The sequence below is a fragment of the Miscanthus floridulus genome, chromosome 10 (genome assembly GCF_019320115.1).
Source record: "Miscanthus floridulus cultivar M001 chromosome 10, ASM1932011v1, whole genome shotgun sequence".
Classification (NCBI taxonomy): domain Eukaryota; kingdom Viridiplantae; phylum Streptophyta; class Magnoliopsida; order Poales; family Poaceae; genus Miscanthus; species Miscanthus floridulus.
Window position 1 is genome coordinate 107,058,387 of NC_089589.1, and position 72,089 is coordinate 107,130,475.

The following is a 72,089-nucleotide window of genomic DNA, read 5'->3' on the forward strand; positions in this document are numbered from 1 at the left end:
TACGCTTGCGGATTATCTTCTATAGACGTTAAGAAATACAAACAAGCTTTCTGGCGCCGTTGTTGGGGAACGGTTACTATCTTCTTCGAACCTAGTTCGTTCTTGTATCTGTATCCTTTCTTTTTATTAAAAATAAAAATATTTCATTTTTATATTTTCCATCATGAAGCCAACTTCAAATTCAGATCCATTCGCTTCAAAGGGTGAGTTCCTTGAGCCACCACCAAAATCAAACCTTTCATCTAGTAGTGAACTCCACCCTGACTTAATAGCCATGGTTCGGGCACTACCCTTCTCAGGGCATGACAATGAAAACCCCTGCCATCACCTGCTAGAGTTCGAGGAAAGGTGTTCGTGCCTGAGCATCTCGGGCATGACACAAGAAACTCTAAGGTGGAAATTGTTTCCCTTCCTCTCATAGGGAAGGCGAAGCAATGGTACACATTTGTCGTAGAAAGTATGAATGGGGACTGGGATGAACTTAAAGACAAGTTTTGTCTTGCATTTTTCCCCATGTCCCGTATCGGCTCTCTACCAAGGGCAATCCTCGACTTTGAGCAGTATGAGGAGTCTTTAGGTACAGCCTGGGCCAGGTTTTCAGCGTTAATACACGCTAGCCTGGACTTGTCTTTACCCGATAGCATTTTGCTATGACTCTTTTGTTTGGGTATTGACATGGAAGCTAACCTATGCCTCAACATGACTACCAGAGGTCATTTCACACACAAAACTATGACGGGACAAGTAGAAATTCTTGAGCACTTCATAGCCAAACATAGTTCTTCTATCATAAGAACCAAACACCTCCAAGACAAAGTCATGTCGAGTATTGAGGAGTCTTCATTCATCGAATCCAAACCCATATCATCCTTAGATTCGACTCACAAGCCCTCACCCAAACCATGAACTTTGAAGGAAAGAGTAATTCATCCTTCAGAGTTTCCCATCAAATTCAAGGATTATGGCAATACCTCGAAGTTATCATGGCACAAAAAGCACACAAAGGATGTTTCCCCTAGAGTGGAACCGTCAAAGGAATGGTTAATGAAAGTGAAATGTTCTTCTGAAGCAATTCAGATGCTTTCACCTTCCACGGCCATGCCATGTTCGTTAAGGGGGATAAACATAGAAGCCCTGCACAACCCCATAGTTGGGACTAGCATCATGTCAAAATTCCTAGCGAAAAACCTTTTGGGTAACATGCCGCTAGTTCTGATCAATAAACTCTTCAAAAGTCCGTCAGGACTCTTTTTTGAATGCTGTGGGATTATTAGGGCCATGCCGACCACAATTGACAAAATCGAGATTTTCATAGATTTCCATATCTTTGTCATCCTTGAGTTTGAGCTTCTCATAGGCCACCCCTTGGACAATCTTTTCCTAGAAAAACCCTCCCAAGGGAGCCTAAATGAAAAGTTGGGGAAAACTGCTCCTGCCACTCTGATCTCTCACACAGAAAGACCAACGGCGGAACATCATCCCAACAACGACCCATTCAAGGAGGTGAAATTAATTTCCCCATTTGTTTCACTATCTTGTGAAATGAAACATCCATCATCACCCTCGCTCGAACCTAAGCCATGTCCCCCTAGTCGTCAGGACATTGTTCTTGATAGTAGTCAAGATTGAACATTGATCCTACACAAAGAAAATTTCTATGCAATGGACATGTTGCTTAGTGCCCCATGCCCCTACGAGCAATTCAACCATCTCTTGATCCTCATTTTAAAACTTTTTAGGAGAATGGTTGTGGATGCATATGTTTATTGAAAATATTGCAAATCTCATAGTTGCATCGTGGCACTAACCTTGTAGCTTGAACATTATTGCTAAATGTTTGGTGGTAAAGTTGGGAACTATACTGCCATTGATAGCTGCAAGAAGAAGTTCCCACGGTCAAGCTTAAGAGCATAAATTAAGCACTGCCGGGACATACCTTGGATTATCATAAAAAACTTCCTTTTCAATAAAAGCAAGAATGTGTTTTCATGTTAGTATGCACCTTCAGGTATTCTTGGTTGCTAACCATTTTAGGTCGAGATCAAGAAGAATGGGGGATAGATGATGCATGAAATCACGGAGCTGTATCAACTATACACCCTGATATTCTTTTGTGATGGAACACACTCAAATGGAGACCCCCAACATTGCACACTTGACTTTTACACAAAAGTCCAAGTGTGGGGGAGGGTGGTGAAAATCTCACTACAAAGTTCCATCCACACAAAAGGCCATCTTGGGTTAAAAAAATGATGTCAGATCTACCTTGCTATAAAAAAGAGAGAGAGTTAAAAAATCTATTATAAGAACAAAAAAAATATGAATAAAAAAAGAGGGGAAAGAAAAAAAGAAAAAGTATAAAAAAAGAAGAGAGAGGGAGCATTCTTCTCTTCATGACCTTTGCTACCACTAAGACCTATGGTCTATGCATACTACACATGTGTATGGCCTAGCCTTGTGGTTTCGCCTGAGTTTGACCATGTGCAACCAAGCAAGCGCTGCAACAACTTTGAAGCTCCATCCACATGCTGCCGGTAAGTAAAACTCAGGTATGCAAAGGTAAATAAAATGTTCACCAACCCATTTACTCATATTTACCTCCATGGGAATATCATTCGATCTTTCAAAATTCATGCCACCCTTGTTTATGATATATGATCTGGTTTAGATGTATACAATTGGTACATCCATAGGTCTTTTTAATTTAAGCATGGTGCTTTGGTTAAAATGATCTTCTTTAATCAAACTTAAACATGGTGTTTAACGTTGGTTAATGAACCTGGAGTATTACTTTCATAAACAATGGAGGTAACTCATGTTGGAGATGAATCAAGGCTAGGTTTATTTTGCAGACTTTACATTAGCCTTGCTTGAGTATGCAAAGTCTGGTGAACAAATAAAAAATATAGATTAATAGATAATAATACTAATAATAAAAATAATAATAATAAAAATTTAGGCTCCCTGGTGTTCAAACCGGTAGAGCCATTGTTTGTCTCCGCTTTGTTTCTTTTTGTTTGAATAAAAGCAGGTACAAGAATAAGTGTGGGGTAGATCTCTCAAGCATAACAACCACACTCTCGAGATCTCCCCAACATGTTGCACAACACAGAATGATCCAACTTGCAAAGGATGAAATAGATGACCCTGGAAAGGATTGGTTGAACCTCCGATTTAGCCAAACCATCTGTCACTTCCCACAGTGCCTTCATCTTCAGCGGTGGTTTGTGCAACTCAACCCTCAACTCTCCTGAATTTTGAAGTTCAAAATTGAACAAATTCAAAATACAAAACAAATGATGCTCAATCTCCATAATATCCTTTGATTAAATTTGCATACTCTTTATTCCTCGTTAATATTCCTATAACTTGTGAGCAAATCATCATAGGGACCCTATGTTATCTAAGTAATTGGAATATGAGATATAGTGGGATGAAAATGAACCTTGCTCTCTCATGTGAAGAACTTGGGATTTATTTTACAAAATCAAAATTTGAATAGCATGCTCCTCAATTATATGCAAATTCCTACCAAAGCCATATCTAGTGTTTAGAACTTAAAACCTACAAAATTATGCTACTTATTCCTAAATTGAGTTTTGTCAAGTCTTGTTGACCCTTGTTGAGAAAGTTATCATGCCCCCAAGATCAAGATCATGTACACGCCACATATATTAAATCTATTCCTACATTGGGAATACGCTAAAACATGCCTCCATCCACCCAAAAAACTCTGCTCCTACACTAGGAATAGAAAAAAAATGTGTTTGTTAGGAAAGTACTCCATGTTCTACAAAATAGTGATCTCTCTCTATATATGGTTTAAGAGACATGGGCTATGCAAAAGTATGAAAAAAAATTTGGACACATGAAGGTCCAAGAAGAGAAAAAATAGGGACAAACGAAAGTCCCAAGGTATTGAAAGAAAAAAAGATGAGCACATGAAGGCTCATAAAAAGAAAAGAATGATGATAGCCATGTCTCAAAATAAAAAGCTAGAGAGAGATCATATCTACAAAAGGAGTATAGTATAGATTTAGAATTGTTTTATCCATACACTTGCACTTCTTGATCTAAGGGTATGACATCTTTTCTCCTTGGATCCGAGATTTGACTTAGCAAAATAAGCAGAGTAAGTATGCCTTCATATCTATCCCTACCCAAAAATCCATATAAGCTTTTTAGAAGTAGGAAAGAAAGAAGGCAACACTATGATATGCCTTGGTGAGGAACCAAACACATATATGAGCAATCCGAGAGAATCATTCGAGGAGCTAAGCTATGTTTACATTTTTTCAAATTCACATGAAAACCCAAGTTTCTAAACTAATTGATGCAAGGGGATTTGAATCCATGTTGTTTCATTATTCAATTACCCAAGATAATGTGGTAGACACTCCAAAGTTCACAAGTGTAGGTGAAGCTTGGAATAACTTGTATGTAGATGTCATATCAAGAAGATGACTCATCTTAGTCCTTAACTTTACTCGACGACGAGCAAAGGGCTAAGTGTGGGGGGTTTGTTGGCGGTCCTTAACTCACACTTTTAACCACCAACTATCACATAAAATGAACCAACTTGGACACCAAACTTAGACATAGGGCTTTAGAACTAATGATTTCCATGAGTTTTGGTGTTTTACCATTCATAGGAGGACATGTCGGAATAACAAGAAAAACACGCCCAAATACGCAATAGGAGAAGGCGTAACATCACCCGACATGAGTTCAGGGGTAGAAGGCCCACTTACCAAGCAAATCAGGGCCCTATCACGTGGAGAAAAAGGCACAAAACCCAAAGCAAACGTGCTCCAAATAGGTCCAAACTTTGTAGAAGTGGCCCATGCAGTCCTAAAGGCAAATAGAACAATGATTGGGCCGAGATAGCCCCTCCAGGGTGAGGCCACACCACTGGTGCACCCGCACCCCTACTGGCACATCTCGGGCCCATCTTTGGCATGCTACCTCTTACCGCCTTACCCATGTTGGTTACGTAGGTGCAAAACCAGGTTCAACACATCTTGAGGTCGGTTTGGTTCCTTCCATGAGGGGATGATGCATTTTCCAAAGAACCCCCTCCTCTCCACCTATAAAAGGAGGCCCTCTCCCCCCTCAAGAGAACAACACACAAGAGAGGAAGAGCATCACTCCATGGGCTTAGGCCCTAGATAGCTCTAGAAGAGAAATAGGGAGAGATGTGAGGGAAGAGTTCGGGGAAGAAGTGTCGGGCTTATCGGTAACCTTCCCCCGCTTGTACCTCGGCGATCACTGGCTTTGTACCTCAATGGGTATTTAGTAAGTGTTCGTGATTCTTATGGTTCAAAGTCTTTGAGTAGTTAAGCTATATTTCTATTTGCTTACGGGTTCGTCGTCCGTCCCTATGGTGGATGCTCTAGTAGAAGGGCCCTAATAAAGACGGATAACCCTTGCTAGCGCACTAGAGTAGTAGTCAATAGCATAGACATGGTGTCTAGGCTAGAGGCTACCTTCGTTTGCCTCATACTCTCTGGTTGAGGGGTAGGCAGCAGGTGGTGATAGCCCTATCCATCCCACATAATCCCCCATGTTCGGGTATGGCGTAGAGCTGGAGGTCGGCATCACTTGGTAGACCAGGTGCGATCCGGTGCCCGAAGTAAGCAAGTAGAAGTAGAATTTATCTATCCTTACACCCTAAGCTAGAGCAATCCTTCTCTACCCTTATTAGCTATCCTTGTGTTGTACTTGGACGAATTAGCTAGAAGAAATACCTCCGCTTTCTGTGGAAATATGATACCCTGAATACTTCCGGGTGAAAGCTACAATGGTAATTCCATACGCTTATGGATTAACTTTTGTAGATGTTAAGAAATACCAACAAAGGTGTTGCCCCAGCCTCTGGCCAAGTTCTTCTACGACATCGACCAAGGCCATCGATGCTACACCAGAGTCACCAGTGAGCACCCCTCGTTGTCCTTCTTGCCCTTCACCTTGGCCAATGTAGATGTCTTAGATATCTTCAATGGCCTCATCCTCTACTGGTTCTGAGGGGCTGATGGATCATACTGCTATGTCATTTGCAATCCGGCAACCAAGGAGTTCAAGGAAATGACGCCTAGCATCAATTCTATTGGTGAGACTCAATTGGGGTTCAATCCGACAGCCTCCTCGCACTTCCATGTGATTGAATATATAAAAAAGGAGCAGATGATGAGTGCAAGGGTGTGGACATCTACTCATCTAAAACTACAGCATGGATCTGTAAGGAATTTAAATGGGGACCAAATACTTGTGTGACAATTGAGAGATCAGAAGAAATGAGATCATCAGAAACTATGTATCTTAATAGTTGTCTACACATTATGGGGCACTCGGGGGTTTACCCTCAGATACTTGCTATGGATATAGAGGGAGAGACATGGAGGAAAATTCCTTGCCTGTGTGGCTCTTCACCCTTCATCCATCAAGCTCAGGGTCACTTGTGTGTATGTACTGTTCGTGGTCACAATATGTCCAAACTTTCAATCTAGATCCTTGAAGACTATGGTACTAATAAATAAACATTGAATCATATTGTCAGCATTCTGAAGGTGTTTGCATAGACTAACATTGAATTTAGTTATTACTTGTACTACGATGTTAATGAGTACCACTCAACGGTTCACCCAGAATGGAATTTGCTTCTCTTTGTTGGGGTTGGGGTGGAAAATGACATCGTTGCATATAACATGGACAGCAAAAAAGTTCATGTCATCCCTACACATTACAGTTAGTTTTTGAAATGTGACATCCTACCATAAATCAACGACAGACATTACTATCTTTCCTATGTTCCCTTGTTCTCGGAGTTAGAGTCATTAGCAGAGGAGTAAATAAAGTTCCATGATGTATCTCTCTATCATGACATGTTTAAATGGATCAATGTTATTTTATTGTCTTGGATGGATGTTGTTATTATTTTGCAGCAACTTTAACTTGTTTGTAATGTAAGCTAAGGTCTGTGCAGTGTGTACCACAAATATTATTAATGGTTGTTAAAGTTGCGTTTTGGTACGAGTTGTGGATTTATAAAATTTACTCACTGCCAATCTCAGCATAGAGGGGGTAAGTTGACCTTCTTTAGATGCAAGGTAACTCTCCTCATAGAACACAGACAACCAAACACCTTCTCAACAAGTTGCATCCGCTCGTGTAACCAAAGATTTAGCATACCAAACACAATCTCATCTAAGCTTGCATCCATAGCTGCAGACAACCAAACACCCTTCACAAACCAAGGACATTAGTTCCCATTCTTCATACATCCTCCTAGCTAGTACGAAATAGAGCATTCCAAATCTAACATGTTGATGACCTACTTCAATACAACATAACACATGATTCCAAATCCAACAACCAGAACACAACAAAGAAAAAACATGTTCAACTTTCGCTGCAAGTTCTACATGCTGAGTTCCAAAGCTTTCCTGTCACCTCCGCCATTCGAGTGGCCTTCGCTTCCTTCCTCCTCTTCATCCTCTGAGTCCATTAGCCTGACTTGGATCATGCCTGAATTTTTCAAATCCTCAAGATACTGTCGCTGCCATACGTAGTAACCACAGAGTTTTGGATACTACACAAATTTGATCAAAAAATTAAACCGAGCATTGCAATAGTTATAGCCAAAGATGTGACAAATAAGAAGCTCACCCCATTCCTCTGGCACTTGAAGTAGACATGGCCAAGGTTCAGGTTTTCTTTCGTAGACCGTCGCTCAATCACTCTAGCAAGCTTGCGGCAGGGGCAAATCACCAATGGAAGGCCAGCCGCTTCACCAACAAGATCTGACAACTGATCTGTTGTCTAGGAGCTGTTCGACACGGTGCTACCGTAAGAGGATTGGATCTAGTGGCACATGGTGCCGATAGAACTTCACTGAGGGAAGGGGCCAACGAGAGAGAGAGAGGGGAAGGGGCGACCAGTTTGAAACACAATGGCTACTCCTACCAATTTATAAAAGAGAGGGGGGCCTAGATCCCGGAACCAAATTATAGGAGACAAAACTTTACCTTTTTTAAGGAATTTAAGTAAAAGGCAAATAGAAGAAGGTACACCATACACATGACAACGTCCCTCTCTAGGCCTGACTAGTTTGCTGCCAAAATTTGCCATGACAAGGATTTGGCGGCGGTGACAACTGTCCCCACATCATATTGTAGGTCACCCTAACGGTCGGGCAGCAACATAGCACACACATGTTGTTGCTTAGCCACCTACTCGTTGGTCTGCTGCTGCTGCCCATCGCCTCTGCCTGTATCATGCACCGCCTCACAGTGTTGTCGGCGGCGGCACCGCCATTGTGCCAATAGAATAATATGACGACTAGATAGGCCGCCAGATTGTGCCCGCCATGGGCGTCATGGGTGAGATTGTCGAGGCATGGTTAGGGGCTACGCTTTTCCATGAATACGGTTTGTATCCTGGTGAGGACGCAAGCCTTTGGGTTGTTGACTTGGGTCAGGCTAGCAAGGAGGGAGTAGTAGTTGACGGGGTCGGCCCCCGTCCTCCCCGTCTAAACCGATCCAGTGCCAGATGTTGACTGATGATGGGGTGGTCGTAGATGTGGTGCATGGATGAGCAGGTCACCTATAGGCTGCGAAGGCTATCCATGGGCCAATCCGAGGTCATAGTGAGGTGCCCGACGATCTCAATTTGCATGTCGGTAGGGAGCGCCATCAGAACATGATTGCCGGCGTGGATGGAGCTACGGCGTGTGGATGGCGTCGAGACAGAGGGCTGGAGAGGGGGAGCAACACAATGGACCTAGGATGATTGAGGAGGAGGCAGGGGAGGTGGCCGAGTAGGGGTTATAGGAGTTCTTAAATACACTCTACTAACTACCGTGGGAACTCACAACGATGACATGGTTTAGATTACTAGGTGGATTGAATGTACACTATTTCCAAACCTAGGAGTCAAAACGTGAAATGGGGGATGCCAACCAACCACAAAGCCTCAAGCATCGCATCCTATGGGAGAGCAACTGCTCAGCTCTCCTCTTTAAAATGATCAATAGGCTATAGAGAGCACCATCGACTGGGGTATTCTCTCATACGTACTCAACTTACCTATCCATCACATCACCTCCTCCAATCCCTACTCACCAGCGATGACTACAATGTTGAGCGAGCAATGGGGCATAGGACATCCGGTAAGTATTCCATCGACTACGAAGACAAGGACGTCGAGGAGGTGAATCAATCAACATTGAGCCCTGAGTGCGAGGAGCATCTATTGTCGACAGAGGAGCTCGCCAAACACAATGGGGAGCCCGCTGACTACAAGAAGGAGGAGGCATCGGCAGCAGCAGAGGAGGAGGAGGAGGCGCTGGAGGAGGAGGTGGACAACATCAACGAGACCATTCTATCGGGGTTTGCCCCCATGCCGCGCTACAAGAAGCGCAGGCTCAACCCCTCATCCCCCAACACGATCGTGGAGGACGAGGATGACGCCTCATTGGAGTAGGATGACGACGAGGAGGGTGGCCACAATGGCAACGACGGGGGTAGCGGCGTCGATCAGTAGGTGTTAATTAATCCCATAGCAGTAGGTGTAGTAGGAACTAGTCATAGTACAATGGCGGGTGCATTGTAGTGCACTTTTGGTCTGTTTTGAATGGCCTCATGTACCCAGATAGTAAAGATTAGGAATCAATATAATGGCGGTTTAAACTATTTTTTAGTGCTTTTCATGTATTTTGGAATGTGATTTTGATGAGGGTGCATAGGTAATGGCTTTCTTTGAACAGTGAACACCACTACAACGAAATGAAAACACTGAATAAACAAGCACAATGTCAATTACAGATTGAAATACATCAGCATTATTGACATCCAGATGCATACGACAATTAACCAAGTTCAAACCATCGCCTAACTCATCTTGTTGCCCTTCCGCTTCTACACCCTTATTTGCATGTTCGGCCTATGGCAAAACAAGGAGGCGGACTGTCCTTTGGTCATTGATTTTGCGTGTCCAAGATTAAATAACTGGTCGGACACCTAATATATGGTCTGGCCTCGTCTAATACAACATGGCCGGACTGTGCTTTGGTGGCATAAAAGATTAGGCACCTATTCCTGGGTCTTGGTTGGTTTTGCAGAGCTAGGCATGGCTACATGCATAATAAGAGGGGAGCAGTGCTACTAGAAAGATAACATAACATCAAACCAGACTTCATATATATATATATGTGGAGTACAGCAACGATACGAGTTCAAACTACATAACCATGCCTTCATCAACCATAATAAGAGGAGAAATGTGCCACACTACTCAAAGTCATACAACTACTATATAAACATACTAGTTCTAACTACAGAAGATTAACATGACTTCGTAGTAGTAATGAGCACTAGGCAGCATACTCGTCCTAACTACAAATGTTTACATGACTTGATACTACTAATTAATTTAGTGAGTTGTGCCATCCCGCAGCTCTAAGCAACAAGGGTACCAACAGGCACGATCAAAATCCAACGCCTGCAAGGTAAACCTGTCTGGGTTGAAACTAGCAAACCTATCTGCCACATCGAACTAGAGGATCACTTCACCCGCTCCTGTCGTGGTGTGCCTAGAGCAGATCAGGCGAAGGTGAGCTGGACCACAATGGGACCACCACCGTAGAGCCCTTGGACACGTCCTCAGTGGACAGCGAGCGGGACTATGATGTTGTAGGAGACCCGCTCTGGCCATGGGGAGCTGAGAGCAGATTCGGCAACGGCGAGCTCGACCATGACGAGGCCACCGATGACGACGAGGTCGACCGCACCGAGAGTGGCGGTGGCGAGTGAACCACCAGTGCCGGTAGCGTCAACATCATCATCGTGGGTAATGGGGAGACCAATGCCAACCTAGGGGATGGCATGCAGGACCATGACGGTGCCTACGACAATGATGAGGTGGACTACACTAGGAGTGGTGGTGGCAAGTGAACCACCGGTGCCAGTGGCGTCAACATCATCATTGTGGGAGATAGGGAGACCAATGCCAGCCTAGGAGACGACGTGCGGGGCTGTGACGGGGCCTACGATGATGGTGAGGTGGACCGCACTGGGAGCGGTGGTGGCAAGGGAACCAACAGTCCTAGAGGCATCAATAGTGTCATCGTGGGTGACAGGGAGACAAATGGCAGCCTAGGAGATGGCGTGTAGGAGCGCAATGGGTACCAGCAGTCAAGAAGGGTATGAGCAGGCATCGAAGCATGGTGTGCTAGCACATTGTAGGAAGTGTGGACCGAAGCCCGGCCTTGGTTCCTTGAGGAGGACCTGGAGGGCTTCATGGGGATGGCCTTCATGGGAACTAATGGAGAGGCGGAGGTGGGGACTTTGTGAGGCAGTGCAAGGCGAAGGTTTTCACGCAATGCAAGGGGGAGTGAAACAATGAGAGTGAGGTGACCATAAAAAACAATGGGAGTGGGGCCAGGCTTTGTACACACAGGGACGCCAGGGCTAGAATAGGCTTCTGACATGAGCGCACCACATTAAGCATTACTAGTATCCGAGTAGTGAATATTTTAGACGGTCGGACCTTCTATCATTCGGTGAAGTATGGTGCAGTCCAATCCATGGAGTCGCATGCTCATAGTAGTCGAGGGGCAGTAGCTAGCTAGAGATGGCTACATGGTTTCATAGGTTCTGATCGTCTCCAATCCCTCTACTGTGTTTGAAGCTACCGTTTTAGGAATCCAACTACTCCTAGCTTACTACTTCATGCATGCAGCCATAGACGATGCAGCTCCTGTTTGTAGCATAGATGATCAGGCAAAAGTTTTACTCATAGCTGAGTACAAGAGTTACATATCCGGCCCATTCCAATTTACGCTGCTCGGACTATCAGCCGAACATACAGTTTACAAGAAACAGGTAAACGTCATTTCGTCTAATATCATAGATGGACGTGGTCGGGGGAAAAGTTGTGATCGTTTGTTGTAGAGTAAACATCCATGGTATGGTAACTAGTTGCCATCTATAAGCATGATTTTGGCTAGAATAAATGTCAATCGAGATCCTCAAACCAGCATAGAACACAATAATAAGTTCATACAAATAGTACAGTTTGATATAAAGCACATTACCTTTATTAAGATCCTCAAACCAGCATTGAACGCGGTTGGGAAAATGCAAATGGGTGAGGGAGGGAGCCAAAAAGGTAGGCGATTGATTCAAATGCTATCGGATGAGGGAAGGTGGGATGCTCCTTTCATATAGACCTTGCATGGCTGACGAGAGTGAAGCGAATACGGCAGGAAAGTTGGAGACAAGAAGTGAATCCGGAGAAAGAGCTTTTGACCACCATGACATGCTTGACACCTGAATGCCTGGTGCGGTTGTGATAGGTCTTTTTTGTACTTATTTCACTCTAATCCAAGCAGCCACGGTTATTATAGCTATGGCAGACTGATTGCTACTTTGTATGACACTTTATTCTATCCTACGAGATCAATACTCAGCGGGTGGAGTTTCTTGCGTTCACAGTAAAACTCAATAGCTATGGCTCCTGCGTTCTGCATTAGATTGAGGCGAGACTAGTTCAGATGAACTCCTCACTGCATGGTTCTTTCAAGTCAACAAAATTTATCGAAGACACGAGTTGGCTTCAATAGTGATCAAAGGCACTCATGAATGTTTAGCATATTATAGATTAGATCAAAGACAACTAGAAAGAAATCTATAGCGAAAAGCAACCAACAGGGGCAAGAAACTAGCTACAAAATGACCAAAGGACCTAAGCTACACCATGAACAACAGAGTTTAACCCACCTAATACAAAGTTCAACAAAAGTTAACATCAACAAGCAAATAAGAGTTCACATATTTGCAAGGGCGTCCCAAAGATCAAACCTATTCATGACTTCTAATACTACTAATATGTCCCACAGATCAAGGGTCAAGGTTGGCATGCAATATCAGCTCCACGTCCACCTTCAGTAAGACGGTGTTGGCGGCCAGCTCGAAACTCTCGATCAGATCGGCGATGTCATCTTCCGTCGACCCCAGTAGAAAACCTTACTCCACCACCCGGACGTTCACCGCTGTGCCAATCTAAAGCTGGGTAGCAGCCAATGTTGTGGTAGACCCCTTACGAATGGCTTCGGTCACCATGGCTCGAAGGCGGATAGGCAGAGCTCGAAGGCGCTCCTATGCGGCGACTAGATTGTTCGTTGTTTCCGCACAGAAGGTTGCGTCACATGAGGCCTACGCGCATAGCTGTAGGGTCTGGACCCATGTCCTCAGTTCACAACCAAGGATTTCGATAGGGTTGGCATCCTTGACCACGATTCTGGTGTGTCAGGACATAGCCGGTTGGCAGAAAAAGTCGGCAGCGGGCCGCTCATTGTTGGCGACGTAGAGCCACCTATGCTCTCAATCTAGGTCTATGGAATAGTAGTGGTCATGGCTCAGGTAGCGCTCCTCCAATCTAGGATGAACTTCGATCGAGGCGCCCCCCATCGGACAACGACAGTGCCATGAGCTTGCTGATGGAACCATCTAGAAAAGAATCTACCATAGATCATAATGGGCACATATTCCCAGGAAGCCCTCGGACAGCATGATGAAGATCGAGAGGTGGAGGATCCCCTCTAGGGTTAAGTCATGGAGGCAGAGCCCATAGTAGTAGAGCAACCACCTGAGTAAGGGGTGCGTCGGCAATCCAAACCTAAGAAGGTGGAAAGGGACGAAAGAGACGACCTCATTTTCCTTTGGAATTGGCTCCACTTCGCTTCTCCCGAGACTCTCTACCCGAGCTCCTTAACGGCCTCTGGGATCACCCCCCTCTCTCGCAACTAGTCGAACTCAGCCCGGTCAACAAACGACCTCATCCTCTACACCATGGTCCTAGCAGCAGGCATCAACGGTACAGTAGGGTGGAAGGCAAAAGCTTTGGGATAGAATCAGGAGCTCTGGAGAGAGAAGGTAGCAGGTATAACCTTCCCTATCGCCTCTTGTCTCTGCTACTATAGTTTGGGGGCCATCGACCACCCCACAACCAAGACGTTTGTGTCGGTGGGCAGTGGGGCTTTGACCCATCATGTCAATGCGACTGTCCTGGAGGCGACGTCCCCTACTGTAATAGGCTGCTAATGCCACCCATGCGCGTGCGCATGCGTGGGAATGTAGGAGCACGTCATTCATCAATCACACTATCCAGGTAGTTAAGATTTCAGACGGCCGGACCTTATGTGATCCTGTGAAGTATAGATAGTGCGGTCTAATCCAAGCAGTCATTATAGTCGAGAGGCAGACCGAGGACTTCCTTCAATTTCTCTTGGTTTGCAGAGGCACGCATCAGATTATAAAAACTGAATTCTGAATAAAATTATCTTTGATGCATGGTTCTTGCAAGTTCAACAAATCTTATCAAATACACAAAAATAAGACGAGTTGGGTTCAACATAGATCAAAGTCACTCATGACTACTACTACTACTAATACAAATATTGTGACTGAGTGCACTCCGTTGGCAATAGTTTTACTCATAGCTCTATACTGTATAGTGTCCAACAAGATCAAATGTGCCACATCCGGATTTTCTTGCGAGTGTAGTAAAATATGAATAGCTATCTAGCTGCTCCATTTCGGTGGCTCATTTCTCGACACGTATTTCTCGAAAGGCGTGCTCCTAAGAGATTGTGGAGATGTGGCCTCACGCCCTCCCCTTGCCTCCCGCTATCGCCCGGCATCTACTGGAACTCCATTGGCTATGTGTGTCCCCTGCTATAAAAATAGAGAAAAAATAGGGGAGTCGGTGCAGTTGACTTGTAACCTTGCGAACTCACCTTTCCTGCTCGCCGCCTCCTCCCTAGCACCTCGCTCTTCAAGCTTGAACCATGGAGGAGGAGAAGCGTCCAAGGGAGGAGATAATGTTGTGAGACCTAGACGTGTCCAGGCAGGCTCTCTATGTGGAGAACCAGGAGGTGGAGCGACTGCGATCGTGCCTCTCCACTATGGAGACAGCACTCACCGTAGCCGATAGGGAGACGGCCGCGGCTGAAGCCACAGTGGGTTAAATGCAGGCACAACTCGCTGGTAAGGCATTGTCATTATTGTATCTTCTTATTTTGCGTGGCACCGCATCTTATTAATTGGTAGGGTTTTCTTCGTTCTTGCTCTTTCAGCCATCATGGAGCAGCTGAACGCCGCATTCGTGCTGTCGATGGGGCCAAACTTCCTTTAGCACGTCCATGCTCTGCCGGCGTGGATCCAGGAGGTAGTGACGCATGGCATTCGCCACAAGGCTATGTTAGCCCTAGCTGTTGCCCACCTTTGTTCAGACACGGTCTTACGTGCAGTGGAGCCGTGGTTCCCGCTGGAGCTGCCCATCCAAACGGCTTCATATGATTTTTTTCCTATAGGATTTGGATCCTTCAAAATTCCTATTTCTAATCCATTCCAAAGTAGCCATAAATTTTTGAGTTTCTTTTGTCCATTTCTCAGGATTCCATTTTGCAGTGTTGGTGGGCCTCGAACAAACGGGGAGATCTGCCCATGCAAAAAATTGATTTTCGACAAAAATTTCGCACCGCGCCGAGCAGTCCCACCAACACGCACTAAAAATTAGATGTCTCTCTTTTGCCCTCTGCTCGGAAATTAGGTTTACCATGCCATCGATTTTAGACAAGGGCATTTGTGGTACTGTGATGGCCACATAAAAGCGTAAGGAGTCACCGTCTCCGCCTCCATCTCCATCATCCAACCGCTACCATCTCTCCTCCCACTCCAAATCCTAGCCCCATGGCCTTCCTCTCCACTCTCCAGCCACCCCCTCTACTACCCCTCTCTGAATCCTAGGTGCCATCGGCATAGCAGCTTGACTCATCAATCTCCACTCTCCAGCCATACCCTCTCTCATAGCTTTTCGAACCCTAGCCGGAGCCAGAACCCCTTCGATTCATCGACAGCAGGCCAGCTGATGATGCAAGGACCACCTCGATGATGGTATAGGCTGGATTCAGATCCCCTACTTTGGCACCTATCATGACTAGTCAGATCTAAACCCTAGCTAAAGCCGGATCTGGTACCCCTTCGTCAACATCGGCCGCACCAGTTCTGCGGCCACGATGACAAGATGGTTGTGCCAACGACGAAGCATAGCCAGGGTACGTGGAGGAAGAGGTACCCAAATTCCTTTTATTATGTGTGTTGTATTGTAGTGGTTCAACCTGGGATATGTAGATAGCGATGGGGTTGCATATTTCCTATAGTTGAGTGTAGTTGACATGTGCTTTATTCGATTAATGACCTCCGTATAAGTTGTAGTTACTAGTTAGGTACTTATTTGCATACTCTTGCTCTCTGTTATGTTGACATTCGCTAAAAGCTTTAGTTAATAAATTCCTTTGTAATCTAGATAAACAGCCATTAACTGCTTTTGAATGAGAGCGGGAGGCATAAGTCACAAAGAATCATAGGAAGATGGAAGAACTAGGGGTGGTTGTTGAGAGATTTGGTGATACAGATTAAACATATTCAGATTTACAAGATGACCCAGTGGCCCTTACAGTTGAGGTGCTTGTTCTACCTTGTATTGAGTTCGGGCGGGAGGGGCCAGGGGGTGAGGGTGGGATGTAGATAGGAATGCAATGCTTTGCTATTTGGATAGCAATACAATTTGTACATGCTTTCTGCTTAAATTTGTTTCTCCAATTTCCGCGTCCGGTTTGAAGAAGTCGCAGATGAGGCTCCGCCAGCAAGACAAAAGGTAGCGCTGATATTAGTCCTAGAGGAAGGCAGTCCAAGAGAGTGAAGTCAACACAACATAGAGAGTTAACTCATGGATCTGAGAAGAACAAGCAAAAACATGCAAAAGTGAAGTGCCACCAGGCTACAGGATCTCGCTCCTATGCTGTATAACTGCAATCATTTGTAAGTGATGGTTGTGTTTTATTGTTACTCTAGCCTTTGTATAAACAGAAACTCATGTGCATTGTTGATAGAAGCAATAGTAGCAGGAGCCTAAGGCCCCCTTTGGAACGCAGGATCGGAAAAACATAGAAACAGAAAAAATACAGGAATATGATTGGAATGCATGTGAAAAATAGAGGAAGGAAAAATAGAGAAATTTTGTTAGAAGGGATGTTTTGTTTTGTACAGGAAAACATAGGAAACCAATACAATGAGATTTCACTGGATGTTTTTTCCTTTGTTTTCCTATGAAAGTTGAAGGATAGGAAAGTTTCCTATGGTTTTCCTTCCCCAATTTCTTCCTGTGAACCCAAGGCCTCTACGGTGCTGATTCCATAGGATTACTGATTCCTACATTTTTTCTTTGGAAATCCAATGAACCAAAGGGGCCCTAAATTTGGCATCATTATTTAATTTTGAAGTTGCAATACATGTGCATTGTGCTTATGTAATCCATATCTATAACCTATTGTTTACTACTTGAATTTTGTAGTATCTAATCCATATCAGTACATGTGCATTGTGCTTTTGTAGAGGGTGTTTGGTTGAGGGCCACCGGCCGCCACGCCACAAACTATGGCTTTCCATGGGAACCAGAGCAACTGTTTGGTTGCTGACTTAAATGAGGCTACCATAGCTTTACTTAGTAGAGAATGAGCCATAAGAGTGTGGCGAATGAAAACCCTACCACTGCCACAACTTGCCACAGCGTGGCTATGTGTGGACAAGATCCAAACAGTCCCATAATCCATATCAATATAAAACCTGTGGTACTTGTTATGAACTAATCTCTTGGGTTTTCAATTAAAGTCCTATTCCACTACCTGTAGCCTAATGTTTACTGCTTGAATTTCACAAAAGAGCTATGGAAACTATGCGAGCAGAACTTGTTGCAGACGGGCATGAACCAATGACAAGTGTTGATGTTGTTCCCACGGTCCTTTGCCTCTCCCATGGCTAGGTGCACTCCTAGGTCAGCGGCAACACCCTTTTTTTGAAGAATGCCGGTATCCCAACAAGCTCTGCCAGAACAGAGACATCGGCGGAGAAAATGATTCAGGAATAGCTTGTTGCTGAACAGGAAAGTTCCGCTAACCTCATTGAACAAGTGAATGAACCGAAGAGGAAGATAGAAAAGACTAAAAGGGAGTTTGAGGAGTTCAATATACAGCAACATGAGTGCAATAAGCTACGTGAGGATATCATGCGCTTTAGCTCTTCTTCTGGTAACTCTCAGTCATCAACTCTGTTGGCTTGATGCAGTGAACATTTGTGGTTTGATATGTGTGCTTGTGTGTTGGTTTGATGTGGTGAAACTGTTAGTGTGTTGCTGCTGATGTGTAAACAGTAATATGTTATATTTGATTGTCGTGCTAAATAATTATGTAGACATCATCGAATAATTATGTAGTCAATCTATGCAGCAGTGGTGATCTTAAATTACTTTTATGATGAATTAATTGTTGGGCATGTGGTAGAACCTGGGCAGGCCATGTGATCAGATAAAAATGACACATGGATGAACTAGTGCATGACATGTGAAATAGCCATGGCATGACCCGTGGGCTAATAAAAGTCTGACACGTGGAAGGAAGCCGTCAAGCCACGTGGCTAAATTAAAAAAACATCGACAGACAGCACCATGACACGTGGCTGACTACGAAACGGCCACGTGGACCAATAAAAATACAACACATGGTCCAATAAAGAAATGACATGTGACCTAACTGCAACACGACACGTGTGCCAATAGAAAACAGACATGTGGAACAACAAGGGCCCGACACGTGGTCCATTAAGAACCTAAAATGTGCAAGAACCAGAGATGGTCATGTTGTCCAATAACAAGGTGACACGTACCCGAACCATCTCCAATGCAACTGGCTATAGCAGGTACACATGGAAAGCATCTCCAATGGAAGAAACCACTAGCATGGATGCCCCCTACCACGCATGCCAAAGCAGCTCTATGACGATTAGTTTTTTTCATAGATCTATCCACATCTATGATGAATTTAGAAAATCATCATAGAAGTTAAGGAATGACATGACTTCTATGACGAACCATTTTTCATCATAAATTCATCATAAAACTGAAATTATGATGAATTTGGCTCCTTTAGTGACGAAAGCTAATCATCATAGAAGTGGATATTCCTCGTAGTGTCTAGAAGTTCCAGAGTCGGCTAAGCTGACTCCCGCTGTTCTAGGTGCCTCCAAGATGTCTTCTGATGATTTCGCTTCCACCATTGTTGCCTTGGTAGGCATGGAGGTCCCTGAGGCTCCCGATGAGGAGATGGTTGATTATGAAGCCACTCCAAAGATGGCGGAGGTCAATGTGGTTGTTTTATCGGTCGATTACTATATCGTGGCGGATGATTCTATGGTGGCAGAGTTTATTCGCAACAGAGAGCGCTGTATTTTTGAAACTAGATGACTCTATTAACCATCTCAAGCCTCGACATGTGAAGGGTCATATCAATGGCACACCGGTACATAGCATGTTGGTGGATAGTGGGGCGATAGTGAACTTGATGCCATATCTGCTTTACAAGAAGCTCGGTGGCATAGATGAGGAGATGATCAAGACCAACATGACCATCAGTGGTGTTGGAGGAGGTGCTCCTATCCCGGCTAGAGGAGTTACTAACATGGAGCTCACCATTGAAATCAAGACTTCGGCCATGGAGTTCTTTGTCGCCGACGTGTAAGGTACCTACAACTTGATACTTAGGCGTGATTGGATCCATGCCAACCGCTACGTGACATCTAGCTTGCTTCAATTTCTCATCCAATGGGTGGGAGATGCTATTGAGGTTGTGCATTCATATTCGTTGGCTGATGTTGCTTCAGTCGATGCTCCTTCGCTCAGGGGCATGATGCTATTGCTTGCTTGTCTAGAAGAGACCTTTCTAGCTTTAAATTTATTAGTGTTACCAGGCAAGGTTTTGTTCCTGTATCTTTGAAGTCGATTGATAATTGGCTCAATATCATCGTGTAATCAATTTACTATAATGGATGCCAATGTTGAATGGTTAAAACATCGTGTTGAACAGTATCAGGCTAATAAGACCGATGCATGTGAAGCTATTGATGATTTTGATGAGCTCGATAAGTTGGGCCAAGGTTTTATGTCGGTCGACCCTTTGGAACAGGCTAATATTGGGGATGGCTCTGTGCCCCGGCCGACGTTTATTAATCAAAACTTGGAAGCCAAATACAAAGATGAATTAATCACACTTATCAAGGAATATGTTGATTGTTTTGCATGAAATTATACAGAGATGCCTAGATTAAGCCAAGAGCTGGTTGAGCATCGGCTCCCCATTATGAAAGGATTCAGGTCTTTCAAGCAAAACCCCTGCCAATTTAATTCTACAATTTATGATAGGGTTAAAGAGGAAATTAATCGGCTGTTGCAAGCGGGGTTTATTCAACCATGCAGGTACGCGGAGTGGGTCTCTAATATTGTTCCTGTCGAGAAGAAATATTTTGGGAAGATCAGAATCTGCACTGATTTTAGAGATCTAAATAGAGCTACTCCGAAAGATGAATATCCTATTCCTATAGCCGATATGTTTATCAATGATGCTTCTAGACACCGAGTTATTAGCTTTCTTGATGGTAATGCCTGGTATAATTAGATTTTCATGGCCAAGGAAGATATGTCTAAGACGGCCTCCATATGTCCTGGGTTTGTTGGTCTCTTTGAGTGAGTTGTGATGACATTCGGGCTGAAGAATGTTGGTGCTACTTATCAAAGAGCTATGAATTTGATTTTCCATGATCTAATTGAGGTGATTATGGAGGTATACATTGATGACATTGTGATTAAATCAGCTACCCATAAATCTCATTTGGTCGATTTGCGTCTTGCTTTTGAGAGGATGCGCTGCTATGGATCAAAGATGAACCCACTCAAATGTGCTTTTGGAGTATCGGCTGGAAAGTTTTTAGGCTTTATTATTCATGATAAAGGCATAGAGGTTGATCCCAAGAGGAAAGAGAAGATCAAGAATGTTTAGACGCCTACATGCAAAAAGATTTGCAAAAGTTCCTAGGGAAGGTGAACTACTTGAGGAGGTTTATTTCTAACTTGTTTGGGAAAATATTCCTTTCACCCCCATATTGAAGTTGAAGGATGAATCTGAATTCACTTGGGTGACTGTCGATGGAATATGGATGGCAGTCTATCAAGGGATATGCCCACGATAGTAGATGAATCGGTGGAGGTGCGCGAGATACGAACTAGATGGCAACATAGGCGTAGAGACAGTGATATAGACAGCTCCAGGCTATCAAGTCGACGTAATACCCTACGTCCTGTGTCTTTGGTGGATTGTATATTGTGGTCAGATGTCTGGGGATGCCGACTAGGGGACCCCTGCCCCTCCTTATATACTCTGAAGGGGTAGGGTTATAAGGAAAGTATCCTAGTCGGTTATATGGCAGGTATTCTATTTTGGGTTACAACATTTATAAGAGTCCTAATAAATCATATCTTCTAGATGTCTTGCGGTGTACGTCGACCAGTGTCGTGTGCCACAAGTCTTGATGTCGTGGATTGGATCGTCCCTGATGGTGCGGCCCATGTCCCTTGCCATGGGTACCTGGGGTTATAACCCCCCCCCCAACTATTCCCCGAGCGCCTTATATCCGCTGAGCAACGCCGTCTTGAATTGAAGCTCCGAGTAGTTTAAATTGAAGCTAACCAGTTTAACTGGTAATCCGACTAGTTTAACTAGTAACCTGAGTGGTGAAAATGGATGCCGACCAGTTTAACTGGTTGACTGACCAATGGAAATGGATGTCGACCAGTTTAACTAGTTAGCAGATCTCGGACTTAGCCAAATAAGGCTTACCAGCATGATGTAAGGGGCTCAAGATAAAATTTGAAAATTCTTCCCCTTAGGAGAAGTGTAGCCACTTAGACTCCGTCTGCGAGGTCGGATGATTATCATCCATGACTTAGTCAATAAGGAGGATAAATCAAGAAAAAAGCACTACATTCACCGCCAGGTTAAGTGTAGCCACTTAGTCCCCGAGCCTGGTGGTAGGTGAATAATTCACATAGTGCCAGGGTCAAAAAAGAGAAGACTCCTGATGCTAGCCGATCACAGCCAGTCCTCGGCTTAGCTGAATACATGCACCGCAAGGTGCAGTGTATACATTGTAGTCCCTAAGCCTGCTAGAAGATAAAAAAATATAAATCTTGTAGCAGGGTCAAAGAATTTTAATGAAAGCTTGCCAACGTCATCTGACAAGTACATATCAAGACCCTAAATGTGCTACCCAAGATCAGCACCCTGATCCGAACAGCATGGAGTGACTTGATAGCACACCGGTGAGACGTAGCAAAATCCGACTACCAAGAAAGTCCCTAGCTTAGCTGGCAACTCTAGCACAAAGAAACTAAACGCTGAGGAGTCCCCAGCTTAGCTGGCAACTCCTCCACGTAGCTGACGATGAAGCCAAAATGATGAGCAATCTGACCAACTGATTGGCGATGAAGTGAACACCGAGCAGTCCAACCAACTGGTCGGCGGCGAAGTGAGCGTCGAGCAGAAGTGAGCTCCGAGCAGTCCGACTAACTGGTCGGTGATCAAGTCAAGGACCAAACGGTCTGATTAGTTGGTCGGCGGCGAAGTCTGACTTCTAGTTGGTGTGACCACTCGGATGATGATCTTCTTGTCCTTCTCGACTGATCCAGCCCCCGAGCGTAAAAAATAAGCTCGTTGACTGAATCAAGCCCCTGCAAAATAAATATGTAGAATGGGTAGTACATGATGTATCTTGCAGAGCAGTTGTAGATAAACATTATGTTTATTTTGGAGTTTTGTTCATATTTTAAATATGAGTAATTTCCTTCTAGTTGGTCCTGTATGGCATCACCGGCCCGGACTAGCCCATACCCCATAGCGTAGAGTGATTAGCACTCATTTATGCATAAGAGCACAGGCGTCGCCGAGGAGCCACTGCCGACCACCCATAACGCAGAGGGCTGGCGCTCGTGCACGTGTAGGTGTGAGATCGAGAACAGAGCCGCAACTGGATAACACGAATGAGGATGTGGCTGGTCGGCGAGTTGATGAAGAATATCTTAAAGATATTGTAAACACTAAGTATTCTTTTGGAGATGTGTTTATATACACCGCCCCAACCAGTTAGTTTGTGGCTGAGCCCCAGCCCGGGCTAGCCCATAAACCGTAACGCGAAGCGCTAGAGCTCGTGTACGTGTAGGAAGACAAGCATCACTGAGGAACCACTGTCGACCACCTGTAACGCAGAGGGCTGACGCTCATGCACGTGCAGGGAAAAGCCGGAGACAGGACCGTCTCTGGAAAACACAAGCATAAACGTGGCTGCTCGGGGAGCCGTTGAGGCGAAAACGTATGTCATCTTTAAGATGGTATACATAAAAAAAGTCGTTTGGAGAATAATCATAGAGAAAACAACATGAAGAAACATCATGGCGAAAATTTTATTAAATGTTCATATATGAAAGGGTGACTTAGCTTTAGTCATAACGCCGGGTCAGCGGTGGATGCCGTTATTTGGTCGGCGTCGACGAAATAGCCCGGCTCTCGAGCTTTCCAGCCTATTGTCGTGGCGATGGTCATGATTGTCATGGCGCCGTTCTTTATGGAGATCATCGTTGCGACGCGGCATGGCTCGCTTACGACCCGGGTGGCTCGCTTACGACTTGCTCGGTGGTTCAGCCGGCTCGCTTAGCAGCTCGCTGTCGAGCGACTCAAAGTTTGCCGATATCGTGTCGTTGCAGATCATGTTGACGAAGAGATCTGCTAGGGTCGGATCTTCTGATCTCGAGTTGGAGACGTGGAGGAGCGGCAACAAATCTGTACGTGTGTGTGCAGCTCACGTATATACACAAATACACGTACGAATCCTAGTAGCTTGCACTAATACAGAGACGGGCTTTACTCCCGGTGGGGAACCCCCTCTAGTCCCGGTTCCCCACCCGGGAGAAAGCATCCGGGACTAAAGGAGGGTCCTTTGGTCCCGGGTCAGAAACCGGGACTAAAGGCCCTTTAGTCCCGGTGGGTAACACCAACCGGGACTAAAGGTCCTCCCAGCTTTAAAAAAATAATACCTCCCACCGCTGCGTCCCGTGAGATTCGAACCCAAGACCTCATGCATTGCCTCGCGCGTAGCTTACCACCCCACCTACACAACACATCTAACAATGGATGGGATGCTTCCCTTTTGAACTAACCCATCGGGGGACCTTTAGTCCCGGTTGGTGGCTCCAACCGGGACTAAAGGGTCCTTTAGTCCGGGTTGGTGTTACCAACCGGGACTAAATGGTCTACCTTTAGTCTCGGTTGGTGTTACTAACCGGGACTAAAGGTTGAGGACTTTTAGTCCCGGTTGGTGGCTCCAACCGGGAGTAAAGGTCCACCTTTAGTCCCGGTTGGTGTCTCCAACCGGGACTAAAGGTCTCCTGCCACTGTGCCGAGCGCAGTAGCCGTTGGGCGGGGACCTTTAGTCCCGATTGGAGACACCAACCGGGACTAAATGTCTCTCTAGTCCCAGACGCAAAAAAAATGCCGGGACTAGAGCCTTGCATGATGCTTGAAACTGATGCTTTGTCGCCTATAAAATACTGGAACGACCTAAAAATGCCCAGTCCCATATGCGGACGTATATACATTGCCCACCTGAAAGTTGTTGTTCACCGAACGTGGGGAAAACAAAATAACAAATGGACAAAACGTTGTCCTTTGCCAGCGATTATTGTATAGCACAAGAGACAAGACCCCGCAGTTGTCGTCATCGTACTCTTGTCTAAGTAATTCCACACGTTGTTGTCTAGTAGCTCCGTCCAAAAAAATATACAATTCTTGAATTTCAAGGAATCAAAGTCTAAACTTTGACTAAATTTATATAAAAATTATAAATATTTTTTATACAAAATAAGTATCATTAGATTAACTATAGAATATATTTTTATAATAAATTTATTTGAAGATATACTTGGTTAAACTTTAGCTTAATTGATCGGCTCGAATACCATAATGTATTTTTTTGACAGAGGGAGTCATATACTAACTGTTTCCATGTCAACTTCAGCAGTGTTTGTGTTCCCTAGGCATCGACATCCTATCTAAGCCTCGTTTGGAGTCTAGCAACAGCTTGAACCTTCTAATAATGTAATTACTCCGGCGGTAAAAAAAATGGAAATCTCGCTTGCTGGGAGTCAATCAATCCTAAATTTGGCTGTCTATAAGAAATAGTTCAACATTTATATCTTTACTAGCAAATATGTCCATACGTTGCAACGGGAGCTTGTTGTATGATCACTTAGACCACCAATGGCTGAAGATTTATTTCAACGATCGCATCATGCGTTTGTATTCACTTTGCAATCAGACTTTGCACTATGTCTGGTCACATGCTACCCTAACTTGTATGGTGATAGACTATGAAAATACTTCGTAATCTAATTCATTTTAAAAAGAATTACACGGTACAACTATGAGCACCTCCGAATGACTAAACCAACAGATCTCGAGATTCATGAAGTCACCATAGGCGCATCGTTGTCGACGGGGACGTTGCCTATCATTGAAAGTATAGCGCCGTTAAATCCTGAAATAAATCTAGAAAAATACGAGCACTCATGTCAAGTCTAGGACTTGAACCGGCACATTTTCATAGTTTTATTTATTTATTTTGTCTTGCCAAACCATAAAAGTGGTTTTTATAATCTAAAAAGTTTGAAGGTGCTATGACGATAAATATTAAAAACTTCATTCAACATCACATGAGCTTGTATGGTGTGGTGGTGAGTACTTGATACTTGGTCGCTTTTCTTCCGCCTGTGCAGGTGGGCCGAGGATGGGCCGGACGCGAGCGCGCAGGTGGTGACGGCTGCAGTGGGCCTAGGGTGGGCCGGACGCGACTGCAGGTGCCAGCAGTGGGCCGCCAAGCGAGTGGGTCTGAAGTGGAGAGCGAGTGGACAGCACTGTTAGACCGAATTAAAATAGGCTGGACGGGAAAAAAAAGGCCAGAAGTTTTTCCTTTTATTATTAGGGATAGAAATAGATTTTTTATTAAAGTATATTCTATAATTAATCTAGTGACTTCTTTCAAAAAAAAATAATTAGTCTAGTGACGCATGGTATGTACTAATGGTTTTGTATATACTCCCTCTGGTCCATTTTATCAGGCGCATAAGCATATCAAGACTCAAACTTTAAAAACTTTGACCAATAATTAGGCTAATAGTTTTTAATTATTATAATACAAACTTTATATGATTAGATTTGTAAGGAATTATACAATCCAAGTATTATAAGTTAGGAGACCGTGTCATTCTAACTTTCGCCAGATAAAATGGACCGGAGGCAGTATATTTGATCAAATTTTGAATCATTTGATTCATTGGGCAGTGCACCCTCCAAACTGTAACATCTACTTTTGAGATTAGTTCTCAGACCTTTGTTGTAGTGATCTTCCGGAAGGTGTGCTATGAGATTTTCCTCCACACAAAGAGCACAACCCAAAGTAGATTCAAGCAAACACGGACATAGTAAATCAAAATGCAATGAGACACGATATATTTGTTTTACCGAAGTTCGGACTCCCACTTGAGTCATAGTTTCCGTTGAGGGGACAATGAGTGACCACTCTAGGGTGCACTCTAGCCGGGTCTCTCTCAACCACAACCTTTGATCCACCAAGCTTGATTCCTTCCCTTACAGAGGCGAGACCATGCCCTCACAAATTTGTCGTGGCACACCACAATCCTTGATTGTTTGCCGGCAACTCCTAGCCATCTAGGAGCAAGCTCCAAGAGTAACAAATGTGAATTAATCACTTGATCTCACAAAGAGAGGTGTGGGGAGTGCTTCAAAGACTCTAAGATGTTTGTCGGACGCACCAGAATCAGCAACCCTCAAAGAAATAATAAAGAGAAATGCACAGGACATCCGCTAGTAATTTTTCATGTGATGAATCTGGATATTGAAATGACGCAGGTAAACTCTTCTAGAAGTTTCATAATAATATTCTCTTGCTATATTTTGTAAATAAATTAAATATATATTTTGTCGGGAAAACAAATGGCCAAAATTGTGTTTTGTAGACCTTATCAATTCAGTTACCTAAACGTCCTTATTTATGACTAGATTAATGGGGAGTAGTTTGATTGATTTCATATAGATTTATTTGCCTGGTCACCTTACTGTCCACGTGCATTCACGTGTCGTCTGTTCGATATCGTGATGAGGCAGCAGGGCCATTAGGCTACGCCCATGCTTCATGTACGGAGCAGAGCATGTGCACTATATAAGCTAGGTACTACACGGCAGTATACCAGTACATTTGAAGAGGGCAGCTGACAAGACAAGAAAAGGCATGAAGCGCCGTACCCTCCGAGCCGCCTTCTTCTTCCTCCTCCTCCTCCTATCGGCCATGGGCGTGGCCCTGCCAATGGCTGCTGCCGCTGCCGCTGCCGCAGTCGTCGAACACACCTTTGTGGTAAGCATATGTACATGACGCGGGCTCGATCCGCGCAGCCAGTAACGGGAAGTACCTCCGCCACAGCACTGCGCCGTCGTCATCTCCACCGCCGGCACCACATCTCCGACACGTCTTCCCCAACCGTCGCTGCCCGTGCGCAGACTACATCAACGAATCCGATGGCGGCCTCCGAACCCTCCTCCTCTGCCGTGTCAGGTTCGGTACCTTTCCCCTTCCCTCTCTGTCTCTTTAGTTTACAAGCACTAGGATGTACAGCGTCTATTTTATCCCGAATAGAATCAGTCAATGGCTAGATCTATGATCCTACAGAACTAACAATGGTACCAGAGCCTAGTTTAAGTATAGATCTAGCTTATCAGTTTAGATCCTTTCGGATCTGAGAAAAGGAAAGAGGGTTCGGATGAACCCTAACCCTAACTGGGTTAAGGAAAGAGGGTTCGGTTGAACCCTAACTTCGATCCCTTCGGATCTGAGAAAAGAAGAGGGTTCGGATGAACCCTAACCCTAACTGGGTTAAAGAAAGAAAAAGGGCTCGGTTTTCACGTTTAAACCGAACCCTAAAACACGCAATCGATTCGGGAAAAGAACAATAGTGATACCCTAACAATGAACCCGGAACCCTAACCCTAACTTCCATCCCCATCCCCAACCCTGAAATCGGATAGATCCGAAAACAAAAGGTAGAAATCGGATAGATCCGAGAAGAAAAGACGAAAGAAATCCAATCAAAAAGAAAAAGGGGAAGGGGAAATCCGCAATCTTCACCACTGTACCGCCGTCGGGCGCGTGCTCGCGAGGCTGAGAGAAAGAAGGTGGAGAAGAGGACGGGAGATCTAGGGTTTCGGGGTTTCGGGGTTTCGGGAGCTCCTCACCGAGGGGAAAAGGGTGTCGCCGCTAGTCCTCTCGACGGCGGCGCGCTCACCCGCGTGGGGAGCGCGCGTGCCGGTGAAGGGGCCGGCAATGGCACCAGACGCTCGGTCGCCGCGGCTGCTTGCTCTCGGTCATCGTCGCTCGGTTGCCGCTGTGGTGCGCTGACGAGAGAAATGTGAGCGGCGAAGAGAGAGAGAGAGCAGAGTGGAAAATGAGTTAGGGTTTCGGCTCGGAGGCGCGCGGCGTCGGTGTTTTATTTCGAGCGAAACGCGCGCGTGGCCATTGGATCTGCGCGGACGGCCGAGATAGAGCGGGCCAACTCACGGCCTAGGCGGGAGCGCGCGGGGCGCGACTTTGCCGGCCTAGGCCCAGGTTGCGGCCTAGGTGCGGCTTGCGCTCGCAGAGCGGTGGGCCGAGCCGGCTTTTGTCGGTTTTGGGCCGAAACAGTAAAGAATGAGCCCATTTTCATTTTTTCTTTTTTCCAGAAATTTGAAAATAGAAATTGGCTCAAAAGAAAATAGAAAAGAGGATTTTCCTGTGGGTAAAATTCATCAAATTGAATTATTTTCCGCTGCGTATATAAAGATGTTATTTTCATTATTAAATTCAAACCAACGGGAGAATTTAATTTTAAAAAATAGATATGTTTTAATTGATCATAATATTGTTATTATTCTGACCAACGTTGATTAATGGCAATATTATGATGTTTTGTCTTGCATTAATTCTATTTCTGCCCAACGGTAATGTAGAATTAGTGTAGAGAACAATTGTATGTTTTAATTTTGACCAACGTTGGAACTAAGACATGCAATTATTATTGTTATTATTTATGTTCTCACACTATTTGAATTGTGTTTTTAGGCGGGTACAACTTGATGAGTTGTATCAAAGAGATCCCCACTCTAAAAGGTGATAACTACATTAAGTGAAAGAAAAAGATCGACCTGGCTTTCATCCTTGCTGAGGTGGACTGGGTAGTCACCACACCGTGTCCCACAGAGCCTATGGCACCGGTGAGGGAGACAAACGAGGCTGATGCCGCCTGGGCAACCAGAGAGGGATTTTGCATCTCAAAGAATGTCCTATGACCTTGAGCATAGGAAATGGGTCACTGCCAACAAGAAGTGTTTGGCTGTGATAAAGAACACAATTGAGCCTGCAATTGTGGGCTCAATCCCAGAGTGTGACACCGTCACTGAGTATCTCGAAAGAATAAAGAGTCAGTTCACTAGCTCTTCAAAGACATATGCTACCCAGCTGATAAAGCAGCTGGTGACAAAGAGATACTCAGGCAATGGTGGCATAAGAGAGCACATACTAAGGATGAGCCATTTGGCATCCAAGCTAAAACCAATGGATCTGGCTCTCAAGGATGAGTTCCTTATCCATCTGGTTTTTGTTCATTGCCAAAAGAGTTTGACACTTTTGTTGTCAACTATAACATACAGCCTGAAAAATGGGACATGGAGAGGCTCATGGCTATGTGTGTGCAAGAGGAGGAGAGAATGAAAGCTGTCAATGGTGGCACTATCAATTATCTAAAAGATAACAAGAAAAAGAATATTAATGCTAACTTCTCCTCAAAGTCAAAGGGAAAGGGTCCCATGCTGTATCAGCCTCAGCAAAACAAGTTCACAGTAGAGAAAGATCAATGTCTCCACTGCAAGAAGATGGGGCATTATAAGAAAGATTGTCCCGATTACCTAAAGATGACCATGGCAAAGAAAGGTGAGAACATTATTACGTTCATAAATGAATCCCTGTATGTATAGTATTCGAAATCTACTTGGTAGATTGACTCAGGTGTAACTGTTCATGTTGCTAATTCTTTATAGAGATTCCGTTCGACGAGGACTACGCAAAGAAGCGAAAGACACGTTAAAGTCGCAAATGGAGTCCAAGCAGAAGTTGAAGCCGTTGGCGATCTTTCTCTAGAGCTAGCTGATGGTTTCAAACTCATACTTAGAGATGTTCTTTATGTTCCCTCGTTACAGAGGAACTTGATTAGTGTGTCATGTTTGGACAATGATGGTTATGATTGCTATTTTGGAAATGGCAAATGTAAGATAACATTTAATGATGCATGTGTTGGTTTTGCTATCTTACAGAATGGGCTTTATTTGTTATCACTACGTGATGATGTGAATGTTGTATGCGATGATGGGAACATTGCGTGCGATAATGTGAATGTATCCTCGTCTGCTGATATAAACAGAAAACGAAAGAGAGCTCACGATGCGTTGTCGAAATTATGGCACTATCGTTTAGGCCATATTTCAAGGGGGAGAATAGAAAGACTAGTTAAGAATGATATTCTTCCTCCATTAGAGCTCTCAGATTTAGAACAATGCAGAGATTGCATAAAAGGAAAGTATGTAAAGAAAATTAAGAAAGATGTCAAACGAAGCACAGGAATTCTACAGATTATTCACATAGACATATGTGGTCCATTTCCTGTAAAGAGTGTGGATGGTTATGATTCATTCATAACATTCACAGATGATTACTCCTGTTATGGCTATATTTATCCAATCAAAGAAAGAACAGAAGCATTGGATAAATTTAAGATATTTAAGGCAGAAGTTGAAAACCAACACAATTTAAAGATTAAGATAGTCAGGTCCGACCGTGGGGGGAGTACTACAGTCGGCATACCCCATATGGCCAAGTTCCTGGACCTTTTGCAAGGTTTTTACAGGAGAATGGCATAGTTGCCTAGTATTCAACACCGGGCGAACCTCAACAGAATGGAGTAGCTAAAAGACGCAATCGTACCCTGATGAATATGGTGCGCAGTATGATAAGTTACTCCACCTTACCATTGAGCCTGTGGATAAAGGCGTTAAAACCCGCCATTCATATTCTCAATAGAGTACCAAGTAAGTCGGTGCCCAAAACACCGTATGAGTTGTGGACAGGAAGAGTACCCTCACTAAACCACTTGCGTGTGTGGGGGAGCCCTGCTGAGGCTAAAGTATTTAACCCGAACATTGGGAAGCTAGATCCCAAAACAGTGAGTTGCCATTTCATTGGCTACCCAGAAAAGTCAAAAGGTTTTCGTTTCTACTGTCTAGATAGACATACAAAGTTTATGGAAACGAGACACGCTGTCTTCCTAGAGGATGAAATGGTGAGGGGGATCATGGTAGCTCGAGAAATTGACCTTGAAGAGAAGCGGGTGTATGCACCCACTCCGATGATTCATGAGCCATTTTTCTCACTACCTGCTGTCGCTGCACTGATAGTGCAAGACACTGTGGTGCCAGCACCTGTTCTTATCCCGCCTGTGACAACAATGAATAATGATGAGGAACCTGTTCCTCAGGATCCTATAGAACCTATTGTCATAAATGAGGGGGAGCAACAACAGCCTCAAACAGAAGATGTGCCAAATGTGGAGGCCCCTAGAAGGTCTCAAAGAGTTAGAAAATCAGCTATTCCTGCTGATTATGAAGTGTACAACACAGAGGAATTTCAAATAGAGGATGATCCCACCTCATTTGAAGAAGCCATGAGAAGTGATCATTCATCAAAGTGGCTTGAGGCCATGGAAGATGAAATGAAATCTATGAATGCCAATAAAGTTTGGGATTTGGAGATAATTCCTAAAGAAGCCAAAACAGTAGGCTATAAATGGGTCTACAAAACAAAACTTGACTCTCAAGGAAATATAGAGAGATATAAAGCACGACTTGTGGCAAAAGGCTTTACGCAAAGAGAAGGGGTTGATTACAATGAGACCTTTTCTCCAGTCTCATGTAAGGATTCTTTCAGAATCATAATGGTATTAGTGGCACATTATGATTTAGAATTACATCAGATGGATGTAAAGACGGCATTTCTCAATGGAGACTTGGAGGAAAATGTTTACATGGCATAACCGAAAGGTTTTATCATGGAAGGAAAAGAATGAATGGGATGCCGCCTAAAGAAATCCATTTATGGATTAAAACAAGCTTCAAGACAATGGTACTTGAAGTTTGATCAGATAATAAAGAATTTTGGGTTTAAAGAGAATGTAGAGGACAATTGTGTCTATACAAAGTTTAAGAATGGGAAGTTTATCTTCCTTGTCCTATATGTGGATGATATCATACTTGCTAGTAGTGATGTCAGTCTACTACTGGAGACAAAGAAGTTTTTGTCCTCAAAATTTGATATGAAATATCTTGGTGAAGCATCGTTCGTTCTAGGTGAAAGGATCAAGATGCCCAAGAGGGGGGTGAATTGGGCTAATTCTAAATTTTCTTGCAATAATCAAATCCTATGGATAGCCCAATTAACCCCTTGTGCCTAGAAAAGTGTTTATATCAAACTAATGCACAACAACCTCGCAACCTACGTTCCGAACTTACTCTAGCAAGCAATTCTATGGATGTAAAACAAGTATTGAATTGCTCAAAGTAAATACTCAAAGTAAGTGCTCAAAGTAAATAGAGAGAGAAAGGAACGCGGTGATGTTTTGCCGAGGTATCGGAGAGTCGCCACTCCCCACTAGTCCTCGTTGGAGCACCCGCGCAAGGGTGTAGCTCCCCCTTGATCCGCGCAAGGATCAAGTGCTCTCTACGGGTTAATTCTTCGACACTCCGTCGCGGCGAATCACCCAAAACCGCTCACAACTTGAGTTGGGTCACCCACAAGCTCCGCCGGGTGATCACCAAGCTTCCAATCACCACCAAGCCGTCTAGGTGATGGCGATCACCAAGAGTAACAAGCACGAACTCTCACTTGACCACGCGAAGCCTAATGAGAAGATGGTTGCACACTTGTCTACTCTTGATTCACTAATGAGGTTTCACTCTTGGATTCTCAAATCACAAATACCTCACTAGGACCTTGCTCTTCTTGGCACTCACAAACGTGTTTCTCAGCTGTTTGAATGAGCAAAAGTAACTCCACTCACGAGTGGAGCTTCTATTTATAAGGCAGCCTGAAAAACGAACTATTATGAGCTTCTGCGGGGTGACCGGACGCTCCGATCATTTTGACCAGACGCTCCGGTCAGTTCAACCCGCGAACAGTTTTCAAGTGATGACCGAACGCAGACAGGGTTCGGTCAGTACCGACCGGACGTGTCCGGTCGCTCTTGGATGCTTACTGTAAACGACCGGACGCTGGATACTTAGGATCTGGTCACCACTGACCGGACACGTCCGGTCGCACTTTCTCAAGTCTGGACCCTTACTGGAGTCGACCGGACGCTGGCCCTCAGCATCCGGTCACACGACCTTCCAGCGTCCGGTCACTCCAGACTTGATCTCCTCAGTCAAATGAACTGACCGGACCCTGCGGCCAGCGTCTGGTCGCACCGGAGCCAGCGTCCGGTCAGTATTTGACCCTCCATTCACTCCCAACTTTCGATCATATGTGAATGAAGTTTGCTCCAAAGGATCTTAGGCATTCATAGGAGCTACCTAGAGCTAGTTTTAACAAGTGTGCACCACACCTAACTCACTAGACTCAACTAGGTCAAGCTACCCGTTCATACCCCCCTTCATAGTACGGCCAAAGGAAAAAAAACAAAGTCCTAAACTACTCTAAGTGTCTCTCCAACTTCAATTGACACTTAGAACTAGTTATCCTTAACCTTGTCGTCCATCCTTTGAAAACCGAAACGATTTCCATCGTAGGGGCATGACAACTTCAATTGCCCAATCGATCTCCATTACCATGACCTAACTTAATTGCCTCTACAAAACACACGTTAGTCATAGTAATCTTGTATTGACATTAATTACCGAAATCCACTTAGGGGCCTAGATGCTTTCAATCTCCCCCTTTTTGGTGATTGATGACAATACCACCTCGAGTATGTTATGGAGTGAGGTTTTTGACGGGCTTGGTTCATATAAGCTTTTGTCGTTAAGAACAAAAGAGTTAGGCAAGCTTATATGACCCAAGCCAACATAGTGTACTCAAAGGATATGAATTAAGCATGAGTACAAGTAACAAAGCTCATTTGCTTTGAAGTATAAACGCGGAAGCAAAAGCAAATGAGCATAACACAAGTGATATGACATATAGATAATGCAAAGTGGAAATCACACATGTCAAATATCACAATCACGTAGATAGCACTATCACATATATATAATAGTATGCATGAAAGTAAACACACGAATGCATAAGTAATAGTGTACCACACAAATTAAACTCCAAATGTATATAATAAGCTAATACTATATAACTAGCTCCCCCTAAATGTAGCTCCCCCCGAGACTACATACTCGAACACCCTCTCCCCCTTTGGCGTCAAACACCAAAACCTAGGGCGGGGCAGCAGCGGACGAGCCGGGCGCTGAAGAACGTGGGGCAAGCTGGAACTGGGCACCATCATCATCTGACCCTAAGCTCTGAACTGACTGACCCTCTGAAGCAGGAAGTGTCGCTGAAGCGGTCTGGGTCTGAGCTGGGACTGGTGCTGCCTGTGATGCTGCAAGTATGTCTGTCGTAGGATCGGACGAGGCGACAGACGAGGGGAGCCTCTGAGTAGTCACTGCGACTGGAGCTGCTGTAGACGGACCGGCGGTATGCATATGAGGCGGAGTAGGCATGCCGGTCAACTCACTGAAGGATGCTCCAAGACTCCTGGAGACTGACGTCTCAGGCACGAATAGCGAGGAAGACTGCTCTGGTGTGAAGCCCGTCTGAAATGGAGTGAACTGCGGGGCTACCACAGGTGAGGCTAACCATTGGGACACTTGTATAGGAGGTGAAGCAAACTGAGCTGGAGGCTATCCCTGACTCTGGAGCCCACTGGGCTGTACTGCTGGAGTCGTCGAAGTGGTAGGAGGCTGTGCAAGCTGGGGTGAAGGCTGTGGCAGTGGGACCCCAATGGCTGTCACTACATGCTGCATGAATCCCATGAGTTGCTGCTGCATAAGTAACTGCTGGTGCTGAAGGAGCTGCTGCTGCCTCTGGAACTCGTCCTGACGAGCCTGAAACTGTGCGAAGTTGGTAGCTGTCTCCTGTGCCTGTTGTGTCTGATCCTGCTGCATCCGCTCAAGAATAGCAATGAGAGCAGGGTCTGTCTGCGGAGCTGGTGGAGCAGAACTGGAGCTACCGGCCTCTGCATCGTGTCTGCGTGGCGGCATCTGAGGTATAGGCTGGTAGTCGTCATCAGAGCTATCACTGTACTCGCTTACCTCCTGCTGTGCCTCTAGCTCCTCCTCCTCAGTGGCTGCAATCCCTCTGATGATTTCATCCTGCTGAGCTGCGAACTCTGGCACGTCGGGACGACGGCTAGGCTGTCTGGGTGCCTGAGGAGTGGTGTGTCTGATCCTCTATGACAGGTTGTAAGCTAGGAACTCTATGGTGGCACCTGTATACTCATCCATCATACCAGGGGGCTTATCAAGCACTACTCTGCGGATAAGAAATGTGATCCAGTGCGCATAAGGAAGCTGCCTGCGACCCTTGAATCCCTCAGCTATAGTGTCCTCCATCTCTGAAAGAAGGAGATCCCAGATATCAAATACTGTCTGCTGCATCAGGGCATTAAGAAGCCAGAGCTGTAAGCGAGTCAGACCCTCTCTATATCCCAACCTGGGAAGCAGTGTCCTCCTGATAATGGCCTCTAGCACTCTCGCTGTAGGAGTCAAGTCACTGGGGTTCCTCCTCGACCCCTCTCCAAACGGCTCCTTGAAGCAATGTCGCACTAAATCTGTAGGAGGCACCAACCCTCCATGAGGACGCCTGGGAGGCTCCTGCTGTCCATAACAAACCTCATGCATCTTGACAGGCTGCTCCTATAGCCTCAGTATCTCTCTGACCCTGCCACTCGTCACTCTGTAGTCTTTGCCTCTAAAGGCAAAGTGAATGAATCTGTGATGTGGATCAATGTAGAGTGACGCATAAAACTGACGGACCCAAGATGGTACATATATGCCCGTCCGTCCAATCAAATCTGTCAGTCCTGGCAAATATGATAAGTATGGCCGAATGCTCTCTCCGGCTGCTGCCACAATAGACTCTATCTGACAGACTCTCTGAGATCTGAACACTGCCCCACTGTTGAGATAAGCATTGTAGAAATCCTCCTGCAGTGGCGTGTAGAAACCCTCAGCTGCTCTCTCATCCCTCCTCGGAGGAAACCAAACCTCAAACTCAACAAAACGCAACTGCTGAACCTACCTGGCGGTAGCGGCCCTCAAGTTGAGGTGTACCACTGGAGGTGGACCCTGTGGTCTAGGTGGAGGACGTGATCCCCTCCGCTGTGTCGGTGGCCTCGGCGAGACTGGTACACGGGTCCGTCCAGAGCGGTGAAGCTGGGGTGCCGGCTCTGTCTCCTCGGCCTCCTGGGTCTGCTGAGCCTGCTCGCTCTCCTAAGTCTGCTGAACTGGCTCCTGCGCTGCTGACGGACCCTCCTCAATGGCAACCCATCGTCCTGCAAACGTGGTAGTCCCAGCTGGACTCCCGTGATGACGCTCAACATCCTCAATCGCAGCTCTCAGTGTTGGTGAAACCGGCTGATCTGCAATGACAACTCCGCTGCGGGCACCACCTCTCTCAGCACGCTCTGCACCCTCTGCAACAGCTGCTGTTCTCGCTGTCTCTGCGTCAGGGTACTTCCACTTCTTGGATGTCACCTGCTTGGTTGACTTGCCCTTCGATCTGGCTGGCTAGCGAGGCGGGGGCCTCCGATCATCATCACCTGGGCCACCACCAACATTCTTGGTGCGGGCCATCTGAACTGACAAGATGGTGAACTGACGCTGATGAGGATCAACAGACAAACTGAACCTCTCGAGGCTTGGCCTCGATCCTTACTCGTGAGCTTGGCTCCGAGTTGACTGCCAACTGCCACAAGAACCACAATGGAACTGACTCACTGCACGATAGAATAGATGGATATACAAATAAATACCATATTGCTAATAGATGCGAAACCCTAATAGAGAAAGCAATGTAGATGCAAAATTGAATCGAATGGCTTTCTACCTGACGATCCGCGAACTGAGAAAAGATAAGGCGACACGCGGGGGATCTTCGGAACCGGGCTAGGGTTAGGGTAAAAGTCCTGAATGTAATGAGGAATCAGAGACTGCAAATCGATCTAGGTCACAATAGATCAAGATTGAGAATGCCTGGCCTTACCAACGATGGAGGAGGTAGGATTAGGGCACAACGACTCTTGATGACCCTGGAAGACCGGAGGCACGGCGGTGAGGCTTGGCAGCGGGCTCGTGGTGCGAAGGACACAGTGGCGCGCGGGGAGGCACGGCGGCGCGGCGAGCTTTGGTGGCGCGCGGCTGGCGAGGGGGGCCGGGCGAGCACGAGCAAGGGAGGCACGGGCTGTGCTGGCGCGGTGACGCTGGCATGGTGCGGCGGCGCACGGCACGGCTGCGGGCTAGACTGCAGCGGCGCAGGCTAGGGCTCGGAGGTAGGTCACGGCTGGATACGAAAAAGGATGCGGTGGTACGGTTAAATAGTCCCCCAAACGCGATAGAAAAGGAAACGGAAAAGAGTCCTGAAAACACGCGAGATCCACTGACCGGACGCTCCGGTGGTAGCGACCGGACGCTACCACCCAGCGTCCGGTCGATTCCAGAGAGGTCCAAATCCTCTGGAATCAGGACCGGACGCGTCCGGTGGTCCATGACCGGACGCAGGCAGGGTCCGGTCAGTACCGCTTGTGCACTCTTCGATCGACCGGACACAGAATCCTTCCTGACCAGACGCACAGACACAGCGTCCGGTCACTCCTTCGGCAGCAGTTCACCTCCTGTGAACTGACCGGACGCTGGACAGCAGCGTCCGATGCAGCGTCCGGTGCACCTTTTCCAGCAAATCTTCAAACTTCCTTCGCGCTGCCTGTTCCCAATCAAGTCCCAACTTGAATAAGATCTAAATAAACACCAATTGGGACTGATGTGAGTGACCTCTCTCAAACCCTCATATTTTTCAAAATATTTTGCCTTAGGCTATACTTCTTTTTAAGAAAATAGGCAACAAGAGGGCAAATAGAACAAAACGACAAAACAACATTCATGCATGTGCAATACTTGTAAGTAAATCTAGTTGCTTGTCAAGTTTGATCCAAGGTTAAGCTTCTTCACATGCTTTTGGGCGGTTATCTTAACCATGTTAGACAAGCCATATATGCATTGCCACAAATTAAACATGTTGTATATTACAATGAATGCAAGGGACAACACAAACTCAATTTTTAGTGAAGTTACTAAAATCAAGTACATTGAGCTCATTCCGCAATCTACAAAATGTAGCCTCATCTAGCGGTTTAGTGAAGATATCCGCTAATTGATCTTCGGATCTTACACTTTCTAGTGATATATCATTTTTTGCCACATGATCTCTTAGAAAGTGATGGCGGATATCTATATGCTTGGTGCGAGAGTGTTGAACCAGATTATTTGCAAGTTTTACCGCACTCTCATTGTCGCACAAAAGAGGTACTTTCTCTAGAACTACTCCATAGTCTAGCAAAGTTTGTTTCATGTATAATATTTGTGCACAACAAGCACCCGCGGCAATGTATTCCGCTTCGGCGGTGGACAAAGCCACACTATTTTGTTTCTTGGAGGACTAAGACACAAGTGATCTACCAAGCAAGTGGCACCCTCTGGATGTGCTCTTTCTATCAACTTTGCATCTGGCATAATCCGAATCGGAATAGCCAATTAATTCAAATAAGGCTCCTTTGGGATACCAAAGACCAATGCTTGGTGTGTGCTTAAGATACCTAAGGATCCTTTTTACGGCAATTAAATGTGTTTCCTTAGGACTAGCTTGAAATCTAGCACACATACACACACTAAACATGATGTCGGGCCTAGATGCGGTTAAATATAACAAGCTACCAATCATAGAACGGTAGAGAGTTTGATCAACCAGGTTACCTCCCTCATCTAAGTCGAGATGTCCATTTTTAGGCATTGGTGTCTTGATTGGCTTACATTCATCCATCTTGAATCTCTTGAGAAGATCTTTTGTGTATTTCTCTTGAGAGATGAAGATGCCTTCTTTCATTTGCTTGACTTGAAAACCAAGAAAGAATGTAAGCTCACCAATCATTGACATCTCGAACTCCTTCGACATCAATTCACCAAATTCTTTGCATGAGTCTTCATTTGATGATCCAAAGATGATATCATCAACATATACTTGACAAATGAAGATATGCCCATTAAGCTTCTTGGTGAATAGTGTGGTGTCAACCTTCCCAATGGTGAAGCCCTTCTCAATGAGGAAGTCCCGAAGGCGCTCATACCAAGCTCTTGGGGCTTGCTTAAGCCCATATAATGCCTTGGATAACCTATAAACATGATTAGGATATCTAGGGTCTTCAAACCCGGGAGGTTGATCAACATAGACTAGTTCATTTATAAAGCCATTTAAAAATGCACTTTTCACATCCATTTGATATAGTTTCATTTCATGATGTGATGCATATGCAAGAAGGATACGGATGGCTTCTAATCTTGCAACCGGTGCAAAGGTCTCTCCAAAATCTAAACCTTCAACTTGAGAGAACCCCTTTGCAACTAGTCTTGCCTTGTTCCTCACAACAACACCTTGATCATCTTGCTTGTTGCGGAACACCCACTTCGTTCCAATGACTCTTGCACCTTTTGGTCGCTCTTCAAGATTCCAAACTTCATTGCGAGTGAAGTTGTTCAACTCTTCATGCATGGCATTGATCCAATCCGGATCTTTAAGAGCTTCTTCTACCTTGGTAGGCTCATAGCAAGAGACAAAAGAGTGATGAGCAATAAATGAAGTAAGTTTTTAAGATCGAGTCATTACACCCTTTGATGGACTCCCTATGATGAGATCTTGTGGATGATCTTGTAAGAGAGGTGTGTTTCTTCTATTGACCACTTGAGGAGGAGGTTGTGGAGCATCAACATCTTGTGCTTGTACCACCATTTGCTCATGAGAGATATGAGTATCTTCATTTTCCACTCTTCCATCTTTTTCACCATCTTGTGGTACATTTGATGAAGAAGGTTGGTTAATGACTTGTACATCATCTTCATCATCATTTGGCTTGATGTCTCCCACCGGAATGTTCTTCATAGCCTCCCTCAATGGTTCATCACCTACATCATCAAGATTCTCATGTGCTCCTTGGGAACCGTTAGATTCATCAAATTCCACATCATATGTTTCTTCAACCAAGCCAGTGGCATGATTAAATACTCTATATGCTTTGGACTTCAATGAGTAACCAACAAGAAAACCTATATCACAACGTCTTTGAAACTTCCCTAGGTGTTGCCGCTTCTTGTAGATGTAGCACTTGCAACCAAACACCCTAAAGAAGGAGACGTCCGGCTTCTTCCCATTGAGCAACTCATACGGTGTCTTGACAAGGAACTTTTGAAGAAATAGGCGGTTGGATGCATAACATGCGGTGTTGATTGCTTCCGCCCATAAAGCTTTGGGGGTGTTGTATTCATCTAGCATTGTCCTTGCAAGAGTGATCAAAGTTCGGTTCTTCCTCTCAACTACACCATTTTGTTGAGGAGTATAGGTTGCGGAGACTTTATGTTTGATTCCAACTTCATCACAATAAGCTTCTATGTTTGTGTTGTCAAATTCTTTGCCATTGTCACTTCTTATCTTCTTGAGCTTCACTTCAAATTCATTTTGAGCTCTCTTGGCAAACTTCTTGAAACAAGATGCAACTTCGGATTTGTCATGAAGGAAGAACACCCATGTATACCTTGAATAGTCATCCACAATCACAAGACAATAGAGATTTCCTCCCAAACTCTTGTATGTTGTTGGTCCAAATAAATCCATGTGTAGGAGTTCTAGCACTCTTGTGGTTGACATGAAAGCTTTGGTTGGATGAGTGTTTGCAACTTGCTTGCTGGCTTGACATGCACTACAAAGCTTGTCCTTCTCAAACTTCACATCCTTCAACCCTCTCACCAAATCATTCTTCATAAGCTTCTTGAGTGAGCTCATCCCAACATGAGCAAGTCTTCTATGCCATAGCCACCCAAGTGTTGTTTTGGTGAATAGGCAAGTCTTCAAGTTTGCATCTTCGGAGGTGAAGTCAACTAGATATAAATTGTTGTATCTAAATCCATTGAATATCACTTGTTTGTCATCTACTTTGGATACAACAACTTCCTTCTCGGTGAATAAGCATTGGAAGCCAAGATCACACAATTGCCCAACGGATAGCAAGTTGAAACTCAATGAGGCAACATAGAGCACATTGGAGATGGAATGATCATTTGATATTGCCACTTTGCCCAATCCTTTAACCTTGCCCTTTGAATTATCTCCAAATGTTATTTTCTCTTGTCCATCTACCTCTTCATCTAGTGAGGTGAACATACGAGGATCACCGGTCATATGTTGAGTGCAACCACTATCAATAACCCAATGACTTCCATCGGTCTTGTAGTTCACCTACACACAAGAGATTCAAGCTTTAGGGATCCAAACTTGTTGAGGGCCCTTCACCTTCTCAACAAGTGACTTAGCCACCCAAATCTTCTTAGGCCTACTCTTGTTGGGGGTCCTAAGAACATGACTTTCATCTTTCCACTAGAATCTTTTCTAAGCATGTAGTGAGCATTGAAAGCAAAGGGTCTAGCATGCTTGGGCAAGGGTTGTGGTGGTGGAGTTTGACACTCATGAGCAAAGTGGCCTTCTTGTCCACACTCAAAACATCTCTTTGGCTTTAATTGTTGGTGTTGAGCTTGAGCCTTCTTCTTCTCTACACTTGCCATATATCCAATGCCACTTCTATCCATCTTCATGACGGTATTCATGAGTAGCTCACTTTGGAGATGCTTGCCTCTAGCAAACTTGCTCAATCCCACCTTGAGATGCTCTTTCTCCATCTTGAGCTTCTTGTTCTCTTCCTTGATAATATCATTGTTCTTCTCTTCCTTGAGTTTCTTGTTTTCTTCTTTGAGCTTCTCATTCTCAAGGATCAACTCTTTGTCATGATCAAGAGTTTCTAGCACAAAGGTGTTGTGACTTTTCATCTCTTCAAGATCTTTCATGAGCTTTTCATGGTCACTCTTGAGCTTGACATACTCATCATAGTCATTGCACTCAACCACTTGCTTGCCTTTGCTACTAGATCCATGCTCAATGCTCTCATCAATTAAATCATCACATGAGGTAGCTATATCAATCTTAACAACATGGTTAGTAGCAACATGTGGCTCATTTGGTAAAAATTCTTGTGCAATAACAAGGGTATCATAATTGATCTTTAGAGTTGTATATTCATCTTTTAGCTTGTTGTGACTAATGATAAGCTCATTGTGCACCCACTCAAGTTTATCATGTTTATCTTTAAGCTCTTTCTTAGAAGATTTGAGCTCCTTGAGTTTGGATGATATAGAATCATTTGTTTCTTTGAGCTCATCATTAGCCTTTTCTAATGTATCACACTTAGCTAAGAGTGAATCATTTTTAGCATCAAGTTTTTCATTTGTAGCTCTACTCTTTCTAATGATCTTAGTGTATTTTCTTAATATTTTGACAAGATCATCATATGTGGGTGAATCATCATCGCTATCACTATCATCATCACTAGCTTGCTCATCATCACTACTATCATCACTCTTAGTTACCTTGCGTTCACCCTTGGACATAAGGCATAGGTGTGTAGAGGATGATGGCGATGGTGGCGGTGAGGATGCAAGATCAATAGCAATGGCGGCCACCTTCTCATTGTCACTCTCATCATCGGATGATCCACTTGATGAATCAATGTCCGTGAGCCAATCACCGACAATATAGGCCTTGCCACTTTTCTTCTTCTTGTAGAAGTCTCTCTTTTTGCCATCTCTCTTCTTGTATGGCTTGTTCTTTTTCTTTTCATCTTCATCACTTGAATCATCTTTCATGCCCTTGTTCTTGAACTTGTCTTTCTTGGGCTTTGTGCATTGATGAGCTAGGTGGCCAAGTTCGCCACAATTGTAGCAATCCATCTCGGAGATTGGCTTTCTTCTTGAGCTAGTGAAGAACTTCTTCTTCTTGCCATCAAACTTGATGCCACTCTTGTTTAGCTTCTTTAGCATCTTGGCGGTCTTTTTCACCATGAGAGCAAGGCTTTCTTCATCATCTTCATCACTTGAGCTCTCATACTCAAGTCTTGCCTTGCCTTTATCTTGGCTAGCTTTGAATGCTAAGTCCTTCTCTTTCTTCTTTGTAGAGGATGAGCCATCTTGTGGCGTGATGTGCATGTACATCTCATGAGCATTGATCTTTCCCAAGATTTGTGTTGGTGTAGCGGCAGAAAGATCACCTTGATGTAGCACGGTCACAATGTGCCCATATTTGTCAATGGGGAGGACACTCAAGATCTTTCTCACAACGTCGGATGGTGATATTTGAGTAAGTCCAAGCCCATTGACTTCCTCTACAAGAACATTCAAACGAGAATACATTTCATTTGCACTTTCTTTGGGAAGCATCTCAAAAGAATTTAGCTTTTTAATCACAAGATGATAGCGTTCCTCATGCTCACTCTTGGTTCCCTCATAGAGCGCACAAACGTCCGACCATAGTGCATGGGCGTCTTTGTGGTTCCTTACACGATTGAACACATCTTTGCAAAGGCCTCTAAAGATGGTGTTGCGAGCCTTTGCATTCCATTTTTCGTAGTTTACTTCATCGCCTTGAAGTTGAGCGGCATTCTTAGGTGTTGGGAACCCTTGAGAGGTGGCTCTAAGAATTCCAACATCTAGAGCTTCTAGGTAAGCCTCCATGCGAATTTTCCAATATGGAAAATCATCCCCCTCGAAGATAGGAGGAGGTCCATCCCTGTGAGACATCTTGCTCTAAGCGGTTAGGCTTAAAAACGTGAGCACGAGGCTCCGATACCAATTGAAAGGATCAAGATGCCCAAGAGGGGGGGTGAATTGGGCTAATTCTAAATTTTCTTGCAATAATCAAATCCTATGGATAGCCCAATTAACCCCTTGTGCCTAGAAAAGTGTTTATATCAAACTAATGCACAACAACCTCGCAACCTACGTTCCGAACTTACTCTAGCAAGTAATTCTATGGATGTAAAACAAGTATTGAATTGCTCAAAGTAAATACTCAAAGTAAGTGCTCAAAGTAAATAGAGAGAGAAAGGAACGCGGCGATGTTTTGCCGAGGTATCGGAGAGTCGCCACTCCCCACTAGTCCTCGTTGGAGCACCCGCGCAAGGGTGTAGCTCCCCCTTGATCCGCGCAAGGATCAAGTGCTCTCTACGGGTTGATTCTTCGACACTCCGTCGCGGCGAATCACCCAAAACCGCTCACAACTTGAGTTGGGTCACCCACAAGCTCCGCCGGGTGATCACCAAGCTTCCAATCACCACCAAGCCGTCTAGGTGATGACGATCACCAAGAGTAACAAGCACGAACTCGCACTTGACCACGCAAAGCCTAATGAGAAGATGGTTGCACACTTGTCTACTCTTGATTCACTAATGAGGTTTCACTCTTGGATTCTCAAATCACAAACACCTCGCTAGGACCTTGCTCTTCTTGGCACTCACAAACGTGTTTCTCAGCTGTTTGAATGAGCAAAAGTAACTCCACTCACGAGTGGAGCTTCTATTTATAAGGCAGCCTGAAAAACGAACCGTTATGAGCTTCTGCGGGGTGACCGGACGCTTCGATCGTTTTGACCGGACGCTCCGGTCAGTTCAACCCGCGAACAGTTTTCAAGTGATGACCGGACGCAGACAGGGTCCGGTCAGTACCGACCGGACGCGTCCGGTCGCTCTTGGATGCTTACTGTAAACGACCGGACGCTGGATACTCAGGATCCGGTCACCACTGACTGGACGCGTTCGGTCGCACTTTCTCAAGTCTGGACCCTTACTGGAGTCGACCGGACGCTGGCCCTCAGCGTCCGGTCACACGACCTTCCAGCGTCCGGTCACTCCAGACTTGATCTCCTCAGTCAAATGAACTGACCGGACCCTGCGGCCAGCGTCCGGTCGCACCGGAGCCAGCGTCCGGTCAGTATTTGACCCTCCATTCACTCCCAACTTTCGATCATATGTGAATGAAGTTTGCTCCAAAGGATCTTAGGCATTCATAGGAGCTACCTAGAGCTAGTTTTAACAAGTGTGCACCACACCTAACTCACTAGACTCAACTAGGTCAAGCTACCCATTCATACCCCCCTTCATAGTACAGCCAAAGGAAAAAAAACAAAGTCCTAAACTACTCTAAGTGTCTCTCCAACTTCAATTGACACTTAGAACTAGTTATCCTTAACCTTGTCGTCCATCCTTTGAAAACCGAAACGATTTCCATCGTAGGGGCATGACAACTTCAATTGCCCAATCGATCTCCATTACCATGACCTAACTTAATTGCCTCTGCAAAACACACGTTAGTCATAGTAATCTTGTATTGACATTAATCACCGAAATCCACTTAGGGGCCTAGATGCTTTCACTAGGGATCGAGATTCACCGAGATAGAAGTAAAGGGGTATTAGGACTGTCACAAAAGGCATACATAGAAAAGATCTTAAAGAAATTCAGTATGCACAAATGTAGTCCCTCACCTGCTCCTATAGTCAAGGGCGACAGATATGGGGATTTTCAATGCCCTAGGAACCAATATGAGATCGATCAAATGAAAGTGGTTCCATATGCTTCAGCTATCGTAAGCTTGCAATATGCTCAAGTATGCACGCGCCCTGACTTGGCATTTGTTACCGGGTTACTTGGCAGATTCCAGAGCAATCCTGGAATAGAACACTAGAAATTGGTAAAGAAAGTCTTGCGTTATTTGCAAGGAACGAAAGGCCTCATGATGACGTATAGAAGATCTGATTCACTCCATATAGTGGGGTATTCAGATTCTGATTATGCGGGAGATGATAGAAAATCCATGTCTGGATATGTTTTCACTCTCGCAGGGGGAGCTATTTCATAGAAAAGCTCAAAACAAACTGTCACTACATCGTCCATAATGTATGCCGAGTTTGTAGCGTGTTATGAGGCAACGGGGCAGGTGAACTGGCTAAAGAAGTTCATACCCGGTTTGAAGGTGGTTGACGACATCTATAGACCACTAAAGTTATACTGCGGTAATAATCCGGCATTACAGTATGCTCACAACAATAAGTCAAGTGGTGCTGCCAAACACATTGGCATAAAGTATTATGTTGTGAAAGATAAAGTCCGGGATCAAGTCATAAGTCTTGAGCATATAAGTACAGTAAAGATGCTCGTGGATCCACTTACAAAAGGCTTACCACCCAACGTGTTCAGAGAACATGTAGCCGGCATGGGTTTAAGGGAAAGCCTATAATTCCTGGATAAAAGAAGGCCCAAAGATAAGTATCTATTTTAGAACAGAGTAGTGTGTTGTAGCTGTTAAATCTATCAGCAATGGACCGTGACGATGAGACATGCTCTATGCGCTAATATGTAATGGAATGAACAAAAGTAAATGATATGAAAGTGAAAGATGGAAAGAGATCAAGGGGGGATTGTTAGATTGATCTCTAACCTAACTGGACTCAACGGCCCAGTTGGACCTTTGATTCGCGCCCTGATCGGGGGCGCCCAGCCCACCATGGCTGGAGGGCCCCTGCCATCCTGCGCTATAAAAAGAGGTGGGGGCCGGCGGCTCTTATCACGAGGTTGACCTGAGCCGACCTCCCCACCGACAAACCCTAAACCCGATCTAAGTGAGGGGTGCAGCCAGTGACGGGAAGTACCTCCGCCACAGCACTGCGCCGTCGTCATCTCCACCGCCGGCACCGCATCTCCGACACGTCTTCCCCAACCGTCGCTGCCCATGCGCAGACTACATCAACGAACCCGATGGCGGCCTCCGAACCCTCCCCCTCTGCCGTGTTAGGTTCGGTACATTTCCCCTCCCTCTCTGTCTCTTTAGTTTACAAGCACTAGGATGTATAGCGTCTATTTTATCCCGAATAGAATCAGTCAATGGCTAGATCTACGATCCTACAGAACTAACAAATCCATGGCGTGGCCTGCATCGATCTTCCTGATGAATGAACGATTGAAAAGAGAGTGTATATATTTGGAGGCATGGTGTGAAGCAGACACTGAACCGCTGGGCCGACGTACAGGGTGCCGATGATCACCCAGTGCCCCATCCAGCCAAACCACAGCTTCACCTACCGGTTCAACGTCTCCAGGCAGGAAGGCACCCTGTGGTGGCACGCCCACGTCTCCTGCCTCCGGGGAAGTGTTCATGGCGCCTCCATCATCCGGCCCAGACACGGGGCCAGCTCATATCCCTTTCCAAAACCTCATATGGAGGTGCCCCTCGTCATAGGTGCCTCCGATCCCCTGCATTCGCTTCATCATCCATCTAAGATATATGACCATGGATATGGATGCACTATGTCATAGACTCCGCGTTCACTGCCGGGTCTAAACCGGCTATCACTGCCGGATTTCAGTCCGGCAGTGATAAGACTGACACCTCAGCGTCGGGCAGTCCACCCGACAGAGATACCGAGCAAGCAACAAATCAATATGTGGAAGATGTCGTCGACGTTGATGACCATGGACCACTACAAGCCCTGCGCCCGTGATGCATACATACACACACATACATACATACATACATGTGTATGGCAAATTTCATATATGCATTGTTTTGGCACAATGCTCTATTAAAAATGAGCGCCTCAATTTTCTTCCAGAGAGGACAATTTTAAAAAAAATCGTCTCTAAAAAATGGTTTCATAGACGACCTACCGCTAGAAATCAATTTTTATAGACGTGCGATGTTTTCATCCGCCTCTATAAATATCTCTATTTCTAGAGGCAGTCTCCTCTACAAATAAGATTATATTCTAAAGGCCATTGGTGTTTCGAACCATGCCTCTAAAAGTAGGAGTAGATGGAAACATCAAACCGCCTCTACAAATTAATTTATAGAGACGGCTAGCAATATATATGACTTTTCTAAATCAACTTGGTTGAAGACAAACTTTGTATCAAAGTTGTAGAGCTCGAACAGATATACAACTTTGTATCAAAGTTGTAGTAGTTGATTTTTTTAAGCTAGAATCATTTAGGGTCCTAAAGTTATGTTTTAAGTTATCAGACTTTAAATTTTTATTTTTCAAACGCCTAGATTGAGACATGCTCCAAAACCAAAGTTGTACTGCTCAATAAAATCTTAACCTTTGGGGTACAACTTTTTTGATTTGAAGTCGTTTTAGGGAGGAAATACCCGTTGCAAGATTCAAGAAAGTTTATTTATACAAAGTATAGCAATCTGGATTCGGTCACAAAGTGTCCATGCAATGGCATGTTCGGCTGGTATTAAAGCCGGCTGAAGCTGTTTTATTATGAGAGAAAAATACTGTAGATTATAGCTGATAAGCTGGCTGATAAGTTCAAACGAACAGACCGTTAAGGTTGAGTCAACCCACACGTACATAAAAAAAAATCATATGATCTGTGACCCGTGTGTGGTCTACTTCTTCCTCGATGGGTTTCTCCCAAGACTATTGTTTTTTGTTTTGCTATTTCTGAATAATTTATAATTTCTAAAAAAAAAGATATCTCGAGGTGGGCCACTTGCCGACCCATCTACAAATCATCGATTTAAAAAAAATCGGTGATTTCTAGCTACTCTCATTAAAATTAGTTTCATAGTAGTGTGCCTGAATTAGTAATATTTGTTACTGTGGTCTTGGTGGTAATTGCAGGGGAGTGGTAGCAGACGGATCTAGGACAGATTGACAAGAGCTTGACGAACGGTTTCTTTGGTTTTAACCCCAGCTAAGCGACAATTAACGGCAAGCTTGGAGATCTTAACAACTGCTCCGGTACGGTAATCATCCTATCTCTCAGTTCTTGGATCTTTACAACTAGGAGGCCGGGCTTCATTTCATTTCAAAATTTATTTGCATGAATGAAGAATTTGCATGGTGCTTCATTTCATTTCAAAAATTTGAAGGTGGCCTTGTTGAAGAGCGCTACGTATTGGAGGTGGAGGCCGGCAAGACCTACCTGTTACGCTTAATCAACGCCGCGCTAATGTCCGAGTACTACTTCAAGATCGCCGGGCACAAGTTCACGGTGGTCGCCGCCGACGCGAACTACGTGAAGCCGTACACCACGGACGTGATCGCGATCGCGCCCGGCGAGAGGGTGGACGCCCTGCTGGTCGCCGACGCAGCCCCGGAGAGGAGCTACTACATGGTCGCCCTGGCCAACCAGCCATCGATCGCCAACCTGCCGTTCCCGGTCACGGTCACGAGAGGGACGCTGCGGTACCTCAACGACGGCGATGACCCCGCCGGGGCCGGGGACGACGCGCCGCCGCCTCTGGCGCCGGAGATGCCGGGCCTGCACGACATGATGCCCTCCTTCTACTTCCATGGCAACCTGACCAGCCTGAGACTGGCACACCGGCGCAGGCGGACGGTGCCGGCGCACGTCGACGAGCGCCTGCTCGTCACGCTCTCCACGCATATCTTGTCCCGGTTGGGAACTGGTTTTAGTTCCGGTTTCCCAACCGGGACTAGCGATCCGAGACTAAAGTGTTGTTCTTTACTTCTGGTTTGCCACAACCGGGACTAAAGATCATCCCAGCTTTAAAAAAAATAATGCCTCTCACCGTTGCGCCCCCTGAGATTCGAACTCAAGACCTCATGCACTGCCTCGCGCGGAGATTACCAACCGGGACTAAAGGTTGGAGGACTTTTTAGTTCCGGTTGGTGGCTTCAACCGGGAATAAAAGAACATTTAGTCCCGGTTGGTATTACTAACCGGGACTAAAGGTCCTTTAGTCCCGGGGGCAAAAAAAAATGTCGAGGCTAATGTTAAATCGAGACATCGTTCTAAAGTCTGTTCTCTAGTAGTGACGGGCTCCGTCTGCCGGAACGGCGGCGAGTCCAGCGCGCGGGGCGGGAGCATCGAGTCCATCGTGGCCACCATGAACAACGTCTCCTTCCAGCTCCCGGCCACCACCACCACCACCACGACGCTGGCGGCGCACTACAACCACAGCCATAGCAGCGTCGTCGTCAACGGGACGGGGGAGCAGCCGCAGCAGCTGTACACGCCGCTGCCGGAGAGGCCGCCGCGGCCGTTCAACTTCACCGACCGCGCCTTCATCCCGATCGCGCCCACGGAGGCGGAGGCGCGGCTGGAGCCGACGCGGAAGGCGACGACCGGGCGGCGGTTCTTGTACGGCGCCGCGGTGGAGGTGTTCCAGAACACGGCGGTGATGCAGAGCGACTACAACCCGATGCACCTGCACGGCCACGACATGTTCGTGGTCGCGCAGGGGCACGGCAACTTCAACGCCTCGAGGGACGTGCTGGCGCTGTACAACCTGGTGGATCCGCCGGTGAGGAACACGGTGCTCGTCCCCAGCCTCGGCTGGGCCGCCGTCCGCTTCGTCGCGGATAATCCAGGAGTGTGGTACCAGCATTGCCACTACGAGTTCCATGTGGCGGTGGGCATGGCGACGGTGTTCGTTACAGAGGCTGGGCCAACAGTCGGCTCAGCTCTTCCGCCACCGCCTGCAGATCTCCCAAAGTGTAGCGGCGGCCATGGCAGCAGCCTCGACGTCATGGAAAACGACCTACTATACCCCGTTGCAGAAAACACCGATATCTCTGACGTTAAGAGAGTATAATAATAACAAGTGGTAAGGTGTGCCGTCTCTGTCATAGGTGGCAGTGACAGTGGACCTCTGTTCTTGTTTAAAACTGTGTCGAAGCGCAACCACGTACGTGGATCATATATCACCGAATTTTTTACATTTTAGCCCTTTTTTTTTGAAAGTTTCTTATAAATAGACCCCTAACGGAAAGAATTCAAAAAATAGATCCTTAGCTCAGCGCCAGCATGGCGCCGAGCTAGGCGCCAGCGTCTCTAGTGCCGAGCTCCTAGGCACGGTGTATGACATGTCAGGGAGCTCAGCGCCAGTCACACCGGCGCCGAGCTCACTGCACTGTGCCAGAAAAGCGACCCCCTGCCGCCCCTGCACTGCACAGGTCAGCTAACAGCGCAGCGTTTTGTTTTTATTTGGTGATAATTGTCCAAATGTTAACTAATTAGGCTCAAAATGTTCGTCTCGTAAAGTACAACCAAACTGTGCAATTAGTTTTTTATTTCGTCAACATTTAGTACTCCATGCATATACCGCAAGTTTGATGTGACGAGGAATCTTCTTTTTGCATAGTGCCAAATTCTGAAATTTAGGGAACTAAACACCCCCTCGATAATTAGGCAATGACATGCAGCGTGATGTGACGGTGCCCCTGCATCGTCGTGTCATCGCGTGCCTCCACCGCGCATCGCATCGACATCGACATCTGCGTCGCTGCACCTGCTCTGCTCTGCATGACTCTTGGCCAGTCAGTCATTCACGGGCTCTCCGTGGCCTCTGCGCTGCAAAGGGTACTCACCTCTCCGTGTGCATCACTGCATCTGTTGAATCAGTTTCACCAGAGAATGTACCAACCGGTATACCATGTCCTCTCACTCCTCGGTGGCAAGGCCTTGTCTTCCAAATCTGGCATGCATTATCCATATTTACAATTGAACGGAAATTTTCACATGTGTCTGTTAGGTCATCTCGCACACATCGAACTGCTTCCAGTGAGGGCTCCTTTGGTCCTTTAGTAACCACATAGCCAAGGGCTTTATACCCATTCGGTGGACATGGCAACCAGATGCAACCACATTCGCTGTTGTCATCTTCATTTAAGTCAGCACTGGTCCAAACAAGGGAGTAATCTAATGGTTTCTCAAGGGCGGGCTTGCTATTAATAACTTGGTGGCTAGGCACTTCCCTTGCCACAAGAAGAAATCCCTGTAAGGGGCGGTCATTCTGTTGGGCGTAGTGCCCAAGGCAGTGGAAACCATCAGGAATTCCTTCTGGCTCATAAAATGTAGCATATGAGCAAGTCCATATATTCCGGAATTTGGTAATATTTATAACATCAAGCTCTCCTATGCATATTGTGCCCTTAGCAAAATTCCCTCATGTGAAGGAGTTGCGCAAGAAAGTTAGCAAGAGATTCCAGAAAACAATTTATATGGTAAAACAATGCCAAGTGAACATTGATACATGCATCTATTATTGTTGCTCAACTATGAACAGGATTCCAGTTTCACATGCATGACAACACAAGAACCGATTCTAAGTAGCCTGTACAAAATAAGTTAATTACAGATTTTGTTCCCTGCAAATAAGCAAAGAGGTAGATACTAGTATTTCTTATACAGTGAATTAGTGACACTATATGATTTAAAAAATTACCCTGCCCCCTCGAGGAGAGAAACCTTTGTGCCTGGCTGCCTGCGGGCTGCTAGTGCTAGCTCTACCTTTGTGACGTGAGAGCTATTTATTGTTTAACTCAGATCAGGGGGATGGAGACAAGTGCTAGAGATTTCAACGAGCAACCGTCACATCACGCTGCATGCCATGACGTGAGAACTGTTTATTGTTTATTGTTTAACTCACAGATCAGTGAGTGCGTCCGTGTCGATGCGATGCGCGGTGGAGGCACGCGATGACACGACGATGCAGGGGGCACTGTCACATCACGCTGCATGCCATTGCTTGGGCTATGTTTAGATTGTAAAAAATTTCAACCCCATGAATGGTAGCACTTTCATCTTATTGGGTAAATATTGTCCAATCGTGGACCAACTAAGCTCAAAAGATTCATCTCGTGATTTCCAACTAAACTGTACAATTAGTTATTTTTTTTACCTACATTTAATGCTCCATACAAGCGGCTAAAAATTGATGTGATAGAGAGAGTGTGAAAAAACTTAAATTTGGAGGTGATCTAAACAAGGCCTTGATTGCCAACACGGACGCACTCACTGCACTGTTAGCCGAGTAGATTGCCCGCAACGCACTGTGCCGGAGCAGGTGTGGTAGGACACGGGGGCGGGATGATAAGACCAAAGTGCAGTCGGTCGGTCCCCGGGTACATGTGGTTCCTGGCAAACTCGAGATTCCTGGAAAGTTGACTCGGTGATCAATATCTCACTTTAGCGGGTGAGTGAGGTTTGTGTAAGGAATAAATCACCAGCTGGTTAGGAATCGATTCAAATCGCCATCGCTCCTGGATAGTGAGCACTTGACTTGAGTTACTTCATCGTAGTAAATGTTTATGGAACACTTGGATAGTTATAATGAATATGACAGTTTGGAAGTTGTTTAATGATCATTGGTTATCATTATCTGCTTAATCACATGTTTACTCTAGTATAGGTGCAAATCTAGTTGACAGGTTAATAACAATTAACTCGACAATAATGCTTTTAGAAAGGTTTTTGAAATGCTAAAAATGCTTCTTTTGCAAATGAGTCAGCTACCCTACTATAAAGCCCTTCATAATCCTTGGTGTCATTTATTTTCGGTTATGTCGGGTAAGTCTAGCTGAGTACCTTCTCGTACTCAGGGTTTTATTCCCACTTGTTGCAGATGGGCAGATGTATTATGGCTATTGTATCAACTGCCTGTATCCTACGATGGGTGATGCTTAGGACCATGGGCATGGTCATTCCTTACGTCTCGTCTGATGCTTTTGTTGGAGATGATCATTCGCTGGCACTATATTTGAACTCCGCGTGTGTGTGGTTTGAACAAATGACTTCCGCTACTTTTATTCGAACTGGTTTTGTAATAACTATGTTGAAACTCTGATGTATCCGTGATGTAAACTTTTATGTAATATGTGATGGTGACCGCTAAACTTATTACGATCTTGGCTGGAATGGAAGTTGGTTTGAAATCCTTCGTGATTTCATGGACTACCGGGTTATACGGGCTTAAGTTTGCTAGATCGTCTGCTCTAGCGGGTGATTTTCTTACTTAATTTCGTATAATTGGTCGGTTCTGTTACAGCTGGCATCAGAGCATGGTTTAGTGTGTTACTGTTCACAAGTGTATTTAAAACAAAAAGGCATTTGGAAAACATGATTTTCAAAATATAAAGTGTGCCAGTGATCATATCCTTTATGCCCAGTTAAGGACTTTAGGTGGCTTAATTAAGTACTGACTTGGGGTTCTTGCATCATATTTCTCTTTCGTCGCTCATACGACGTGCTATTGTATGAGTGCCACTTGTTTGAGTGGTAATGTATGGATCATTTGCCTCTACACCTCGGTAAGTGTGAGTTGTGAGAGCATGATCGGATACACCGCCGATCTAGGGTGAATGCTTATATGATGCTGGAGTAATAACATGTTCTACGCATGTTTTACGAAGGTATCTCATGTATGGGTCTTCCGTCTGTTGAGGCGATGCCGTCAATCGGACGATGGTTCGGATAGTTACTACCGTTGTACACATATTTGGGGATTCGTGTAGAACATGTAGATAAAACTTTACTGCTTTTATGCATTCATTGGGAATTGGGCTGAAATAAGTCTTCTGCAGGTACATAACAACGCTATCGTGCAGAACGTATTAGTTACGTATTTGAGAGATCGTTGTATGCCACCGAATTCGTCGTTAGAAATTATTTATTTTCTAAATTTGTGAGAAAGTATGGCACGTACATACATCATATTACTTATGCATTTCATTCATGTCATGCATTCCTCCCCTTATAAATTGATTATCTCCTTTTGATAAAAGTTGTATCACCTAAAATATGTTTCCCCGAGGTAATAAAAGAACCTTTGCTACAGATGGTCCGCACGAAGCAGACCGCCCGTAAGTCCACCGGAGGAAGAGCACCTCGATGTCCGTTGGCCCTAAGGGAGCACCGCACCACGGACACCTTCTTGAGTGAGTTTGGCATGCCGACTTTGCTTTGGAGAGTGCTCCATGATGTGGGGTACCCAGAGGGTCAAGAGCCGGTGTACTCTTGGAATGAGAGCCAGTTAGCAGAGGATGGACTCGCAGTGGTGGAGATCACGGTTCCTGCTCTCGGTGATGCTCCAGATTGGGATGGTTGGCATTTGGAGTTTGAGGGTCGCACTCCAGCTGAGGGTGCAGAGGGAGCAGCCTTCCGTGTCATCATGGACATTATGAGCAGATTTCCCAGTGAGCTTGCAGCAGCTCTAGCTAGCACTTTTCCTATGGATGATCCTCGTGATGCCATTTGGGTTCAGCCTCAGGGAAGTGCATTGGTCAGAGGTCCAGCTGAGGGACAGGCTAGCGACAACCAGGCAATGAGTGCTATGTTCGCCGCCATCAGAGCGTATGAGGGTCTCGAGAGTACCTACTGGACTTTGACTGGCTTGCGTGGTCAGGATAAGCTCAAGGGGAGAAAGCAGAAGAAGAGACAGGCACGTGCTATAGCTAGCTTGCAGGAGCAGTTGGCTGATATGAATTTACAACGTGATCAGGCGGTTGAGAGAGGTGATAGAGCTATGCAACGAGTGCATACGTTGACTCAAGCCAACAATAATGCAGACCGCATGATAGGGCAGTTGGTTCAGGAAAGGAATGAAGCCTAGAACGCAAGAAACCTTTTGCTGCAGAGGGTCGATGAGCTAGAGGAATACAACGGCAACCTACACGAGGAGTTTCACGCGCTCTACAATGGGGTTGGCCCATATGCTCCACCAGACGCCGCTGGCATGGACATCGACGACGACAACCAGGACGAGCCTGTAGTTTCACCTGGGGGCGATGGTGACGTCTCCGATCCCGACGATGGCCCCGAGGAGTAGGCTAGTTGCCTTGCGCTAGTATCTAGGTCCTGTCGCGATGACCTTTCTTTTGTTGGCATGTAACCTATTGTATGTTGCTTCGAACGTATGAGACTTGGCATGTGGTTGGAACTTGATTTTCGAATGCGATATCTGAACGCATAAAAAGTCCAGTGTATGTATGCTGGCAATTTGATTGTATGGATGCGATGTTTGCCATTGAAGTAATTTGATTAAGTGCTATTGTTTTAATTGGGATGCGATTGTTGTGCCTCTGTTTTTATTGTATGAATTTATTCTCTCTAGTAAATTCAGTATGGCATAATTTTTCTTCACCCGCAATTATTACAGCTTCACTCAATCATTACTTGTTGCTGAAATATGCAGATGACAAACACTCGCCGAACCACGTATGAGGCCGCTGAGACCGGTGCTAACGGTGCGGGGACCGGTGGTGGTGGTGGTGGTGGAAACCACGGCAACAACAATGAACCTCCCCATGAACCGCATTTGCCGCCTCCTCCCCCCGTTTACCCCCGAGATGTTCCTCGCACAGCTGCTCGGGAGTCAGCGCAATGCGGAACAATCCCAGAAGAACATGGAAGACTTTCTGCGCACCATCGCCAACAACGTTCAACGTGGTAACAATCAAGGTGGTGGCATGGGAGTGAACCAATATAGCAGCTTCAAAGATTTCATGGACACCAGGCCGCCAGTATTCAAGAAAGCAACAGAGCCACTCGATGCTGAGGAATGGATCAACACGATGGAAGATAAATTCCGTGTGTTGAGGATGACTGAGGTTCTAAAAACAGAGTACGCTGCACTTTAGTTGCAAGGACCAGCGGGAATGTGGTGGAAGCACCATCGCACCACCTTCCCTCCAAATGCTCAGATTTCTTGGAGAGAGTTTGCTGAGGCCTTCCGTGGAGTCTATATTCCACCCGGACTGACCGAAATGAAGTTGGGAGAGTTTCTGGCATTGAACCAGGGCACCAAAACCGTGACGCAATACCTGCATGCCTTCAACAACTTGTGTCACTATGCTCCCGACATGGTTGACACAGATGCTAAAAGAATAGCCAGTTTTAAGAGGGGACTCAATCCAAAAATGATGAAGCATGTTGGTACCAACAACCGCGTCAGATTCAATGACTTCATCAGCGACTGCCTGAAGCAGGAGAAGAATAACAATGCCAGCACCGCAGCCAAGACACGCAAGAGAGCCTTTGAAGGTGGTCCGTCCCAAGCTAGAGCACCTATGGGAGGTCGTCCTCCATATCGCCCATCGGCACCTGGCGCTAGGTTCCGGCCACCTCAGCAAAGAAGTCAGAATTTCCGTGGACCTCAGAAGCTGTACAAGATGGCAGTACAGCCCAACAAAGCAGCCGCAACTGCGGTACAAGGCAGTTCCAAGGGAGCTGTGGGATCTGCCGGGATAGTGAGGGGACCCTGCTATAACTGTGATCAACCCGGCCATTTCTCGAGGTTTTGTCCATACCCGCCCAAGAAGAAGCAGCAGACTTATAATGCTAGAGTGCATAGTATGACAGTGGATGAAATTCCTGAGGGAGAGCCCGTCACTGCTGGTAAGTTTCCTGTCAATGAAAACCCTATAGTTGTTCTATTTGATTCTGGATCATCGCATTCTTTTATGAGTCAAGCATTTGCACAGAAACATGAACAACTATGCACAGAATTAGGTTATGGTTACCGTATAAGTTCAGCAGGGGCTGATGTTTTGACCAATCGGATGGTTCGAGGGGCAACCCTTGAATTAGGTAGCAGGAAGTTCCAAGTGAACTTAATAGTTATGCCTGGATTAGTTTTGGATGTCATTATAAGGATGAATTGGATGAAGGATTGGGGAGCAGTCATAGATACTGGAAGTCGAGTACTTACCCTTAAGGATCCCCTAGGTGAGGGTACTTTCCAAGTACCATTGCCTCAGAGAACAGACCTTATAAGTGTTACATGTGCTACGGCAGTCATTCCCATTCATCAGATTCCGGTAGTGTGTGAATTTCCGGATGTATTCTTGAATGAGCTACCTGGTCTTCCGCCGGATAGGGAGATTGAGTTTGGAATTGAGTTAGTCCCCGGAACAGCTCCGATTTCAAGGAGACCCTATCGGATGCCTCCAGATGAGTTAGCTGAGCTGAAGAAGCAATTAGAAGATTTATCAAAAAAGGGGTTTATTCGGCCAAGCAAGTCTGAATGGGGATGTCCCGCTTTGTTTGTGAAAAAGAAGAAAGAGGGCACATTGAGAATGTGCGTAGATTATAGGCCACTCAACGCTGTAACCATAAAGAATAAGTATCCTTTGCCTCATATTGATGTTCTGTTTGACCAATTATCCAAGGCCAAGGTGTTCTCAAAAATAGATTTGAGATCCGGTTATCATCAGATCAAGATTAGGCCACAGGATATACCGAAAACTGCATTTTCCACCAGATACGGGTTGTATGAGTATCTTGTCATGTCCTTTGGCTTGACAAATGCTCCTGCATACTTTATGTTTTTGATGAATACAGTTTTCATGCCAGAATTGGATAAGTTTGTGGTAGTGTTCATCGATGACATTCTGGTGTACTCCGAGAACGAGAAAGATCATGAAGAGCATCTAAGAACTGTCTTGACTAGACTTAGGGATCATCAACTGTATGCTAAGTTTAGCAAATGTGAATTCTGGTTGAAGGAAGTTCCTTTCCTTGGTCACATTCTGTCAGAGAATGGGGTTTCAGTCGACCCAAGTAAGGTGCAAGAAGTTATGAATTGGAAAGCACCGACCACAGTTCCTGATATTAGAAGTTTCTTAGGACTAGCCAGTTATTACCGTCGCTTTATACCAGACTTTTCGAAGATTGCCAAACCGATGACAAGTCTCCTACAGAAGGATCACAAGTTTGTGTGGACAGAAGAGTGTGAAGCAGCTTTCCACACTTTGCGGAAACTGTTGACCACTGCTCCTGTTCTAGCACAACCAGATATCGAGAAACCATTTGATGTGTTTTGCGACGCATCGAAGACTGGATTGGGCTATGTTCTTATGCAAGAAAGAAGAGTCATTGCTTATGCATCACGTCAATTGAGAAAGCACGAGGTCAACTATCCAACACATGATCTTGAACTTGCTGCAGTTATGCACGCCCTAAAAATTTGGAGACATTACCTACTTGGTAATGTGTGCAATATTTTCACGGATCACAAGAGTCTTAAGTACATCTTTACCCAACCAGAGCTAAACATGAGACAGCGCAGATGGTTGGAATTGATCAAGGATTACAACTTGAATGTGCAATATCATCCTAGAAAAGCCAATGTAGTGGCAGATGCTTTAAGCAGAAAGTCACACTACTTGAATGTGCAGCCATTACTTGAAGATGGGTTCGATCTAATGCATCCTGCTGTGTTACATAGTATTCAGATTAGTTGCTCTTTGGAGAGTAAGATAATAGAAGGCCAGAAAACCGACAAGGGGATATTCCACATCAAAGAGAAAATAAAAGAAAAGCCGTCTCAACACTTTAAAGTGGATAAATAGGGCGTGTTGTGGTTTGACGACCGTCTTGTGGTTCCCAAGGATCGAGAGCTTAGGAATAAACTCATGGATGAAGCTCACCTTTCTAAGCTATCTATCCATCCCGGAAGTAGTAAGATGTATCAAGAACTAAGATCTCGTTATTGGTGGACCAAAATGAAGAAAGAAATTACAGCATATGTTGTCAGATGTGACATATGTTGTCGAGTGAAAGCAATTCACATGAAACCTACCGGTATGTTGCAACCCTTATCAGTCCCTAGTTGGAAGTGGGACGATATAAGTATGGATTTTATCACGGGTTTGCCCACTACTCAAAAAGAACATGATTCGATTTGGGTAATTGTGGATCGTCTTACCAAGACCGCTCATTTCTTGCCTGTCAAAACATATTATCGACCACCTCAATATGCCGAGAAGTATATCGCAGAAATTGTGAGGTTGCATGGTATACCAAAGACCATAGTATCTGATAGAGGCTCACAGTTCACGGCTCACTTTTGGGAACATTTACACCAAGGCTTAGGAACTAGTTTGATTCGCAGTACCGCTTATCATCCTCAGACAGATGGTCAGACTGAACGAGTGAATGCTGTTTTGGAGGATATGTTAAGAGCCTGTGTATTGTCTTCTAAGGGATCATGGGAGTCATGGTTACCGTTAGCTGAGTTTTCTTATAATAATAGTTATCAAGAAAGCATCAAGATGGCTCCCTTCGAAGCTTTATATGGTAGAAAATGTAGAACACCATTGAATTGGGTCGAACCTAGAGATAGAAGGTATTATGGCATTGACTTTGTAGAAGAAGCCGAGAAGAGAGTTCAGATTATTCAGCAGAATATGAAAGCGGCCCAATCATGTCAGAAAAGTTATGCAGACAGAAGAAGGAGACCCCTTGTGTTTGAAGTTGGTGACTATGTTTATCTGAAAGTCACGCCAATGAAGAAGAAAAGGTTTGGAGTCCGAAGAAAGCTTGCCGCGAGATTCGTAGGACCATACAAGATCTTGGAACAAAGAGGTCCAGTAGCCTATAAGTTAGAGTTACCTGAGACAATGAGTACCGTTTTCCCAGTTTTCCATGTATCACATCTCAAGAAATGTTTGCGTGTTCCGGAGGAAAGAATAGAACCTCGAGATATCCAACTCAAATCAGATTTGGTGTATCGTGAGCAACCAGTCCGGGTGTTAGACACTAAGGAACGTGCTACTCGGAATAGTGTGGTGAAAACATACAAGATACAGTGGGATCATCATGATGAGGGAGATGCAACTTGGGAAACGGGAGAGTATCTACAAAAAGCTTATGAAGATTTTTATAACAAATGGTTCGTAACCCAAATCTCGGGACGAGATTTTTATAAGGGGGGAAGGCTGTAACACCCCGGTATTATACCTGCATTTAGTCACTGCAAATCATGCATATCATGCATCATCAAGCATTCTAATCACACATGCCTAATCATGTAAATAAAATTGAAACACTGCTTCAAAACATTTGAAACACGTTGTGAAACCTAAATGTTGCATACCTTTGTTAGACTTGTTTTGCCCTGATTTTGCTTGCTAGGTTAGTAAAACATGGTTGGCTACTATTGTAAATCATCTAGGATTGTTTAGTTCAAATTTTTGGAGCAAGGTTGTATTCAAATTAATTCGAAATTTGGCTTCAAAAATAAATTCCCCAAAATTAGGATTTTGAGTTAAACTTGGACTTTGAATTTACAATTCAAAATCTAGAAAGAATTTGGCTTTGGTCATAAAAGCAAAGTTGTAGAGAATTAAATTCTAAGCAACTTTCATTTTTGGTACATTTTCAAAAGCTGTCATTTTCTTGCTCAAAATAATATTTGAAAGATGGCATTTAAAAATTCCTTGAAAATACAAATGAAAAAGGCTTTTCCCTCCTTCGCGGGCCGTCGCCTCACTTCTGGCCCACGACCGAAGTCGGCCTAGCCAGCCTCCCACGCGCGCCTCGCCTCGCTCGGCCCAGCCCAGCCCAGCGCCGCGCCGCGCCTGGCCTGCCTCCGCGCGCCTGCTCGCTGACGCGCCGCGCCGCGTGTCCCGACCGTGGCAGAGCTCGCTCGCCGCGTGGCGACCATGCGTCGGCGTCGCCCGCCGCGTGGCAGCCACGGCCTGACCCCGCGCCCACGCACCCGCCTTCACCTGCCGAAGCCAGTGCGCTCGCTGGCTCATTCCCGCGCTACCTCTCCTCTCTGCCAGAGCCGAGCGCCCGCAGCTCTGCCTCTCACCGCGCCGCGCACCCGCCAGCAAAATCCGCCGTGGCTCCTCCACCTCGGCCAGCAAGCACGCACTCGCAGCTCCACCTCGCCCTCCTTTAAGTTGTGCTCGCATTTGCGCCGCCTGCCGAGCTCAGGTAGAGCCGTCTCAGCCTTGCCACCGCCGACCATGGCGCCGCCATGCTCGGTCGCCATGGAAGGCCCCTCCATTCTCTTCTCCAGCCCCGCCTAGCTACCCTACCGAATTCGCCATCTTCTCGCGCATCACGTGCGCCCGCTAGCTCACCCTGTCGTGGCCGGAGATGGCCGCCGGCCTCGTGGCCGAGCCGCGCCGCCGCGCCAGCGCAAGCGCCGGCATGGCCTCTGCCTCAGCCAGCCAGGCCGAGCCAGGCCATGGGCCGACGCCTGCCGGGCTGTCTCCCCTCCCTTGCGCTTGGGCCGCGCAGGCCAAAAGCGGCTGTGGGCCAGCTGATTCCAGCGGGCCGGCCCAGTAGCGATTGAAGGAATTATTTTCAATTTATTCTTTATGATTTGAAAATAGAAATGGTTTGCAAAATGTTTGGGTACTCAAAGTTGCTCTAAATCTGTTGAAATAAATTTGTCTAGGTTCCTTATCATCAGATCCACTAGGGAAAATTATTGCATGTCATTTTTGAAATACTTTTCTGTAGAATTTTATTTAATCATGTATATTGCTAATAACTTGAAAAATATGTAGAAAAATCTATAGGCTTCAGAAAAATATGATTCCAAGTTTGTTAATCTTCTTATGTCATGTATTTCCTAGGAAAAATATGTTTCATGCATGTGTTGTGGGAAAATTTTGAGGTGTAGTTCAAGTACCTTTAATGGCTGAATTTTGTTAATTTAGCTAGAGAGCAAACTTTGTATAAAACATGCATGTGATAAATTTTGTACAGTCATTGTATGCTATGAAGAACATAGGAAAAATACTAACTCTGTTGTTTGACACTTTTCACAGTTCAAAGTATTTTTATGTTCATAATCCTGCCATAGCTTGTGATTTTTGTGTAGGCTAATCCACTCATTCAAATATCATAAAAATCTGTTAGTAAACTACTTAGGGTAGTACTATGGTGTAGTAATTTTTTAAGATTTTTCTAAGCAAGAAAAATAGAGGTTGCTATTCAAACCTATTATTAATTAGGTTTTAATTAAGTGTTGCTTTTTGTGGGATTTAAGAAATTAGTAAAGCTTTGGTGTATCTTTGAAGCATTTAATAAAATGTGTTGAATTAACATATTAGTGGTAGAAGAGAATGCAGTAGATGACATGTGTTTGTAGTATATTTTCTTGGATGATGTTGACTACCTTGCATTCAAACATATCCATTGTATTCATCTCATCCGATGCACCGATTGCATAAGCACTTACGCACATTGCATCATACAGGATCGCAAACCGAGAACCCAGTCGTCATACCCGAGGAGCCCAAGGAGCAGTTCGAGGTGCAGCCACAGGAAGTGCCAGAAGCCGACGAGGAGGACGTTGAGGAACTTCCGGAGTACCCAGATCACCGTCCGAGCTCCTTCGAGAGAGGCAAGCCCCGGAGCATTTTCTCCCGGTTTGCAATTATTAATTCAATGCTTTACTTTAATTGATGCATTACGTTCAGGAGTTGTTTGCAACCGTTGCTGCATTATACCTTGTTTACCTTTGTTATACTATATCCTTGTTACCCTGGTATCCGTAGTCGAGTCAATGCTTAGCTGGCTTAGACCGGTAGAAGTCGGGTGATTTCCTGTCACCTGCGAGCTATAGGTGGTTACCTGGATCTGCTTGGATGACTATGAAGTCATGGTATAACTAAGTGTTAAATGAAGTTGAGACCGGACGGAGACTTGCAGAGTTTTGGACTGTAGTGCTTTCCGTCTGTGTCGATTAAGGACCGACCGTTGTTGGGCCTCGAGTCATGTTGAACGCATGCCTTACATTTAGCTGGCCGGATAAAGTACCTTCCGACCGTGAAGCTGGGAGATTTTTCGGGCCGAGTAGATTGCCCGCAATGTACTGTGCCGGAGCAGGTGTGGTAGGACACGGGGGCGGGATGATAAGACCAAAGTGCAGTCGGTCGGCTCCCGGGTACATGTGGTTCCTGGCAAACTCGAGATTCCTGGAAAGTTAACTCGGTGATCAATATCTCACTTTAGCAGGTGAGTGAGGTTTGTGTAAGGAATAAATCACCAGCTGGTTAGGAATCGATTCGAATCGCCATCACTCCTAGATAGTGAGCACTTGACTTGAGTTACTTCATCGTAGTAAATGTTTATGGAACACTTGGATAGTTATAATGAATATGACAGTTTGGAAGTTGTTTAATGATCATTGGTTATCATTATCTGCTTAATCACATGTTTACTCTAGTATAGGTGCAAATCTAGTTGACAGGTTAATAACAATTAACTCGACAATAATGCTTTTAGAAAGGTTTTTGAAATGCTAAAAATGCTTCTTTTGCAAATGAGTCAGCTACCCTACTATAAAGCCCTTCATAATCCTTGGTGTCATTTATTTTCGGTTATGTCGGGTAAGTCTAGCTGAGTACCTTCTTGTACTCAGGGTTTTATTCCCACTTGTTGCAGATGGGCAGATGTATTATGGCTACTGTATCAACTGCCTGTATCCTACGATGGGTGATGCTTAGGACCATGGGCATGGTCATTCCTTACGTCTCGTCTGATGCTTTTGTTGGAGATGATCATTCGCTGGCACTATATTTGAACTCCGCGTGTGTGTGGTTTGAACAAATGACTTCCGCTACTTTTATTCGAACTGGTTTTGTAATAACTATGTTGAAACTCTGATGTATCCGTGATGCAAACTTTTATGTAATATGTGATGGTGACCGCTAAACTTATTACGATCTTGGCTGGAATGGAGTTGGTTTGAAATCCTTCGTGATTTCACGGACTACCGGGTTATACGGGCTTAAGTTTGCTAGATCGTTTGCTCTGGCGGGTGATTTTCTTACTTAATTTCGTATAATTGGTCGGTTCTGTTACACTACTTTCTGCTTCTTTCAGCTTGTTTCAGCTTAATTTCTGTCACATGACAAAACAAATCCTAATTTTTCAAATAACATAAAATAAATCCCTAAGTAATCCATAGCAAACAACATGCATCCTAGGTTTGTACGGATGCCTCATATGACGCCTGGCGTCCCTAACGATCAACGTCCAAGAAAATTATAGGTGGACACAAGGTCCAAACCCCCTTCCCCCTTCCCCCTTCCATATGCCACCACCTTCGATGAATGACGCGTGGCACCCTAGAAAGTAACACGGTTGCCTAGAGACGCGCCTTCCTCACAGCACCTGGGCTCCCGGTCGTACACATGGCTCGTCCACAGCTTGCCTCAAGCACATGCACGGCTCAGCCAGGATCCAAATCTTGCCTTCTCATCTGCCTCTGCCACCATCATCCTTTCCTTTGTTGTGCTGCCCAGAAGGAATAGCCCCAAAGAGGATTGTGAATCAGACTTTAAAAAAAATTTAGCCTATGCAATACTACGACTTTCACCCCTTGCATGGTAGAAGTCTAGGACTAAAAAGATCGCACCAAAAAGGTCCCTAGGGCTATCACACTAAGGGCTCGTTTAGTCGTTTGGTAGGGCTCCAGATTCTTAGAGGGACGTTTCAGAGATTTTGGAGAAACGTTTCCCTGAGAAACTGAATCATTTGTCGGAACCGATTGGCTATCTGTTTGGATTCAAATTCTAAAAGAGCATAATGTAGTTGAATAGACCAAAGCAACCTTGACATGTGATGGGTTTTTCTTGAGTGATTACAAAGCACGTGAAGCCGATATCTTCCTATAAAAATATATTACATATTTTCACACAAATAATTTCTAAGATAATATTATTCAAGCAATTGGTGATTTTCCACAACTAGGTGATAGATCTATGTGAAAAGAACATAAAAGTTTTATTTTACAATTTTTAGACTTGAGTTCGGTTTCATGATGATTTTACAGCTTTGCTGCTATTCACTCATTGTACATAACAAAAAGAATACGAAAGTAAAACAAAAGTTCAGGAAAATATGGCAATTCTGTAAACTATTTTAAAACTAACTCAGCCTTTCTTACATTTTCTCGTCTCTAACGCTTTTGCATTGGGAACCTATCATTCCTTCAAGACTAAGGCAAATGCATACGGCCGTGCCTCAGGCAGTAATTTTCACAGGAACTCGAAGGGTAGCCGGAGCAGATCGGTGCGAAACCACGCCCTTGGCATTTCGTGTGTGACCAAAGAAACACCGAAACGTTTCCTTTCCGATCCTCTGTCCGACAAACTCATTTGGAGCCCATTCTCCAGATTCGCCCGAGAAACGAAACCGTTGCAACCTGCCAAACGAGCCTTAAATATGTTCTTAAAACATTTGCAAGAAGGAAATGATCTAGAATAACATCCTAAGAAAGTCTACTAAAAGCGACCTCCATGCCACCGGAGACGAGGGCGCCGGCGGCGGCTCCGGCGAGGTAGGTGGGTCCTTCTCTGGATCTGAGCCCTCCTCCTCCTCTTCCTTCTCTGGATCTGAGGGCTCCTCCTCCTCCTCTAGATCTAAGCCCTCCTCCTCTGTATCTGAGGGACGCGGCGGTCGCTAGGGTTCTGGCGAGCTCAGGGTCCCTATTCCTCATCCCGTGTTGCAATGGGTGTTTTTTGATGTTGCAATAGATGATTTTCGAATGTTGCAATGGGATCTTTTCGGTCGTTACAATAGATGTTTTTGCGATGTTGCAGTACTACTGCTTGAGATGTTGCAGCACATAATTTTCGATGTTGCAGCACATAATTTTCAATGTTGCAGTACACATTGTTTCGATGTTGCAGTACATGTTTTTTCGATGTTGCAGTACATGTTTTTCGATGTTGCAGTACATGTTTTTCGATGTTGCAGTACATGCTTTTTGTTGTTGCAGTAGCTATTTTTTCCATGTTGCAGTGCATGTTTTTCAATATTGCACTACATATTTTTTGATGTTACAGTATTTTACAACCCGATGTTGCACTATATAGTTTTTCCACGTATTTTTGCAATGTTGCAATTGAAGTATTACATACTCTTTTTGGGACAGGGGCGCGGTGGGGGAATAGGGGGCGTTGGGGACTCGGGACAGGAGCATGTTGGGGAGCGGAGGAAGGGTGGGTTCCGATTTCTATTCTGTTCTGTGCGAGGGGCGAGCGTGATTCCGTGCGGGGGGTGGGGCGCGGTACGAAGGGCCCGGCGTCCGGACGCGTCTCGCGCGCCGGACGTCCAGGTGCTAAGATTACCGTAATGCAAAATGGGCCGCGTACTGGCAGCGCATGGGCCTAAACCCACCAGAGGGAGGCTACTGAAAAAAAAAGCTTGGAGAAGAAGCCCATGCTCAGCTAGGTTGTTTCAGTTGCATCTACATTTTTATTTTTAGTTTGGTTTTGTTTCTTTGTTTAAATAATATATAATAACAATGAATACGGTGAAAATAACAAAAAAAACATTTTCCTTGTGTATCATGAATGTTTAATTTCTCGATCTTTGGGATGATGAATACTTGCTCTGTTTATGTTTTTAAAGTGCCTAGTATAGTAGTATGCAGCTTCACATTCTTCTAGGTACGAATTATTTGGCTCATATAAATTCATCTTAAACCTGAAACTTTGTGGGATGCAAATGATGTAACTAAGTTTAAGTCATTGTGAGATATGATATAGCATGATATGAGCTCCTATAATCTTGTTCCAAGTGAGGCATGAATTTCCGGAGTTATTTGTTTTGAAAAAGAACAAAAATGAAAAGTTCTACGATGGTGAGCAAATTCCTACCAAAATCATACATGATCTTGCATGAAAAGCTTTCTAGGTATGTTGCTTGTACTTGTATTGAGTTTTGTACGACCCATACGAAAAAGACTATTATAGATAGTGTATTTACAGTTTATGTCCAACATGAGATCAAATTGAATTCAGTGTATTCTCTCAAATAAGCAAACCAATGGCGGCATTATAAATATCAAATTTATGCTTAGATCTTCATGATCTATGCATCAATTAAATAGCTTGTTATAGATATTGTCCGTTGCTTGTTATACGGTCTATGTCAGAGATGGCATGTGCTTGCAAACGGCGGCTGTCTAAACTTGCCGCAGGAGAGAGAGAAAAGACGAGGGGAAGGAGGAAGATCTGGTCAATATATCAACCTGATTGGAGCCATTTGAACGTCGAAGCCAAGCCAAATACCTGGTGCAATTTGCCCATCTGTACAGATGCAAAACTATGCTTCATTTCTTTCCAACCGGATCCATTTTGTTATTGCAGATCAAAACCAGTTGCTCAGCAAAGAATTTCTTTGAGGCAGAACCCTGCGCGTCTAAGTCTGATAAAAGTATAAAACACACTCCAATTATGCGTCAAGCACATTACCAATCAGGATGGTTACTCAGGTCAGGAAGATGTAAATCATGGAAAGATGAATATGCATCCACCGCCACTACTCACATCAGACTATCAGAGATCACTTCACCCCTGCATCAGAGATACTAAGCATAACTGGCATTCCAGGTGACTGAACGCACTCACTGCACTTTCACAACCAAAAAAATTATAAAGAGAACCATTATTTGCACTGCACTAATCACGAAGCCAATTCCTCAACAAAAAACTTCTGGAACTTGAACGCTGCGTCATGAACACAAACACTCGAATTATACTGTCTATATGGATTCATAACTCATCTGTTAACATACACAGCTCTAGCAGGATCAGGTAGTCCTAATCTAAATCCAACTCCTTTCTGCTCTTTACAGTGGCATTCTGCTTCGACTCTGGGTCTAGAATGTCCAAGTCCCATGCCGTGGCCAGGTAACCGTAGAGGACCCATGTCCGCTCTCCCTGGCCGTCCACCTTGACCAGCATGGGGTTGTTATTGCCCCCGTCACTGGTGGGGACGATGCTCCGGATGCGAGCCCAAGCCGCTCGCCCGTGGCCTTGGCGCTCGAACAACTCAACGAGCCGTGACGCATTGTTCAGACCATCAAGGCTGGCGGGAAACTTAGCTTGCATGGACCTCTGCCCGTCCTTCCCAGGGAGTGGCTGCACATCGACACCGGCAAAGCCCATTTCTGGAAAGTTGGCGAACATGTCAGTTTCCGATTGATGTCTATGAGAACACAAAATATCTATAAGATATGCACAGGGTAGGCATGAATTATTGCCCACCCAAATTCCTAGCCCTTTAGATGTATCGGCATCCCATGGACTATTAAAACATCACAGGCACATACGGCGTGTTTGGATGCAGCCCTGGGCTGGGAGCCCCCGCCAGGCATGCGCATCTGACCCCAGGCACTCAATCGAACGCATAACACCTGGGAGCAATGCCTGGCAGAGGCAGCTTTCCCACAATGCCATCCACATAGGCCCATATAGTGGGGAAACATTACTTATCACTAGCGCAGCTAAACAGTTAACACATAGTTAACTATAATATGGAAGAAGAAAAGATTCGCTAGTTTATCAAGTTCCTGCACTAGGTGTAATGATGCAAAAAGGCCTTCTAGTCCCAAGCAAGTTGGGTCCTAAGGCTATAAATGAAACCCAACAAGAACCACCCCAAAAAAGCAGATAAATAAATAAATAAAGTGAAAAAGCCATTGGTGATAATAATAGTAAAAGGAGAACCATAGCCTCCAAATTCAAAGAAAATTCATGTATATATTTTAGCAGATAGCCTCCAAGGCACCAGCCAGATCATCCTCTGCTACACAAAATAGGAAGCTAGGGGACACTGGCTACATTTATATTATATATAGATAGAATTCTTATGGCAGGTCCAACAAACTATGTAAATTTAACAAACCGAAATACTGAGGAATTCAACTGTCAGCCAATACAGTTTTCAACGTTTCTTTTCATTTCTATCTAATGCTTCTGAAAGACAGGCATCTTTAAAGAAACTAAATAACAAGTTTTGGTCAAACCAAATGATTTTCCCCCAACTTATCCGTCCAAAAGAATGAAGGGCGGGCCTGGTGCAAGCGGTAGAGTCTTACCGCCTGTGACCGGAAGGTCCCGGGTTCGAGTCGCGGTCTCCTCGCATTGCACAGGCGAGGGTAAGGCTTGCCACTAACACCCTTCCCTAGACCCCGCACAGAGCGGGAGCTCTCTGCACTAGGTACGCCCTTTTTTTTATCCGTCCAAAAGAATAAAGAGAAGGCAAAACATCAAAAGTTCTGATGATTAATAGAGTAATCAATCAGAAGTTCAGAACTACCAAGATCACAGTGACATAGCAAGCATTGAAGAAGTACCTCTCAGCTTGCTCTCCATATCTTTATCACTCATGCCATCCTTTTGTCCATCGTGCTTTGACTTGTATGTATTCTCAATTACAACTGTTGGTGGCCATAAGATAAGGTCTCCTTGATTGGCTTCAGCGTCGATAGTTGATAATGCTTGGTAAGCGGTTTTCTGAACAGGGGCTACGGAGTAATTCCAACCCATAAGAACACATAAAGCTTTGTGAAACCCTAGGTGATCAGCACGATGCTCCTGATTCTTTGCATAGTATGCATGATTGAGGAGCGCATGCAAATCTACAGAATCCCTGTAATCAAACCATGCATACAATTGGCTTCAAATGAAAATTATGCATAAAACATTGTCTTCAGACAATAATCCATGCCACTCTTAGAAAAAACATGGTTTTAAAACTGATTTTGTGTGAACTAAATGGCTCGTAAAATAAATCACAAAAGTACAATTAGTAGGGAAAAAATTTTGAAACATAAGAACAAAAAGGATCAACACACATCCATAATAATTGTTCAAAAACAAAAAATGGAATTCAACCAAACTACCCAAGTAGCAAAAATAAGCTTGCTTTGCAGCACAACATAGTTCCAGGCAGTAATGACAAAGCAAGAAAACAAAACCAAGCATGAATGCATTCATGGAAAGAACACCACAAATGTGCAACATGTAAGTTTGCATATTAAGAAAAGGCTTTGTTGTTGTTGTTGTTGTTGTTGTTGTAAGTTTGTATATTAAGTCCACAAAGGCCAAGATATGTTGTATGGTTATCTCTTCATAATGAAGTAATTTCATGACAAAAAGGTACCACAGAAGCTAAAAGGCAAGTTTTATAGGACGACGATTAAACCTGCTATGTTGTATGGTGCAGAATGTTGGCCTACGAAAAGACAACAAGTTCAACAGATAAGTGCCGTGGAAATACGTATGTTGCGTTGGATTTGCGATCATACAAGAAGGGACCGAGTTCGGAACGATGATATACGTGATAGATTAGGGATAGCACCAATTGAAGAAAAGCTTGTCCAACACTGGTTGAGATGGTTTGGACATGTCCAACGGAGACCTCCAGAGGCACCGGTGCGTAGTGGAATCCTTAAGCCAGGATAGTAACGTGAAGAGAGACAGAGGAAGACCGAAGTTGACTTGGGTAGAGGCAATAAAAGAAGACTTGAAAGGATGGAATATACCCAAATACTTAGCCTTAGATAGGAGTGCTTGGAAAACAGCTATTCACGTGCCTGAACCTTGATTGCTTCTGCTGGGTTTCAACTCTAGCCTACCCCAACTTGTTTGGGACTTAAAGGCTTTGTTGTTGTTGTTGTTGTTGTTGTAATGAAGTAATTTCATATAAAGTGGTTTGAAACCAGTGAAACTCTTGTGGAAATTCTCCAATCTAAACATGCCTCACATCAAAGTATGCACTGTGTTTCTCTTATTTTGCTGGATTATTTGCTCCAAAACTGATTTCTATTCGCAATGTCAAAAATAATTAAACAATGTTTACGGCTTTTCAGGCACACACCGTTCCAGAATAAAAAATGGGGTAGTATGATACTGTTCAAGTCTTCAAGAGAGTATGGTCCTGGGAAAAGTGATTGTGTTGTGTTTCACACTGAATTAAAACAAAAACTCTGCTATTTTGGAGTTAAGCGGGATTCTTCGTATGTTTATTTGTTCAAGTAAAGAGCATCTTAATTCTCTTTAGTACCATAGCTAAACCACTTGAATTAGTTTAGGGTCCCCTAAAGCTTTAAATTTTATAGTACTATGAAAAACCTCCTTTGATAACGGACAATGGCCAGTCAGTCGTTTTCATCAGCACATGGAGCAATTGACTGGCATACACAGTAGGGCAAAAGATTCCATACTTCTAACAAATATATGACTATTACCAACATTATGACACAGAAATGAGTTGGTACTTGCCTACTTGGATAATCCCGTACTTACCAAGTTCCTGGGTCGATTGGGTCGTGGAACGGTGATTGATTTAGTAAGGAACGTGGTATGCTCTTTGAGAAAGATTTCTCCACTACGGTCTGCTGCATTCCAGAACAAGAACAATGTTCCCGGGATGAGGAACGCGGCAGCGTCCCGTAACAGGTTCCC

At 44.9% G+C, this 72,089-nt stretch overlaps 1 protein-coding gene and 1 pseudogene across 2 annotated transcripts in view; one reads left to right on the forward strand and one right to left on the reverse strand.

Annotated features, from left to right (window-relative positions):
* The first annotated feature begins 9,147 nt into the window (after positions 1-9,147).
* Positions 9,148-50,896, forward strand: LOC136489219 (laccase-15-like; annotated as a pseudogene).
* Positions 50,897-68,251: 17,355 nt separating this feature from the next.
* Positions 68,252-72,089, reverse strand: part of LOC136486936 (formin-like protein 16) — a 7,531-nt gene continuing 3,693 nt past the window's right edge. The window contains exons 2-3 of one of the 2 annotated variants that reach the window (XM_066484023.1): positions 69,977-70,272; positions 68,252-68,788 (exon numbers count right to left, since the gene is read on the reverse strand). In XM_066484023.1, the coding sequence (XP_066340120.1) occupies positions 68,439-68,788; positions 69,977-70,272 (646 nt within the window). In that variant the 3' untranslated portion in view covers positions 68,252-68,438. Of the gene's footprint in view, positions 68,789-69,718; positions 69,848-69,976; positions 70,273-72,089 lie in introns of those variants that run through there. The other variant, XM_066484024.1, reaches the window with a different exon arrangement.